Source organism: Anas platyrhynchos, chromosome 35 (assembly GCF_047663525.1).
Source record: "Anas platyrhynchos isolate ZD024472 breed Pekin duck chromosome 35, IASCAAS_PekinDuck_T2T, whole genome shotgun sequence".
NCBI classification, from domain to species: domain Eukaryota; kingdom Metazoa; phylum Chordata; class Aves; order Anseriformes; family Anatidae; genus Anas; species Anas platyrhynchos.
Window position 1 is genome coordinate 3930645 of NC_092623.1, and position 71608 is coordinate 4002252.

Here is a 71608-nt window from a genome sequence, read left to right on the forward strand (position 1 = left end):
CCCCAGGGGAGCCTTTACGCAGCCCCACATGCAACTGGACCCTCCGGGTTCGATTTTTCCGAGCAGCGCTAAATATATCACTAGCCGGCATGGGAGAAGACTGAACACCCGGGCCCCAGAAAACGCATTGCAAGCCCCTTTGGACCATCCAAAAGTGTCACCAAAGGAAGGCTTTGGGTACAAGTGAACTCCCCAAGGGAGCCTTTACGCAGCCCCACATGCAACTGGACCCTCCGGGTTCGCTGTTTCCGAGCATCCCTAAACATATCCCTAGCCGTCATCGAAGACGACTGAAAAATCAGGCCCCAGGAAATGCGTTGCAAGCCTTTTTCGCCCATCCAAATGTGCCCCCAAAGGAAGGCTTTGGGTACAAGTGAACTCCCCAGGGGAGCCTTTACGCAGCCCCACATGGAACTGGACCCTCCGGGTTCGCTGTTTCCGAGCATCCCTAAACATAGCCCTAGCCGGCATCGAAGACGTGTTAAAAATCAGGCCCCAGGAAATGCGTTGCGAGCCCTTTTCGCCCATCCAAACGTCCCCCCTAAGGAAGGCTTTCAATACAAGTGAACTCCCCAAGGGAGCCTTTACGCAGCCCCACATGCAACTGGACCCTCCGGGTTCGCTGTTTCTGAGCATCCCTAAACATAGCCCGAGCCGGCATCGAAGACGACTGAAATATCAGGCCACAGGAAACACATTGCAAGCCCCTTTGGACCATCCAAAAGTGCCCCCAAATGAAGGCTTTGGGTACAAGTGAACTCCCCAGGGGAGCCTTTACGCAGCCCCACATGCAACTGGACCCTCCGGGTTCGCTGTTTCCGAGCATCCCTATACATAGCCCTAGCCGGCATCGAAGACGACTGAAAAATCAGGCCCCAGGAAATGCGTTCCGAGCCCTTTTCGCCCATCCAAAAGTGCCCCCAAAGGAAGGCTTTGGGTACAAGTGAACTCCCCAGGGGAGCCTTTACGCAGCCCCACATGCAACTGGACCCTCCGGGTTCGCTGTTCCTGAGCAAACCTAAACGTAGCCCTAGCCGTCATCGGAGACGACTGAAAACTCAGGCCCCAGGAAATACGTTGCGAGCCCTGTTCGCCCATCCAAAAGTGTCACCAAAGGAAGGCTTTGGATACAAGTGAACTCCCCAGGGGAGCCTTTACGCAGCCCCACATGCAACTGGACCCTCCGGGTTCGATTTTTCCGAGCAACCCTAAATATATCACTAGCCGGCATGGGAGAAGAGTGAAAACCCGGGCCCCAGAAAACGCATTGCAAGCCCCTTTGGACCATCCAAAAGTGTCATCAAAGGAAGGCTTTGGGTACAAGTGAACTCCCCAGGGCAGCCTTTACGCAGCCCCACATGCAACTGGACCCTCCGGGTTCGCTGTTTCCGAGCATCCCTAAACATAGCCCTAGCCGGCATCGAAGACGAATGAAAAATCAGGCCCCAGGAAACGCGTTGCAAGCCCCTTTGGACCATCCAAAAGTGTCACCAAAGGAAGGCTTTGGGTACAAGTGAACTCCCCAGGGGAGCCTTTACGCAGCCCCACATGCAACTGGACCCTCCGTGTTCGCTGTTTCCGAGCATCCCTAAACATAGCCCTAGCCGTCATCGAAGACAATTGAAAAATCAGGCTCCAGGAAACGCGTTGCAAGCCCCTTTGGACCATCCAAAAGTGTCACCAAAGGAAGGCTTTGGGTACAAGAGAACTCCCCAGGGGAGCCTTTACGCAGCCCCACATGCAACTGGACCCTCCGGGTTCTCTGTTCGTGAGCAAAACTAAACATAGCCCTATCCGGCATCGAAGATGACTGAAAAATCAGGCCCCAGGAAACGCGTTGCAAGCCCCTTTGGACCATCCAAAAGTGTCACCAAAGGAAGGCTTTGGGTACAAGTGAACTCCCCAGGGGAGCCTTTACGCAGCCCCACATGCAACTGGACCATCCGGGTTCGCTGTTTCCGAGCATCCATAAACATAGCCCTAGCCACCATCGATGACGACTGAAAAATCAGGCCCCAGAAAACAAGTTGCGAGCCCTTTTCGCCCATCCAAACGTCCCCCCTAAGGAAGGCTTTCGATACAAGTGAACTCAGCAGGGGAGCCTTTACGCAGACCCACATACAACTGGACCCTCCGGGTTCGTTGTTTCCGAGCATCCCTAAACATAGCACTAGCCGTCATCGAAGACGACTGAAAAATCAGGCCCCAGGAAATGCGTTGCAAACCTTTTTCGCCCATCCAAAAGTGTCACCAAAGGAAGGCTTTTGGTACAAGTGAACTCCCCAGGGGAGCCTTTACGCAGCCCCACATGGAACTGGACCCTCCAAGTTTTCTGTTTCCGAGCATCCCTAAACGTAACCCTAGCCAGCATCGAAGACGACTGAAAAATCCGGCCCCAGGAAATGCGTTGCAAACCCCTTTGGACCATCCAAAGGTGTCACCAAAGGAAGGCTTTTGGTACAAGTGAACTCCCCAGGGGAGCCTTTACGCAGCCCCACATGCAACTGGACCCTCCGGGTTCGCTGTTTCCGAGCATCCCTATACATAGCACTAGCCGGCATCGAAGACGACTGAAAAATCAGGCCCCAGGAAATGCGTTGCGAGCCCTTTTCGCCCATCCAAAAGTGCCCCCAAGGGAAGACATTGGGTACAAAAGAACTTCCCAGGGGAGCCTTTACGCAGCCCCACATGCAACTGGACCCTCCGGGTTCGATTTTTCGAGCATCCCTATAGATAGTCCTAGCAGGCATGGGAGAAGACTGAAAAATCAGGCCCCAGGAAACGCGTTTCAAGCCCTTTTCGCCCATCCAAAAGTGTCACCAAAGGAAGGCTTTGGGTACAAGAGAACTCCCCAGGGGAGCCTTTACGCAGCCCCACATGCAACTGGACCCTCCGGGTTCTCTGTTCGTGAGCAAAACTAAACATAGCCCTAGCCGGCATCGAAGACGACTGAAAAATCAGGCCCCAGGAAACGCGTTGCGAGCCCTTTTCGCCCATCCAAAAGTGCCCCCAAAGGAAGACTTTGGGTAGAAGAGAACTCCCCAGGGGAGCCTTTACGCAGCCCCACATGCAACTGGACCCTCCGGGTTCGCTGTTTCCGAGCATCCCTAAACATAGCCCTAGCCGGCATCGATGACGACTGAAAAATCTGGCCCCAGGAAATGCGTTACGAGCCCTGTTCATTCATCAAAAAGTGCCCCCAAAGGAAGGCTTTGGGTACAAGAGAACTCCCCAGGGGAGCCTTTACGCAGCCCCACATGCAACTGGACCCTCCGGGTTCGATTTTTCCGAGCAGCGCTAAATATATCACTAGCCGGCATGGGAGAAGACTGAACACCCGGGCCCCAGAAAACGCATTGCAAGCCCCTTTGGACCATCCAAAAGTGTCACCAAAGGAAGGCTTTGGGTACAAGTGAACTCCCCAAGGGAGCCTTTACGCAGCCCCACATGCAACTGGACCCTCCGGGTTCGCTGTTTCCGAGCATCCCTAAACATATCCCTAGCCGTCATCGAAGACGACTGAAAAATCAGGCCCCAGGAAATGCGTTGCAAGCCTTTTTCGCCCATCCAAATGTGCCCCCAAAGGAAGGCTTTGGGTACAAGTGAACTCCCCAGGGGAGCCTTTACGCTGCCCCACATGGAACTGGACCCTCCGGGTTCGCTGTTTCCGAGCATCCCTAAACATAGCCCTAGCCGGCATCGAAGACGTGTTAAAAATCAGGCCCCAGGAAATGCGTTGCGAGCCCTTTTCGCCCATCCAAACGTCCCCCCTAAGGAAGGCTTTCGATACAAGTGAACTCCCCAGGGGAGCCTTTACGCAGCCCCACATGCAACTGGACCCTCCGGGTTCGCTGTTTCTGAGCATCCCTAAACATAGCCCGAGCCGGCATCGAAGACGACTGAAATATCAGGCCACAGGAAACACATTGCAAGCCCCTTTGGACCATCCAAAAGTGTCACCAAAGGAAGGCTTTGGGTACAAGTGAACTCCCCAGGGGAGCCTTTACGCAGCCCCACATGCAACTGGACCCTCCGGGTTCGATTTATCCGAACAACGCTAAATATATCACCAGCCGGCATGGGAGAAGACTGAAAAGCCGGGCCCCAGAAAACGGGTTTCAAGCCCCTTTGGACCATCCAAAAGTGTCACCAAAGGAAGGCTTTGGGTACAAGAGAACTCCCCAGGGGAGCCTTTATGCAACCCCACATGCAACTGGACCCTCCGGGTTCGCTGTTCATGAGCAAAACTAAACGTAGCCCTAGCCGTCATCAGAGACGAGTGAAAAATCAGGCCCCAGGAAATGCGTTGCGAGCCCCTTTGGACCATCCAGAAGTGTCACCAAAGGAAGGCGTTGGGTACAAGTGAACTCCCCAGGGGAGCCTTTACGCAGCCCCACATGCAACTGGACCCTCCGGGTTCGCTGTTTCTGAGCATCCCTAAACATAGCGTTGCCGGCATCGAAGATGACTGAAAAATCAGGCCCCAGGAAATGCGTTACGAGCCCTTTTCGCCCATCCAAAAGTGCCCCCAAAGGAAGACTTTGGGTACAAGAGAACTCCCCAGGGGAGCCTTTACGCAGCCCCACATGCAACTGGACCCTCCGGGTTCGCTGTTTCCGAGCATCCTTAAACATAGCCCTAGCAGGCATCGAAGACGACTGAAAAATCAGGCCCCAGGAAATGTGTTCCGAGCCCTTTTAGCCCATCCAAAAGTGCCCCAAAAGGAAGGCTTTGGGTACAAGTGAACTCCCCAGGGGAGCCTTTACACAGCTCCACATGCAACTGGACCCTCCGTGTTCGCTGTTTCCGAGCATCCCTAAACATAACCCTAGCCGGCATCGAAGACGACTGGAAAATCAGGCCCCAGGAAATGCGTTACAAGCCCTTTTCACCCATCCAAAAGTGCCCCCAGAGGAAGACTTTGGGTACAAGAGAACTCCCCATGGGAGCCTTTACGCAGCCCCACATGCAAATGGACCCTTCGGGTTTGCTGTTTCCCAGCAACCCTAAATATATCACTAGCCGGCATGGGAGAAGACTGAAAACCCGGGTCCCAGAAAACGCGTTGCAAGCCCCTTTGGACGATCCAAAACTGTCACCAAAGGAAGGCTTTGGGTACAAGTGAACTCCCCAGGGGAGCCGTTACGCAGCCCCACATGCAACTGGACCCTCCGGGTTCGCTGTTTCCGAGCATCCCTAAAAATAGCCCAAGCCGGCATCGAAGACGACTGAAAAACCGGGCCACAGAAAACGCGTTGTGAGTCCCTTTTCGCCCATCCAAAAGTGCCCCCAAAGGAAGGCTTTGGGTACAAGTGAACTCCCCAGGGGAGCCTTTACGCAGCCCCACATGCAACTGGACCCTCCGGGTTCGCTGTTCCTGAGCAAACCTAAACGTAACCCTAGCCGTCATCGGAGACGACTGAAAAATCAGGCCCAAGGAAACGCATTGCAAGAACATTTGGACCATCCAAAAGTGTCAACAAAGGAAGTCTTTGGGTACAAGTGAACCCCCAGGGGAGCCTTTACGCAGCCCCACATGCAACTGGACCCTCCGGGTTCGCTGTTTCCGAGCATCCCTAAACATAGCCCTTGCCGGCATCGAAGACGACTGAAAAATCAGGCCCCGGAAATGAGTTGCAAGCCCTTTTCGCCCATCCAAAAGTGCCCCCAAAGGAAGGCTTTGGGTACAAGAGAACTCCCCATGGGAGCCTTTACGCAGCCCCACATGCAACTGGACCCTTCGGGTTTGCTGTTTCCGAGCAACCCTAAATATATCACTAGCCGGCATGGGAGAAGACTGAAAACCCGGGTCCCAGAAAACGCGTTGCAAGCCCCTTTGGACGATCCAAAACTGTCACCAAAGGAAGGCTTTGGGTACAAGTGAACTCCCCAGGGGAGCCTTTACGCAGCCCCACATGCAACTGGACCCTCCGGGTTCGCTGTTTCCGAGCATCCATAAACATAGCCCAAGCCGGCATCGAAGACGACTGAAAAACCGGGCCACAGAAAACGCGTTGTGAGTCCCTTTTCGCCCATCCAAAAGTGCCCCCAAAGGAAGGCTTTGGGTACAAGTGAACTCCCCAGGGGAGCCTTTACGCAGCCCCACATGCAACTGGACCCTCCGGGTTCGCTGTTCCTGAGCAAACCTAAACGTAACCCTAGCCGTCATCGAAGACGACTGAAAAATCAGGCCCAAGGAACTGTGTTGCGAGCCCTTTTCGCCCATCCAAAAGTGCCCCCAAAGGAAGGCTTTGGGTACAAGAGAACTCACCATGGGTGCCTTTACGCAGCCCCACATGCAACTGGACCCTCCGGGTTCGCTGTTTCCGAGCATCCCTAAATATATCCATAGCCGGCATCGCTGACGACTGAAAAATCAGGCCCCAGGAAATGCGTTACGAGCCCCTTTGGACCATCCAAAAGTGCCCCCAAAGGAAGGCTTTGGGTACATCTGAAGTTCCCAGTGGAGCCTTTACGCAGCCCCATATGCAACTGGACCCTCCGGGTTCGCTGTTTCCGAGCAACCCTAAACATAGCCCTAGCCGTCATCGGAGACGACTGAAAAATCAGGCCCAAGGAAACGCGTTGCAAGAACATTTGGACCATCCAAAAGTGTCACCAAAGGAAGTCTTTGGGTACAAGTGAACCCCCAGGGGAGCCTTTACGCAGCCCCACATGCAACTGGACCCTCCGGGTTCGCTGTTTCCGAGCATCCCTAAACATAGCCCTTGCCGGCATCGAAGACGACTGAAAAATCAGGCCCCAGGAAATGCGTTGCAAGCCCTTTTCGCCCATCCAAAAGTGCCCCCAAAGGAAGGCTTTGGGTACAAGTGAACTCCCCAGGGGAGCCTTTACGCAGCCCCACATGCAACTGGACCCTCCGGGTTCGCTGTTTCCGAGCATCCCTAAACATAGCCCTAGCCGGCATCGATGATGACTGAATAATCAGGCCCCAGTTAATGCGTTACGAGCCCTTTTCGCCCATCCAAAAGTGCCCCCAAAGGAAGACTTTGGGTACAAGAGAACTCCCCAGGGGAGCCTTTACGCAGCCCCACATGCAACTGGACCCTCCGGGTTCGCTGTTTCCGAGCATCCCTAAACATAGCCCTAGCCAGCATCGAAGACGACTGAAAAATCAGGCCCCAGGAAATGTGTTGCAATCCCTTTTCGCCCATCCAAAAGTGCCCCCAAAGGAAGGCTTTGGGTACAAGTGAACTCCCCAGGGGAGCCTTTACGCAGCCCCACATGCAACTGGACCCTCCGGGTTCGCTGTTTCCGAGCAACCCTAAACATAGCCCTAGCCGGCATCGAAGACGACTGAAAAATCAGGCTCCAGGAAACGCGTTGCAAGCCCTATTGGACCATCCAAAACTGTCACCAAAGGAAGGCTTTGGGTACAAGTTAACTCCCCAGGGGAGCCTTTACGCAGCCCCATATGCAACTGGACCCTCCGGTTTCGCTGTTTCCGAGCATCCCTAAACATATCCCTAGCCGGCATCGATGACGATTGAAAAATCAGGCCCCAGGATATGCGTTCCGACCCCTTTTCGCCCATCCAAAAGTGCCCCCAAAGGAAGGCTATGGGTACATCTGAAGTTCCCAGGGGAGCCTTTACGCAGCCCCATATGCAACTGGAACCTCCGGGTTCGCTGTTTCCGAGCATCCCTAAACATAGCCCTAGCCGGCATCGTAGACGATTGAAAAATCAGGCCCCAGGAAATGCGTTGCGAGCCCTTTTCGCCCATCCAAAAGTGCCCCCAAAGGAAGGCTTTGGGTACAAGTGAACTCCCCAGGGGAGCCTTTACGCAGCCCCACATGCAACTGGACCCTCCGGGTTCGCTGTTTCCGAGCATCCCTAAACATAGCACTAGCCGGCATCGAAGACGAATGAAAAATCAGGCCCCAGGAAACGCGTTGCGAGCCCCTTTGGACCATCCCAAAGTGTCACCAAAGGAAGGCTTTGGGTACAAGAGAACTCCCCAAGGGAGCCTTTACGCAGCCCCACATGCAACTGGACCCTCCGGGTTCGCTGTTTCCGAGCATCCCTAAACATAGCCCAAGCCGGCATCGAAGACGACTGAAAAACCGGGCCACAGAAAACGCGTTGTGAGTCCCTTTTCGCCCATCCAAAAGTGCCCCCAAAGGAAGGCTTTCGGTACAAGTGAACTCCCCAGGGGAGCCTTTACGCAGCCCCACATGCAACTGGACCCTCCGGGTTCGCTGTTCCTGAGCAAACCTAAACGTAACCCTAGCCGTCATCGAAGACGACTGAAAAATCAGGCCCAAGGAACTGTGTTGCGAGCCCTTTTCGCCCATCCAAAAGTGCCCCCAAAGGAAGGCTTTGGGTACAAGAGAACTCACCATGGGTGCCTTTACGCAGCCCCACATGCAACTGGACCCTCCGGGTTCGCTATTTCCGAGCATCCCTAAACATATCCATAGCCGGCATCGCTGACGACTGAAAAATCAGGCCCCAGGAAATGCGTTACGAGCCCCTTTGGACCATCCAAAAGTGCCCCCAAAGGAAGGCTTTGGGTACATCTGAAGTTCCCAGTGGAGCCTTTACGCAGCCCCATATGCAACTGGACCCTCCGGGTTCGCTGTTTCCGAGCAACCCTAAACATAGCCCTAGCCGTCATCGGAGACGACTGAAAAATCAGGCCCAAGGAAACGCGTTGCAAGAACATTTGGACCATCCAAAAGTGTCACCAAAGGAAGTCTTTGGGTACAAGTGAACCCCCAGGGGAGCCTTTACGCAGCCCCACATGCAACTGGACCCTCCGGGTTCGCTGTTTCCGAGAATCCCTAAACATAGCCCTTGCCGGCATCGAAGACGACTGAAAAATCAGGCCCCAGGAAATGCGTTGCAAGCCCTTTTCGCCCATCCAAAAGTGCCCCCAAAGGAAGGCTTTGGGTACAAGTGAACTCCCCAGGGGAGCCTTTACGCAGCCCCACATGCAACTGGACCCTCCGGGTTCGCTGTTTCCGAGCATCCCTAAACATAGCCCTAGCCGGCATCGATGATGACTGAATAATCAGGCCCCAGTTAATGCGTTACGAGCCCTTTTCGCCCATCCAAAAGTGCCCCCAAAGGAAGACTTTGGGTACAAGAGAACTCCCCAGGGGAGCCTTTACGCAGCCCCACATGCAACTGGACCCTCCGGGTTCGCTGTTTCCGAGCATCCCTAAACATAGCCCTAGCCAGCATCGAAGACGACTGAAAAATCAGGCCCCAGGAAATGTGTTGCAATCCCTTTTCGCCCATCCAAAAGTGCCCCCAAAGGAAGGCTTTGGGTACAAGTGAACTCCCCAGGGGAGCCTTTACGCAGCCCCACATGCAACTGGACCCTCCGGGTTCGCTGTTTCCGAGCAACCCTAAACATAGCCCTAGCCGGCATCGAAGACGACTGAAAAATCAGGCTCCAGGAAACGCGTTGCAAGCCCTATTGGACCATCCAAAACTGTCACCAAAGGAAGGCTTTGGGTACAAGTGAACTCCCCAGGGGAGCCTTTACGCAGCCCCACATGCAACTGGACCCTCCGGGTTCGCTGTTTCCGAGCATCCCTAAACATAGCCCTAGCCGGCATCGAAGACGAATGAAAAATCAGGCCCCAGGAAACGCGTTGCGAGCCCCTTTGGACCATCCCAAAGTGTCACCAAAGGAAGGCTTTGGGTACAAGAGAACTCCCCAAGGGAGCCTTTACGCAGCCCCACATGCAACTGGACCCTCCGGGTTCGCTGTTTCCGAGCATCCCTAAACATAGCCCAAGCCGGCATCGAAGACGACTGAAAAACCGGGCCACAGAAAACGCGTTGTGAGTCCCTTTTCGCCCATCCAAAAGTGCCCCCAAAGGAAGGCTTTGGGTACAAGTGAACTCCCCAGGGGAGCCTTTACGCAGCCCCACATGCAACTGGACCCTCCGGGTTCGCTGTTCCTGAGCAAACCTAAATGTAACCCTAGCCGTCATCGAAGACGACTGAAAAATCAGGCCCAAGGAACTGTGTTGCGAGCCCTTTTCGCCCATCCAAAAGTGCCCCCAAAGGAAGGCTTTGGGTAGAAGAGAACTCACCATGGGTGCCTTTACGCAGCCCCACATGCAACTGGACCCTCCGGGTTCGCTGTTTCTGAGCATCCCTAAACATATCCATAGCCGGCATCGCTGACGACTGAAAAATCAGGCCCCAGGAAATGCGTTACGAGCCCCTTTGGACCATCCAAAAGTGCCCCCAAAGGAAGGCTTTGGGTACATCTGAAGTTCCCAGTGGAGCCTTTACGCAGCCCCATATGCAACTGGACCCTCCGGGTTCGCTGTTTCCGAGCAACCCTAAACATAGCCCTAGCCGTCATCGGAGACGACTGAAAAATCAGGCCCAAGGAAACGCGTTGCAAGAACATTTGGACCATCCAAAAGTGTCACCAAAGGAAGTCTTTGGGTACAAGTGAACCCCCAGGGGAGCCTTTACGCAGCCCCACATGCAACTGGACCCTCTGGGTTCGCTGTTTCCGAGCATCCCTAAACATAGCCCTAGCCGGCATCGATGATGACTGAATAATCAGGCCCCAGTTAATGCGTTACGAGCCCTTTTCGCCCATCCAAAAGTGCCCCCAAAGGAAGACTTTGGGTACAAGAGAACTCCCCAGGGGAGCCTTTACGCAGCCCCACATGCAACTGGACCCTCCGGGTTCGCTGTTTCCGAGCATCCCTAAACATAGCCCTAGCCAGCATCGAAGACGACTGAAAAATCAGGCCCCAGGAAATGTGTTGCAATCCCTTTTCGCCCATCCAAAAGTGCCCCCAAAGGAAGGCTTTGGGTACAAGTGAACTCCCCAGGGGAGCCTTTACGCAGCCCCACATGCAACTGGACCCTCCGGGTTCGCTGTTTCCGAGCATCCCTAAACATAGCCCTAGCCGGCATCGATGATGACTGAAAAATCAGGCCCCAGGAAATGCGTTGCAAGCCCTTTTCACCCATCCAAATGTGCCCCGAAAGGAAGGCTTTGGGTACAAGTGAACTCCCCAGGGCAGCCTTTACGCAGCCCCACATGCAATTGGAACCTCCGGGTTCGCTGATTCCGAGCATCCCTAAACATAGCCCTAGCCGGCATCGAAGACGACTGAAAAATCAGGCCCCATGAAATGCGTTACAAGCCCCATTCGCCCATCCAAAAGTGCCCCCAAAGGAAGACTTTGGGTACAAGAGAACTCCCCAGGGGAGCCTTTACGCAGCCCCACATGCAACTGGACCCTCCGGGTTCGCTGTTTCCGAGCATCCCTAGACATATCCCTAGCCGGCATCGAAGACGACTGAAAAATCAGGCCCCAGGAAATGCGTTACGAGCCCTTTTCGCCCATACAAAAGTGCCCCCAAAGGAAGGCTTTGGGTACAAGTGAACTCCCCAAGGGAGCCTTTACGCAGCCCCACATGCAACTGGACCCTCCGGGTTCACTGTTTCCGAGCATCCCTAAACATATCCCTAGCCGTCATCGAAGACGACTGAAAAATCAGGCCCCAGGAAATGCGTTGCAAGCCTTTTTCGCCCATCCAAAAGTGCCCCCAAAGGAAGGCTTTGGGTACAATTGAACTCCCCAGGGGAGCCTTTACGCAGCCCCACATGCAACTGGACCCTCCGGGTTCGCTGTTTCCGAGCATCCCTAAACATAGCCCTAGCCGGCATCGAAGACGTGTTAAAAATCAGGCCCCAGGAAATGCGTTGCGAGCCCTTTTCGCCCATCCAAACGTCCCCCCTAAGGAAGGCTTTCGATACAAGTGAACTCCCCAGGGGAGCCTTTATGCAGCCCCACATGCAACTGGACCCTCCGGGTTCGCTGTTTCTGAGCATCCCTAAACATAGCCCGAGCCGGCATCGAAGTCGACTGAAATATCAGGCCACAGGAAACACATTGCAAGCCCCTTTGGACCATCCAAAAGTGTCACCAAAGGAAGGCTTTGGGTACAAGTGAACTCCCCAGGGGAGCCTTTACGCAGCCCCACATGCAACTGGACCCTCCGGGTTCGATTTATCCGAACAACGCTAAATATATCACAAGCCAGCATGGGAGAAGACTGAAAAGCCGGGCCCCAGAAAACGGGTTTCAAGCCCCTTTGGACCATCCAAAAGTGTCATCAAAGGAAGGCTTTGGGTACAAGTGAACTCCCCAGGGCAGCCTTTACGCAGCCCCACATGCAACTGGACCCTCCGGGTTCGCTGTTTCCGAGCATCCCTAAACATAGCCCTAGCCGGCATCGAAGACGAATGAAAAATCAGGCCCCAGGAAACGCATTGCAAGCCCCTTTGGACCATCCAAAAGTGTCACCAAAGGAAGGCTTTGGGTACAAGTGAACTCCCCAGGGGAGCCTTTACGCAGCCCCACATGCAACTGGACCCTCCGGGTTCGCTGTTTTCGAGCATCCCTAAACATAGCCCTAGCAGGCATGGGAGAAGACTGAAAACACGGGCCCCAGAAAACGCGTTGCAAGCCCTTTTCGCCCATCCCAAAGTGTCACCAAAGGAAGGCTTTGGGTACAAGTGAACTCCCCATGGGAGCCTTTACGCAGCCCTACATGCAACTGCACCCTCCGGGTTCGCTGTTTCCGAGCATCCCTAAACATAGCCCTAGCCGGCATCGAAGACGACAGAAAAATCAGGCTCCAGGAAACGCGTTGCAAGCCCCTTTGGACCATCCAAAAGTGTCACCAAAGGAAGGCTTTTGGTACAAGTGAACTCCCCAGGGGAGCCTTTACGCAGCCCCACATGGAACTGGACCCTCCGGGTTCGCTGTTTCCGAGCATCCCTAAACACAGCCCTAGCCAGCATCGATGACGACTGAAAAATCAGGCCCCAGGAAATGCGTTGCGAGCCCTTTTCGCTCATCCAAACGTCCCCCCTAAGGAAGGCTTTCGATACAAGTGAACTCCCCAGGGGAGCCTTTACGCAGCCCCACATGCAACTGGACCCTCCGGGTTCGCTGTTCCTGAGCAAACCTAAACGTAGCCCTAGCCGTCATCGGAGACGACTGAAAACTCAGGCCCCAGGAAATGCGTTCCGAGCCACTTTGGACCATCCAAAAGTGCCCCCAAAGGAAGGCTTTGGATACAAGTGAACTCCCCAGGGGAGCCTTTACGCAGCCCCACATGCAACTGGACCCTCTGGGTTCGATTTTTCCGAGTAACCCTAAATATATCACTAGCCGGCATGGGAGAAGAGTGAAAACCTGGGCCCCAGAAAACGCATTGCAAGCCCCTTTGGACCATCCAAAAGTGTCATCAAAGGAAGGCTTTGGGTACAAGTGAACTCCCCAGGGCAGCCTTTACGCAGCCCCACATGCAACTGGACCCTCCGGGTTCGCTGTTTCCGAGCATCCCTAAACATAGCCCTAGCCGGCATCGAAGACGAATGAAAAATCAGGCCCCAGGAAACGCGTTGCAAGCCCCTTTGGACCATCCAAAAGTGTCACCAAAGGAAGGCTTTTGGTACAAGTGAACTCCCCAGGGGAGCCTTTACGCAGCCCCACATGCAACTGGACCCTCCGGGTTCGCTGTTTTCGAGCATCCCTAAACATAGCCCTAGCAGGCTTGGGAGAAGACTGAAAACACGGGCCCCAGAAAACGCGTTGCAAGCCCTTTTCGCCCATCCCAAAGTGTCACCAAAGGAAGGCTTTGGGTACAAGTGAACTCCCCAGGGGAGCCTTTACGCAGCCCCACATGCAACTGGACCCTCCGGGTTCGCTGTTTCCGAGCATCCCTAAACATAGCCCTAGCCGTCATCGAAGACAATTGAAAAATCAGGCTCCAGGAAACGCGTTGCAAGCCCCTTTGGACCATCCAAAAGTGTCACCAAAGGAAGGCTTTGGGTACAAGAGAACTCCCCAGGGGAGCCTTTACGCAGCCCCACATGCAACTGGACCCTCCGGGTTCTCTGTTCGTGAGCAAAACTAAACATAGCCCTATCCGGCATCGAAGATGACTGAAAAATCAGGCCCCAGGAAACGCGTTGCGAGCCCTTTTCGCCCATCCAAAAGTGCCCCCAAAGGAAGACTTTGGGTAGAAGAGAACTCCCCAGGGGAGCCTTTACGCAGCCCCACATGCAACTGGACCCTCCGGGTTCGCTGTTTCCGAGCATCCCTAAACATAGCCCTAGCCGGCATCGATGACGACTGAAAAATCAGGCCCCAGAAAACAAGTTGCGAGCCCTTTTCGCCCATCCAAACGTCCCCCCTAAGGAAGGCTTTCGATACAAGTGAACTCCGCAGGGGAGCCTTTACGCAGACCCACATACAACTGGACCCTCCGGGTTCGTTGTTTCCGAGCATCCCTAAACATAGCACTAGCCGTCATCGAAGACGACTGAAAAATCAGGCCCCAGGAAATGCGTTGCAAGCCTTTTTCGCCCATCCAAAAGTGTCACCAAAGGAAGGCTTTTGGTACAAGTGAACTTTCCAGGGGAGCCTTTACGCAGCCCCACATGGAACTGGACCCTCCGGGTTCGCTGTTTCCGAGCATCCCTAAACGTAACCCTAGCCAGCATCGAAGACGACTGAAAAATCCGGCCCCAGGAAATGCGTTGCAAAACCCTTTGGACCATCCAAAGGTGTCACCAAAGGAAGGCTTTTGGTACAAGTGAACTCCCCAGGGGAGCCTTTACGCAGCCCCACATGCAACTGGACCCTCCGGGTTCGCTGTTTCCGAGCATCCCTATACATAGCCCTAGCCGGCATCGAAGACGACTGAAAAATCAGGCCCCAGGAAATGCGTTGCGAGCCCTTTTCGCCCATCCAAAAGTGCCCCCAAAGGAAGACATTGGGTACAAAAGAACTTCCCAGGGGAGCCTTTACGCAGCCCCACATGCAACTGGACCCTCCGGGTTCGATTTTTCGAGCATCCCTATAGATAGTCCTAGCAGGCATGGGAGAAGACTGAAAAATCAGGCCCCAGGAAACGCGTTGCAAGCCCTTTTCGCCCATCCAAAAGTGTCACCAAAGGAAGGCTTTGGGTACAAGAGAACTCCCCAGGGGAGCCTTTACGCAGCCCCACATGCAACTGGACCCTCCGGGTTCTCTGTTCGTGAGCAAAACTAAACATAGCCCTAGCCGGCATCGAAGATGACTGAAAAATCAGGCCCCAGGAAACGCGTTGCGAGCCCTTTTCGCCCATCCAAAAGTGCCCCCAAAGGAAGACTTTGGGTAGAAGAGAACTCCCCAGGGGAGCCTTTACGCAGCCCCACATGCAACTGGACCCTCCGGGTTCGCTGTTTCCGAGCATCCCTAAACATAACCCTAGCCGGCATCGATGACGACTGAAAAATCAGGCCCCAGGAAATGCGTTACGAGCCCTGTTCATCCATCAAAAAGTGCCCCCAAAGGAAGGCTTTGGGTACAAGAGAACTCCCCAGGGGAGCCTTTACGCAGCCCCACATGCAACTGGACCCTCCGGGTTCGATTTTTCCGAGCAGCGCTAAATATATCACTAGCCGGCATGGGAGAAGACTGAACACCCGGGCCCCAGAAAACGCTTTCCAAGCCCCTTTGGACCATCCAAAAGTGTCACCAAAGGAAGGCTTTGGGTACAAGAGAACTCCCCAGGGGAGCCTTTATGCAGCCCCACATGCAACTGGACCCTCCGGGTTCGCTGTTCATGAGCAAAACTAAACGTAGCCCTAGCCGTCATCGGAGACGAGTGAAAAATCAGGCCCCAGGAAATGCGTTGCGAGCCCCTTTGGACCATCCAGAAGTGTCACCAAAGGAAGGCGTTGGGTACAAGTGAACTCCCCAGGGGAGCCTTTACGCAGCCCCACATGCAACTGGACCCTCCGGGTTCGCTGTTTCTGAGCATCCCTAAACATAGCGTTGCCGGCATCGAAGATGACTGAAAAATCAGGCCCCAGGAAATGCGTTACGAGCCCTTTTCGCCCATCCAAAAGTGCCCCCAAAGGAAGACTTTGGGTACAAGAGAACTCCCCAGGGGAGCCTTTACGCAGCCCCACATGCAACTGGACCCTCCGGGTTCGCTGTTTCCGAGCATCCTTAAACATAGCCCTAGCAGGCATCGAAGACGACTGAAAAATCAGGCCCCAGGAAATGTGTTCCGAACCCTTTTAACCCATCCAAAAGTGCCCCCAAAGGAAGGCTTTGGGTACAAGTGAACTCCCCAGGGGAGCCTTTACACAGCCACACATGCAACTGGACCCTCCGGGTTCGCTGTTTCCGAGCATCCCTAAACATAACCCTAGCCGGCATCGAAGACGACTGGAAAATCAGGCCCCAGGAAATGCGTTACAAGCCCTTTTCACCCATCCAAAAGTGCCCCCAGAGGAAGACTTTGGGTACAAGAGAACTCCCCAGGGGAGCCTTTACGCAGCCCCACATGCAACTGGACCCTTCGGGTTTGCTGTTTCCGAGCAACCCTAAATATATCACTAGCCGGCATGGGAGAAGACTGAAAACCCGGGTCCCAGAAAACGCGTTGCAAGCCCCTTTCGACGATCCAAAACTGTCACCAAAGGAAGGCTTTGGGTACAAGTGAACTCCCCAGGGGAGCCTTTACGCAGCCCCACATGCAACTGGACCCTCCGGGTTCGCTGTTTCCGAGCATCCCTAAACATAGCCCAAGCCGGCATCGAAGACGACTGAAAAACCGGGCCACAGAAAACGCGTTGTGAGTCCCTTTTCGCCCATCCAAAAGTGCCCCCAAAGGAAGGCTTTGGGTACAAGTGAACTCCCCAGGGGAGCCTTTACACAGCCCCACATGCAACTGGACCCTCCGGGTTCGCTGTTCCTGAGCAAACCTAAACGTAACCCTAGCCGTCATCGGAGACGAGTGAAAAATCAGGCCCAAGGAAACGCATTGCAAGAACATTTGGACCATCCAAAAGTGTCACCAAAGGAAGTCTTTGGGTACAAGTGAACCCCCAGGGGAGCCTTTACGCAGCCCCACATGCAACTGGACCCTCCGGGTTCGCTGTTTCCGAGCATCCCTAAACATAGCCCTAGCCGGCATCGATGACGACTGAATAATCAGGCCCCAGTTAATGCGTTACGAGCCCTTTTCGCCCATCCAAAAGTGCCCCCAAAGGAAGACTTTGGGTACAAGAGAACTCCCCAGGGGAGCCTTTACGCAGCCCCACATGCAACTGGACCCTCTGGGTTCGCTGTTTCCGAGCATCCCTAAACATAGCCCTAGCCAGCATCGAAGACGACTGAAAAATCAGGCCCCAGGAAATGTGTTGCAATCCCTTTTCGCCCATCCAAAAGTGCCCCCAAAGGAAGGCTTTGGGTTCAAGTGAACTCCCCAGGGGAGCCTTTACGCAGCCCCACATGCAACTGGACCCTCCGGGTTCGCTGTTTCCGAGCAACCCTAAACGTAGCCCTAGCCGGCATCGAAGACGACTGAAAAATCAGGCTCCAGGAAACGCGTTGCAAGCCCTTTTGGACCATCCAAAACTGTCACCAAAGGAAGGCTTTGGGTACAAGTGAACTCCCCAGGGGAGCCTTTACGCAGCCCCATATGCAACTGGACCCTCCGGGTTCGCTGTTTCCGAGCATCCCTTAACATAGCCCTAGCCGGCATCGATGACGATTGAAAAATCAGGCCCCAGGATATGCGTTCCGACCCCTTTTCGCCCATCCAAAAGTGCCCCCAAAGGAAGGCTATGGGTACATCTGAAGTTCCCAGGGGAGCCTTTACGCAGCCCCATATGCAACTGGAACCTCCGGGTTCGCTGTTTCCGAGCATCCCTAAACATAGCCCTAGCCGGCATCGTAGACGACTGAAAAACCAGGCCCCAGGAAATGCGTTGCGAGCCCTTTTCGCCCATCCAAAAGTGCCCCCAAAGGAAGGCTTTGGGTACAAGTGAACTCCCCAGGGGAGCCTTTACGCAGCCCCACATGCAACTGGACCCTCCGGGTTCGCTGTTTCCGAGCATCCCTAAACATAGCCCTAGCCGGCATCGATGATGACTGAAAAATCAGGCCCCAGGAAATGCGTTGCGAGCCCTTTTCACCCATCCAAATGTGCCCCGAAAGGAAGGCTTTGGGTACAAGTGAACTCCCCAGGGCAGCCTTTACGCAGCCCCACATGCAATTGGACCCTCCGGGTTCGCTGTTTCCGAGCATCCCTAAACATAGCCCTAGCCGGCATCGAAGACGACTGAAAAATCAGGCTCCAGGAAACGCGTTGCAAGCCCCTTTGGACCATCCAAAAGTGTCACCAAAGGAAGGCTTTGGGTACAAGTGAACTCCCCAGGGGAGCCTTTACGCAGCCCCATATTCTACTGGACCCTCCGGGTTCGCTGTTTCCGAGCATCCCTAAACATAGCCCTTGCCGGCATCGAAGACGAGTGAAAAATCAGGCCCCAGGAAATGCGTTACAAGCCCCATTCGCCCATCCAAAAGTGCCCCCAAAGGAAGACTTTGGGTACAAGAGAACTCCCCAGGGGAGCCTTTACGCAGCCCCACATGCAACTGGACCCTCCGGGTTCGCTGTTTCCGAGCATCCCTAAACATATCCCTAGCCGTCATCGAAGACGACTGAAAAATCAGGCCCGAGGAAATGCGTTACGAGCCCTTTTCGCCCATACAAAAGTGCCCCCAAAGGAAGGCTTTGGGTACAAGTGAACTCCCCAAGGGAGCCTTTACGCAGCCCCACATGCAACTGGACCCTCCGGGTTCACTGTTTCCGAGCATCCCTAAACATATCCCTAGCCGTCATCGAATACGACTGAAAAATCAGGCCCCAGGAAATGCGTTGCAAGCCTTTTTCGCCCATCCAAAAGTGCCCCCAAAGGAAGGCTTTGGGTACAATTGAACTCCCCAGGGGAGCCTTTACGCAGCCCCACATGCAACTGGACCCTCCGGGTTCGCTGTTTCCGAGCATCCCTAAACATAGCCCTAGCCGGCATCGAAGACGTGTTAAAAATCAGGCCCCAGGAAATGCGTTGCGAGCCCTTTTCGCCCATCCAAACGTCCCCCCTAAGGAAGGCTTTCGATACAAGTGAACTCCCCAGGGGAGCCTTTATGCAGCCCCACATGCAACTGGACCCTCCGGGTTCGCTGTTTCTGAGCATCCCTAAACATAGCCCGAGCCGGCATCGAAGACGACTGAAATATCAGGCCACAGGAAACACATTGCAAGCCCCTTTGGACCATCCAAAAGTGTCACCAAAGGAAGGCTTTGGGTACAAGTGAACTCCCCAGGGGAGCCTTTACGCAGCCCCACATGCAACTGGACCCTCCGGGTTCGATTTATCCGAACAACGCTAAATATATCACCAGCCGGCATGGGAGAAGACTGAAAAGCCGGGCCCCAGAAAACGGGTTTCAAGCCCCTTTGGACCATCCAAAAGTGTCATCAAAGGAAGGCTTTGGGTACAAGTGAACTCCCCAGGGCAGCCTTTACGCAGCCCCACATGCAACTGGACCCTCCGGGTTCGCTGTTTCCGAGCATCCCTAAACATAGCCCTAGCCGGCATCGAAGACGAATGAAAAATCAGGCCCCAGGAAACGCATTGCAAGCCCCTTTGGACCATCCAAAAGTGCCCCCAAAGGAAGGCTTTGGGTACAAGTGAACTCCCCAGGGGAGCCTTTACGCAGCCCCACATGCAACTGGACCCTCCGGGTTCGCTGTTTCCGAGCATCCCTAAACATATCCCTAGCCGTCATCGAAGACGACTGAAAAATCAGGCCCCAGGAAATGCGTTACGAGCCCTTTTCGCCCATACAAAAGTGCCCCCAAAGGAAGGCTTTGGGTACAAGTGAACTCCCCAAGGGAGCCTTTACGCAGCCCCACATGCAACTGGACCCTCCGGGTTCGCTGTTTCCGAGCATCCCTAAACATATCCCTAGCCGTCATCGAAGACGACTGAAAAATCAGGCCCCAGGAAATGCGTTGCAAGCCTTTTTCGCCCATCCAAAAGTGCCCCCAAAGGAAGGCTTTGGGTACAATTGAACTCCCCAGGGGAGCCTTTACGCAGCCCCACATGCAACTGGACCCTCCGGGTTCGCTGTTTCCGAGCATCCCTAAACATAGCCCTAACCGGCATCGAAGACGTGTTAAAAATCAGGCCCCAGGAAATGCGTTGCGAGCCCTTTTCGCCCATCCAAACGTCCCCCCTAAGGAAGGCTTTCGATACAAGTGAACTCCCCAGGGGAGCCTTTATGCAGCCCCACATGCAACTGGACCCTCCGGGTTCGCTGTTTCTGAGCATCCCTAAACATAGCCCGAGCCGGCATCGAAGACGACTGAAATATCAGGCCACAGGAAACACATTGCAAGCCCCTTTGGACCATCCAAAAGTGTCACCAAAGGAAGGCTTTGGGTACAAGTGAACTCCCCAGGGGAGCCTTTACGCAGCCCCACATGCAACTGGACCCTCCGGGTTCGATTTATCCGAACAACGCTAAATATATCACCAGCCGGCATGGGAGAAGACTGAAAAGGCGGGCCCCAGAAAACGGGTTTCAAGCCCCTTTGGACCATCCAAAAGTGTCATCAAAGGAAGGCTTTGGGTACAAGTGAACTCCCCAGGGCAGCCTTTACGCAGCCCCACATGCAACTGGACCCTCTGGGTTCGCTGTTTCCGAGCATCCCTAAACATAGCCCTAGCCGGCATCGAAGACGAATGAAAAATCAGGCCCCAGGAAACGCATTGCAAGCCCCTTTGGACCATCCAAAAGTGTCACCAAAGGAAGGCTTTGGGTACAAGTGAACTCCCCAGGGGAGACTTTACGCAGCCCCACATGCAACTGGACCCTCCGGGTTCGCTGTTTCCGAGCATCCCTAAACATAGCCCTTGCCGTCATCGAAGACGACTGAAAACTCAGGCCCCAGGAAATGCGTTGCGAGCCCTTTTCGCCCATCCAAAAGTGCCCCCAAAGGAAGGCTTTGGGTAGAAGAGAACTCCCCAGGGGAGCCTTTACGCAGCCCCACATGCAACTGGACCCTCCGGGTTCGCTGTTTCCGAGCATCCCTAAACATATCCCTTGCCGGCATCGAAGACGACTGAAAAATCAGGCCCCAGGAAATGCGTTGGGAGCCCTTTTCACCCATCCAAAAGTGCCCCCAAAGGAAGTCTTTGGGAAGAAGAGAACTCCCCAGGGCAGCCTTTACGCAGACCCACATGCAACTGGACCCTCCGGGTTCGCTGTTTCCGAGCATCCCTAAACATATCCCTAGCCGGCATCGAAGACGACTGAAAAATCAGGCCCCAGGAAATGCGTTGCAAGCCTTTTTCGCCCATCCAAAAGTGCCCCCAAAGGAAGGCTTTGGGTACAAGTGAACTCCCCAGGGGAGCCTTTACGCAGCCCCACATGGAACTGGACCCTCCGGGTTCGCTGTTTCCTAGCATCCCTAAACATAGCCCTAGCCGGCATCGAAGACGACTGAAAAATCAGGCCCCAGGAAATGCGTTGCGAGCCCTTTTCGCCCATCCAAACGTCCCCCCTAAGGAAGGCTTTCGATACAAGTGAACTCTCCAGGGGAGCCTTTACGCAGCCCCACATGCAACTGGACCCTCCGGGTTCGCTGTTTCTGAGCATCCCTAAACATAGCCCTAGCCGGCATCGAAGACGACTGAAATATCAGGCCACAGGAAACACATTGCAAGCCCCTTTGGACCATCCAAAAGTGTCACCAAAGGAAGGCTTTGGGTACAAGTGAACTCCCCAGGGGAGCCTTTACGCAGACCCACATGCAACTGGACCCTCCGGGTTCGATTTTTCGAGCATCTCTAAACATAGCCCTAGCAGGCATGGGAGAAGACTGAAAACACGGGCCCCAGAAAACGCGTTGCAAGCCCTTTTCGCCCATCCCAAAGTGTCACCAAAGGAAGGCTTTGGGTACAAGTGAACTCCCCAGGGGAGCCTTTACGCAGCCCCACATGCAACTGGACCCTCCGGGTTCGCTGTTTCCGAGCATCCCTAAACATAGCCCTAGCCGGCATCGAAGACGAATGAAAAATCAGGCCCCAGGAAACGCGTTGCAAGCCCCTTTGGACCATCCAAAAGTGTCACCAAAGGAAGGCTTTGGGTACAAGTGAACTCCCCAGGGGAGCCTTTACGCAGCCCCACATGCAACTGGACCCTCCGGGTTCGATTTTTCCGAGCATCCCTAAACATAGCCCTAGCAGGCATGGGAGAAGACTGAAAACCCGGGCCCCAGGAAATGCGTTGCAAGCCCTTTTCGCCCATCCCAAAGTGTCACCAATGGAAGGCTTTGGGTACAAGTGAACTCCCCAGGGGAGCCTTTACGCAGCCCCACATGCAACTGGACCCTCCGGGTTCGCTGTTTCTGAGCATCCCTAAACATAGCCCTAGCCGGCTTCGAAGACGACTGAAAAATCAGGCTCCAGGAAATGCGTTGCAAGCCTCTTTGGACCATCCAAAAGTGTCACCAAAGGAAGGCTTTGGGTACAAGTGAACTCCCCAGGTGAGCCTTTACCCAGCCCCATATGCAACTGGACCCTCTGGGTTCGCTGTTTCCGAGCATCCCTAAACATAGCCCTAGCCGGCATCGAAGAGGACTGAAAAATCAGGCCCCAGAAAACAAGTTGCGAGCCCGTTTCGCCCATCCAAACGTCCCCCCTAAGGAAGGCTTTCGATACAAGTGAACTCCGCAGGGGAGCCTTTACGCAGACCCACATGCAACTGGACCCTCCGGGTTCGTTGTTTCCGAGCATCCCTAAACATAGCACTAGCCGTCATCGAAGACGACTGAAAACTCAGGCCCCAGGAAATGAGTTGCAAGCCTTTTTCGCCCATCCAAAAGTGTCACCAAAGGAAGGCTTTTGGTACAAGTGAACTCCCCAGGGGAGCCTTTACGCAGCCCCACATGCAACTGGACCCTCCGGGTTCGCTGTTTCCGAGCATCCCTAAACATAACCCTAGCCGGCATCGATGACGACTGAAAAATTAGGCCCCAGGAAATGCGTTACGAGCCCTGTTCATCTATCAAAAAGTGCCCCCAAAGGAAGGCTTTGGGTACAAGTGAACTCCCCAGGGGAGCCTTTACGCAGCCCCACATGCAACTGGACCCTCCGGGTTCGCTGTTTCCGAGCATCCCTAAACATAGCCCAAGCCGGCATCGAAGACGACTGAAAAATCCGGCCCCAGGAAATGAGTTGCAAGCCCCTTTGGACCATCCAAAGGTGTCACCAAAGGAAGTCATTGGGTACAAGTGAACTCCCCAGGGGAGCCTTTACGCAGCCCCACATGCAACTGGACCCTCCAGGTTCGATTTTTCGAGCATCCCTAAACATAGTCCTAGCCGGCATGGGAGAAGACTGAAAACCCGGGCCCCAGGAAACGCGTTGCAAGCCCCTTTGGACCATCCAAAAGTGTCACCAAAGGAAGGCTTTGGGCACAAGAGAACTCCCCAGGGGAGCCATTACGCAGCCCCACATGCAACTGGACCCTCCGGATTCGCTGTTTCCGAGCATCCCTAAACATAGCCCTAGCCGGCATCGAAGACGACTGAAAAATCAGGCCCCAGGAAACGCGTTGCAAGCCCTTTTCGCCCATCCAAAAGTGCCCCCAAAGGAAGGCTTTGGGTACAAGTGAACTCCCCAGGGGAGCCTTTACGCAGCCCCACATGCAACTGGACCCTCCGGGTTCGCTCTTTCCGAGCATCCCTAAACATAGCCCTACCGGCATCGATGACGACTGAAAAATCAGGCCCCAGGAAATGCGTTACGAGCCCTTTTCACCCATCCAAAAGTGCCCCCAAAGGAAGACTTTGGGTACAAGAGAACTCCCCAGGGGAGCCTTTACGCAGCCCCACATGCAACTGGACCCTCCGGTTTCGATTTTTCCGAGCAGCGCTAAATATATCACTAGCCGGCATGGGAGAAGACTGAACACCCGGGCCCCAGAAAACACGTTGCAAGCCCCTTTGGACCATCCAAAAGTGCCCCCAAAGGAAGGCTTTGGGTACAAGTGAACTCCCCAGGGGAGCCTTTACACTGCCCCACATTCAACTGGACCCTCCGGGTTCGCTGTTCCTGAGCAAAACTAAACGTAGCCCTAGCCGTCATCGGAGACGAGTGAAAAATCAGGCCCCAGGAAATGCGTTGCGAGCCCCTTTGGACCATCCAGAAGTGTCACCAAAGGAAGGCGTTGGGTACAAGTGAACTCCCCAGGGGAGCCTTTACGCAGCCCCACATGCAACTGGACCCTCCGGGTTTGCTGTTTCCAAGCATCCTTAAACATAGCCCTAGCAGGCATCGAAGACGACTGAAAAATCAGGCCCCAGGAAATGTGTTCCGAGCCCTTTTCGCCCATCCAAAAGTGCCCCCAAAGGAAGGCTTTGGGTACAAGTGAACTCCCCAGGGGAGCCTTTACGCAGCCCCATATTCAACTGGACCCTCCGGGTTCGCTGTTTCCGAGCATCCCTAAACATAGCCCTAGCCGGCATCGAAGACGTGTTAAAAATCAGGCCCCAGGAAATGCGTTGCGAGCCCTTTTCGCCCATCCAAACGTCCCCCCTAAGGAAGGCTTTCGATACAAGTGAACTCCCCAGGGGAGCCTTTACGCAGCCCCACATGCAACTGGACCCTCCGGGTTCGCTGTTTCTGAGCATCCCTAAACATAGCCCGAGCCGGCATCGAAGACGACTGAAATATCAGGCCACAGGAAACACATTGCAAGCCCCTTTGGACCATCCAAAAGTGTCACCAAAGGAAGGCTTTGGGTACAAGTGAACTCCCCAGGGGAGCCTTTACGCAGCCCCACATGCAACTGGACCCTCCGGGTTCGATTTATCCGAACAACGCTAAATATATCACCAGCCGGCATGGGAGAAGACTGAAAAGCCGGGCCCCAGAAAACGGGTTTCAAGCCCCTTTGGACCATCCAAAAGTGTCATCAAAGGAAGGCTTTGGGTACAAGTGAACTCCCCAGGGCAGCCTTTACGCAGCCCCACATGCAATTGGACCCTCCGGGTTCGCTGTTTTCGAGCATCCCTAAACTTAGCCCTAGCAGGCATGGGAGAAGACTGAAAACACGGGCCCCAGAAAACGCGTTGCAAGCCCTTTTTGCCCATCCCAAAGTGTCACCAAAGGAAGGCTTTGGGTACAAGTGAACTCCCCAGGGGAGCATTTACGCAGCCCTACATGCAACTGGACCCTCCGGGTTCGCTGTTTCCGAGCATCCCTAAACATAGCCCTAGCCGGCATCGAAGACGACAGAAAAATCAGGCTCCAGGAAACGCGTTGCAAGCCCCTTTGGAACATCCAAAAGTGTCACCAAAGGAAGGCTTTGGGTACAAGTGAACTCCCCAGGGGAGCCTTTACGCAGCCCCACATGCAACTGGACCCTCCGGGTTCGCTGTTTCCGAGCATCCCTAAACATAGCCCTTGCCGGCATCGAAGACGACTGAAAAATCAGGCCCCAGGAAATGCGTTGCCAGCCCTTTTCGCCCATCCAAAAGTGCCCCCAAAGGAAGGCTTTGGGTAGAAGAGAACTCCCCAGGGGAGCCTTTACGCAGCCCCACATGCAACTGGACCCTCCGGGTTCGCTGTTTCCGAGCATCCCTAAACATAGCCCTAGCCGGCATCGATGACGACTGAAAAATCAGGCCCCAGGAAATGCGTTGCGAGCCCTTTTCGCCCATCCAAACGTCCCCCCTAAGGAAGGCTTTCGATACAAGAGAACTCCCCAGGGGAGCCTTTACGCAGCCCCACATGCAACTGGACCCTCCGGGTTCGCTGTTTCTGAGCATCCCTAAACATAGCCCCAGCCGGCATCGAAGACGACTGAAATATCAGGCCACAGGAAACACATTGCAAGCCCCTTTGGACCATCCAAAAGTGCCCCCAAAGGAAGGCTTTGGGTACAAGTGAACTCCCCAGGGGAGCCTTTACGCAGCCCCACATGCAACTGGACCCTCCGGGTTCGCTGTTTCCGAGCATCCCTATACATAGTCCTAGCCGGCATCGAAGACGACTGAAAAATCAGGCCCCAGGAAATGCGTTCCGAGCCCTTTTCGCCCATCCAAAAGTGCCCCCAAAGGAAGGCTTTGGGTACAAGTGAACTCCCCAGGGGAGCCTTTACGCAGCCCCACATGCAACTGGACCCTCCGGGTTCGCTGTTCCTGAGCAAACCTAAACGTAGCCCTAGCCGTCATCGGAGACGACTGAAAACTCAGGCCCCAGGAAATGCGTTCCGAGCCACTTTGGACCATCCAAAAGTGCCCCCAAAGGAAGGCTTTGGATACAAGTGAACTCCCCAGGGGAGCCTTTACGCAGCCCCACATGCAACTGGACCCTCCGGGTTCGATTTTTCCGAGCAACCCTAAATATATCACTAGCCGGCATGGGAGAAGAGTGAAAACCCGGGCCCCAGAAAACGCATTGCAAGCCCCTTTGGACCATCCAAAAGTGTCATCAAAGGAAGGCTTTGGGTACAATTGAACTCCCCAGGGCAGCCTTTACGCAGCCCCACATGCAACTGGACCCTCCGGGTTCGCTGTTTCCGAGCATCCCTAAACATAGCCCTAGCAGTCATCGAAGACGAATGAAAAATCAGGCCCCAGGAAATGCGTTACGAGCCCTTTTCGCCCATCCAAATGTGCCCCCTAAGGAGTGCTTTGGGTACAAGTGAACTCCCCATGGGAGCCTTTACACAGCCCCACATGCAACTGGACCTTCTGGGTTCGCTGTTCCTGAGCAAACCTAAACGTAGCCCTAGCCGTCATCGAAGACGACTAAAAAATCAGGTCCCAGGAAATGCGTTGCGAGCCCCTTTGGACCATCCAAAAGTGCCCCCAAAGGAAGGCTTTTGGTACAAGAGAACTCCCCAGGGGAGCCTATACGCAGCCCCACATGCAACTGGACCACCCGGGTTCGATTTTTCCGAGCAACCCTAAATATATCACTAGCCGGCATGGGAGAAGACTGAAAACCCGGGCCCCAGAAAACGCGTTGCAAGCCCCTTTGGACCATCCCAAAGTGTCCCCAAAGGAAGGCTTTGGGTACAAGTGAACTCCCCAGGGGAGCCTTTACGCAGCCCCACATGCAACTGGACCCTCCGGGTTCGCTGTTCATGAGCAAACATAAACGTAGAACTAGCTGTCATCAGAGACGACTGAAAAATCGGGCCCCAGGAAACGCGTTGCGAGCCCCTTTGGACCATGCAAAAGTGCCCCCAAAGGAAGGCTTTTGGTACAAGAGAACTCCCCAGGGGAGCCTATACGCAGCCCCACATGCAACTGGACCATCCGGGTTCGATTTTTCCGAGCAACCCTAAATATATCACTAGCCGGCATGGGAGAAGACTGAAAACCCGGGCCCCAGAAAACGCGTTGCAAGCCCCTTTGGACCATCCCAAAGTGTCATAAAGGAAGGCTTTAGGTACAAGTGAACTCCCCAGGGGAGCCTTTACGCAGCCCCACATGCAACTGGACCCTCCGGGTTCGCTGTTCATGAGAAACCTAAACGTAGACCTAGCTGTCATCAGAGACGACTGAGAAATCAGGCCCCAGGAAACGCGTTGCGAGCCCCTTTGGACCATGCAAAAGTGCCCCCAAAGGAAGGCTTTGGGTACAAGTGAACTCCCCAGGGGAGCCTTTACGCAGCCCCATATGCAACTGGACCCTCCGGGTTCGCTGTTTCCGAGCAACCCTAAACATAGCCCTAGCAGTAATCGGAGACGAGTGAAAAATCAGGCCCCAGGAAATACGTTCCAAGCCCTTTTCGCCCATCCAAAATTGCCCCCAAAGGAAGGCTTTGGGTACAAGAGAACTCCCCAGGGGAGCCTTTACGCAGCCCCACATGCAACTGGACCCTCCGGGTTCGCTGTTTCCGAGCATCCCTAAACCTAACCCTAGCCGGCATCGATGACGACTGAAAAATCAGGCCCCAGGAAATGCGTTCCGAACCCTTTTCACCCATCCAAAAGTGCCCCCAAAGGAAGGCTTTGGGTACAAGTGAATTCCCCAGGGGAGCCTTTACGCAGCCCCATATGCAACTGGACCCTCCGGGTTCGTTGTTTCCGAGCATCCCTAAACATATCCCTAGCCGGCATCGAAGACCACTGAAAAATCAGGCCCGAGGAAATGCGTTACGAGCCCTTTTCGCCCATCCAAAAGTGCCCCCAAAGGAAGGCTTTGGGTACAAGTGAACTCCCCAGGGGAGCCTTTACGCAGCCCCACATGCAACTGGACCCTCCGGGTTCGCTGTTCCTGAGCAAACCTAAACGTAGCCCTAGCCGTCATCGGAGACGAATGAAAAATCAGGCCCCAGGAAATAAGTTGCGAGCCCTTTTCGCCCATCCAAAAGTGTCACCAAAGGAAGGCTTTGGATACAAGTGAACTCCCCAGGGGAGCCTTTACGCAGCCCTACATGCAACTGGACCCTCCGGGTTTGATTTTTCCGAGTAACCCTAAATATATCACTACCCGGCATGGGAGAAGACTGAAAACACGGGCCCCAGAAAACGCGTTGCAAGCCCCTTTGGACCATTCAAAAGTGTCACCAAAGGAAGGCTTTGGGTACAAGTGAACTCCCCAGGGGAGCCTTTACGCAGCCCCACATGCAACTGGACCCTCCGGGTTCGCTGTATCCGAGCATCCCTAAACATAGCCCTAGCCGGCATCGATGATGACTGAAAACCCGGGCCCCAGAAAACGCGTTGCAAGCCCCTTTGGACCATCCCAAAGTGTCCCCAAAGGAAGGCTTTGGGTACAAGTGAACTCCCCAGGGGAGCCTTTACGCAGCCCCACATGCAACTGGACCCTCCGGGTTCGCTGTTCATGAGCAAACATAAACGTAGAACTAGCTGTCATCAGAGACGACTGAAAAATCGGGCCCCAGGAAACGCGTTGCGAGCCCCTTTGGACCATGCAAAAGTGCCCCCAAAGGAAGGCTTTTGGTACAAGAGAACTCCCCAGGGGAGCCTATACGCAGCCCCACATGCAACTGGACCATCCGGGTTCGATTTTTCCGAGCAACCCTAAATATATCACTAGCCGGCATGGGAGAAGACTGAAAACCCGGGCCCCAGAAAACGCGTTGCAAGCCCCTTTGGACCATCCAAAAGTGTCATCAAAGGAAGGCTTTGGGTACAATTGAACTCCCCAGGGCAGCCTTTACGCAGCCCCACATGCAACTGGACCCTCCGGGTTCGCTGTTTCCGAGCATCCCTAAACATAGCCCTAGCAGTCATCGAAGACGAATGAAAAATCAGGCCCCAGGAAATGCGTTACGAGCCCTTTTCGCCCATCCAAATGTGCCCCCTAAGGAGTGCTTTGGGTACAAGTGAACTCCCCATGGGAGCCTTTACACAGCCCCACATGCAACTGGACCTTCTGGGTTCGCTGTTCCTGAGCAAACCTAAACGTAGCCCTAGCCGTCATCGAAGACGACTAAAAAATCAGGTCCCAGGAAATGCGTTGCGAGCCCCTTTGGACCATCCAAAAGTGCCCCCAAAGGAAGGCTTTTGGTACAAGAGAACTCCCCAGGGGAGCCTATACGCAGCCCCACATGCAACTGGACCACCCGGGTTCGATTTTTCCGAGCAACCCTAAATATATCACTAGCCGGCATGGGAGAAGACTGAAAACCCGGGCCCCAGAAAACGCGTTGCAAGCCCCTTTGGACCATCCCAAAGTGTCCCCAAAGGAAGGCTTTGGGTACAAGTGAACTCCCCAGGGGAGCCTTTACGCAGCCCCACATGCAACTGGACCCTCCGGGTTCGCTGTTCATGAGCAAACATAAACGTAGAACTAGCTGTCATCAGAGACGACTGAAAAATCGGGCCCCAGGAAACGCGTTGCGAGCCCCTTTGGACCATGCAAAAGTGCCCCCAAAGGAAGGCTTTTGGTACAAGAGAACTCCCCAGGGGAGCCTATACGCAGCCCCACATGCAACTGGACCATCCGGGTTCGATTTTTCCGAGCAACCCTAAATATATCACTAGCCGGCATGGGAGAAGACTGAAAACCCGGGCCCCAGAAAACGCGTTGCAAGCCCCTTTGGACCATCCCAAAGTGTCATAAAGGAAGGCTTTAGGTACAAGTGAACTCCCCAGGGGAGCCTTTACGCAGCCCCACATGCAACTGGACCCTCCGGGTTCGCTGTTCATGAGAAACCTAAACGTAGACCTAGCTGTCATCAGAGACGACTGAGAAATCAGGCCCCAGGAAACGCGTTGCGAGCCCCTTTGGACCATGCAAAAGTGCCCCCAAAGGAAGGCTTTGGGTACAAGTGAACTCCCCAGGGGAGCCTTTACGCAGCCCCATATGCAACTGGACCCTCCGGGTTCGCTGTTTCCGAGCAACCCTAAACATAGCCCTAGCAGTAATCGGAGACGAGTGAAAAATCAGGCCCCAGGAAATACGTTCCAAGCCCTTTTCGCCCATCCAAAATTGCCCCCAAAGGAAGGCTTTGGGTACAAGAGAACTCCCCAGGGGAGCCTTTACGCAGCCCCACATGCAACTGGACCCTCCGGGTTCGCTGTTTCCGAGCATCCCTAAACCTAACCCTAGCCGGCATCGATGACGACTGAAAAATCAGGCCCCAGGAAATGCGTTCCGAACCCTTTTCACCCATCCAAAAGTGCCCCCAAAGGAAGGCTTTGGGTACAAGTGAATTCCCCAGGGGAGCCTTTACGCAGCCCCATATGCAACTGGACCCTCCGGGTTCGTTGTTTCCGAGCATCCCTAAACATATCCCTAGCCGGCATCGAAGACCACTGAAAAATCAGGCCCGAGGAAATGCGTTACGAGCCCTTTTCGCCCATCCAAAAGTGCCCCCAAAGGAAGGCTTTGGGTACAAGTGAACTCCCCAGGGGAGCCTTTACGCAGCCCCACATGCAACTGGACCCTCCGGGTTCGCTGTTCCTGAGCAAACCTAAACGTAGCCCTAGCCGTCATCGGAGACGAATGAAAAATCAGGCCCCAGGAAATAAGTTGCGAGCCCTTTTCGCCCATCCAAAAGTGTCACCAAAGGAAGGCTTTGGATACAAGTGAACTCCCCAGGGGAGCCTTTACGCAGCCCTACATGCAACTGGACCCTCCGGGTTTGATTTTTCCGAGTAACCCTAAATATATCACTACCCGGCATGGGAGAAGACTGAAAACACGGGCCCCAGAAAACGCGTTGCAAGCCCCTTTGGACCATTCAAAAGTGTCACCAAAGGAAGGCTTTGGGTACAAGTGAACTCCCCAGGGGAGCCTTTACGCAGCCCCACATGCAACTGGACCCTCCGGGTTCGCTGTATCCGAGCATCCCTAAACATAGCCCTAGCCGGCATCGATGATGACTGAAAACCCGGGCCCCAGAAAACGCGTTGCAAGCCCCTTTGGACCATCCCAAAGTGTCCCCAAAGGAAGGCTTTGGGTACAAGTGAACTCCCCAGGGGAGCCTTTACGCAGCCCCACATGCAACTGGACCCTCCGGGTTCGCTGTTCATGAGCAAACATAAACGTAGAACTAGCTGTCATCAGAGACGACTGAAAAATCGGGCCCCAGGAAACGCGTTGCGAGCCCCTTTGGACCATGCAAAAGTGCCCCCAAAGGAAGGCTTTTGGTACAAGAGAACTCCCCAGGGGAGCCTATACGCAGCCCCACATGCAACTGGACCATCCGGGTTCGATTTTTCCGAGCAACCCTAAATATATCACTAGCCGGCATGGGAGAAGACTGAAAACCCGGGCCCCAGAAAACGCGTTGCAAGCCCCTTTGGACCATCCCAAAGTGTCATAAAGGAAGGCTTTAGGTACAAGTGAACTCCCCAGGGGAGCCTTTACGCAGCCCCACATGCAACTGGACCCTCCGGGTTCGCTGTTCATGAGAAACCTAAACGTAGACCTAGCTGTCATCAGAGACGACTGAGAAATCAGGCCCCAGGAAACGCGTTGCAAGCCCCTTTGGACCATGCAAAAGTGCCCCCAAAGGAAGGCTTTGGGTACAAGTGAACTCCCCAGGGGAGCCTTTACGCAGCCCCATATGCAACTGGACCCTCCGGGTTCGCTGTTTCCGAGCAACCCTAAACATAGCCCTAGCAGTAATCGGAGACGAGTGAAAAATCAGGCCCCAGGAAATACGTTCCAAGCCCTTTTCGCCCATCCAAAATTGCCCCCAAAGGAAGGCTTTGGGTACAAGAGAACTCCCCAGGGGAGCCTTTACGCAGCCCCACATGCAACTGGACCCTCCGGGTTCGCTGTTTCCGAGCATCCCTAAACCTAACCCTAGCCGGCATCGATGACGACTGAAAAATCAGGCCCCAGGAAATGCGTTCCGAACCCTTTTCACCCATCCAAAAGTGCCCCCAAAGGAAGGCTTTGGGTACAAGTGAATTCCCCAGGGGAGCCTTTACGCAGCCCCACATGCAACTGGACCCTCCGGGTTCGTTGTTTCCGAGCATCCCTAAACATAGCCCTAGCCGGCATCGAAGACCACTGAAAAATCAGGCCCGAGGAAATGCGTTACGAGCCCTTTTCGCCCATCCAAAAGTGCCCCCAAAGGAAGGCTTTGGGTACAAGTGAACTCCCCAGGGGAGCCTTTACGCAGCCCCACATGCAACTGGACCCTCCGGGTTCGCTGTTCCTGAGCAAACCTAAACGTAACCCTAGCCGTCATCGGAGACGAATGAAAAATCAGGCCCCAGGAAATAAGTTGCGAGCCCTTTTCGCCCATCCAAAAGTGTCACCAAAGGAAGGCTTTGGATACAAGTGAACTCCCCAGGGGAGCCTTTACGCAGCCCTACATGCAACTGGACCCTCCGGGTTTGATTTTTCCGAGTAACCCTAAATATATCACTACCCGGCATGGGAGAAGACTGAAAACACGGGCCCCAGAAAACGCGTTGCAAGCCCCTTTGGACCATTCAAAAGTGTCACCAAAGGAAGGCTTTGGGTACAAGTGAACTCCCCAGGGCAGCCTTTACGCAGCCCCACATGCAACTGGACCCTCCGGGTTCGCTGTTTCCGAGCATCCCTAAACATAGCCCTAGCCGGCATCGAAGACGACTGAAAAATCAGGCTCCAGGAAACGCGTTGCAAGCCCCTTTGGACCATGCAAAACTGTCACCAAAGGAAGGCTTTGGGTACAAGTGAACTCCCCAGGGGAGCCTTTACGCAGCCCCACATGCAACTGGACCCTCCGGGTTCGCTGTTTCCGAGCATCCCTAAACATAGCCCTAGCCGGCATCGATGACGATTGAAAAATCAGGCCCCAGGAAACGCGTTCCGACCCCTTTTCGCCCATCCAAAAGTGCTCCCAAAGGAAGGCTATGGGTACATCTGAAGTTCCCAGGGGTGCCTTTACGCAGCCCCATATACAACTGGACCCTCCGGGTTCGCTGTTTCCGAGCATCCCTAAACATAGCCCTTGCCGGCATCGATGATGACTGAAAAATCAGGCCCCAGGAAATGCGTTACAAGCCCTTTTCACCCATCCAAAAGTGTCACCAAAGGAAGGCTTTGGGTAGAAGTGAACTCCCCAGGGGAGCCTTTACGCAGCCCCACATGCAATTGGACCCTCCGGGTTCGCTGTTTCCGAGCATCCCTAAACATAGACCTAGCCGGCATCGAAGACGACTGAAAAATCAGGCTCCAGGAAACGCGTTGCAAGCCCCTTTGGACCATCCAAAACTGTCACCAAAGGAAGGCTTTGGGTACAAGTGAACTCCCCAGGGTAGCCTTTACGCAGCCCCACATGCAACTGGACCCTCCGGGTTCGCTGTTTCCGAGCATCCCTAAACATAGCCCTAGCCGGCATCGAAGACGACTGAAAAATCAGGCCCCAGTTAATGCATTACGAGCCCTTTTCGCCCATCCAAAAGTGCCCCCAAAGGAAGACTTTGGGTACAAGAGAACCCCCAGGGGAGCCTTTACACAGCCCCACATGCAACTGGACCCTCCTGGTTCGCTGTATCCGAGCATCCCTAAACATAGCCCTAGCCGGCATCGATGATGACTGAAAAATCAGGCCCCAGTTAATGCGTTACGAGCCCTTTTCGCCCATCCAAAAGTGCCCCAAAAGGAAGACTTTGGGTACAAGAGAACTCCCCAGTGGAGCCTTTACGCAGCCCCACATGCAACTGGACCCTCCGGGTTCGCTGTTTCCGAGCATCCCTAAACATAGCCCTAGCCAGCATCGAAGACGACTGAAAAATCAGGCCCCAGAAAATGTGTTGCAATCCCTTTTCGCCCATCCAAAAGTGCCCCCAAAGGAAGACTTTGGGTACAAGAGAACCCCCAGGGGAGCCTTTATGCAGCCCCACATGCAACTGGACCCTCCGGGTTCGCTGTTTCCGAGCATCCCTAAACATAGCCCTAGCCGGCATCGAAGACGACTGAAACATCAGGCCCCAGGAAATGTGTTACGAGCCCTTTTCGCCCATCCAAATGTGCCCCCAAAGGAGTGCTTTGGGTACAAGTGAACTCCCCATGGGAGCCTTTACACAGCCCCACATGCAACTGGACCTTCTGGTATCGCTGTTCCTGAGCAAACCTAAACGTAGCCCTAGCCGTCATCGAAGACGACTAAAAAATCAGGCCCCAGGAAATGCGTTGCGAGCCCCTTTGGACCATCCAAAAGTGCCCCCAAAGGAAGGCTTTTGGTACAAGAGGACTCCCCAGGGGAGCCTATACGCAGCCCCACATGCAACTGGACCACCCGGGTTCGATTTTTCCGAGCAACCCTAAATATATCACTAGCCGGCATGGGAGAAGACTGAAAACCCGGGCCCCAGAAAACGCGTTGCAAGCCCCTTTGGACCATCCCAAAGTGTCCCCAAAGGAAGGCTTTGGGTACAAGTGAACTCCCCAGGGGAGCCTTTACGCAGCCCCACATGCAACTGGACCCTCCGGGTTCGCTGTTCATGAGCAAACATAAACGTAGAACTAGCTGTCATCAGAGACGACTGAAAAATCGGGCCCCAGGAAATGCGTTGCGAGCCACTTTGGACCATCCAAAAGTGCCCCCAAAGGAAGGCTTTTGGTACAAGAGAACTCCCCAGGGGAGCCTATACGCAGCCCCACATGCAACTGGACCATCCGGGTTCGATTTTTCCGAGCAACCCTAAATATATCACTAGCCGGCATGGGAGAAGACTGAAAACCCGGGCCCCAGAAAACGCGTTGCAAGCCCCTTTGGACCATCCCAAAGTGTCATAAAGGAAGGCTTTGGGTACAAGTGAACTCCCCAGGGGAGCCTTTATGCAGCCCCACATGCAAATGGACCCTCTGGGTTCGCTGTTTCCGAGCATCCCTAAACATATCCCTAGCAGTAATCGGAGACGAGTGAAAAATCAGGCCCCAGGAAATGCGTTCCAAGCCCTTTTCGCCCATCCAAAATTGCCCCCAAAGGAAGGCTTTGGGTACAAGAGAACTCCCCAGGGGAGCCTTTACGCAGCCCCACATGCAACTGGACCCTCCGGGTTCGTTGTTTCCGAGCATCCCTAAACATAGCCCTAGCAGTAATCGGAGACGAGTGAAAAATCAGGCCCCAGGAAATGCGTTCCAAGCCCTTTTCGCCCATCCAAAATTGCCCCCAAAGGAAGGCTTTGGGTACAAGAGAACTCCCCAGGGGAGCCTTTACGCAGCCCCACATGCAACTGGACCCTCCGGGTTCGTTGTTTCCGAGCATCCCTAAACATAGCCCTAGCCGGCATCGAAGACGACTGAAAAATCAGGCCCGAGGAAATGCGTTGCGAGCCCTTTTCGCCCATCCAAAAGTGCCCCCAAAGGAAGGCTTTGGGTACAAGTGAACTCCCCAGGGGAGCCTTTACGCAGCCCCACATGCAACTGGACCCTCCGGGTTCGCTGTTCCTGAGCAAACCTACACGTAGCCCTAGCCGTCATCGGAGACGAATGAAAAATCAGGCCCCAGGAAATACGTTGCGAGCCCTTTTCGCCCATCCAAAAGTGCCCCAAAAGGAAGGCTTTGGGTACAAGAGAACTCCCCAGGGGAGCCTTTACGCAGCCCCACATGCACCTGTACCCTCCGGGTTCGCTGTATCCGAGCATCCCTAAACATAGCCCTAGCCGGCATCGATGATGACTGAAAAATCAGGCCCCAGTTAATGCGTTACGAGCCCTTTTCGCCCATCCAAAAGTGCCCCAAAAGGAAGAATTTGGGTACAAGAGAACTCCCCAGGGGAGCCTTTACGCAGCCCCACATGCAACTGGACCCTCCGGGTTCGCTGTTTCCGAGCATCCCTAAACATATCCCTAGCCAGCATCGAAGACGACTGAAAAATCAGGCCCCAGGAAATGCGTTGCGAGCCACTTTGGACCATCCAAAAGTGCCCCCAAAGGAAGGCTTTGGGTACAAGTGAACTCCCCAGGGGAGCCTTTACGCAGCCCCACATGCAACTGGACCCTCCGGGTTCGCTGTTCATGAGAAACCTAAACGTAGACCTAGCTGTCATCAGAGACGACTGAAAAATCAGGCCCCAGGAAACGCGTTGAGAGCCCCTTTGGACCATGCAAAAGTGCCCCCAAAGGAAGGCTTTTGGTACAAGTGAACTCCCCAGGGGAGCCTTTACGCAGCCCCATGTGCAACTGGACCCTCCGGGTTCGCTGTTTTCGAGCATCCCTAAACGTAGCCCTAGCCGTCATCGGAGACGAATGAAAAATCATGCCCCAGGAAATACGTTGCGAGCCCTTTTCGCCCATCCAAAAGTGTCACCAAAGGAAGGCTTTGGATACAAGTGAACTCCCCAGGGGAGCCTTTACGCAGCCCTACATGCAACTGGACCCTCCGGGTTCGATTTTTCCGAGTAACCCTAAATATATCACTACCCGGCATGGGAGAAGACTGAAAACACGGGCCCCAGAAAACGCGTTGCAAGCCCCTTTGGACCATTCAAAAGTGTCACCAAAGGAAGGCTTTGGGTACAAGTGAACTCCCCAGGGGAGCCTTTACGCAGCCCCACATGCAACTGGACCCTCCGGGTTCGCTGTTTCCGAGCATCCCTAAACATATCCCTAGCCAGCATCGAAGACGACTGAAAAATCAGGCCCCAGGAAATGCGTTGCGAGCCACTTTGGACCATCCAAAAGTGCCCCCAAAGGAAGGCTTTGGGTACAAGTGAACTCCCCAGGGGAGCCTTTACGCAGCCCCACATGCAACTGGACCCTCCGGGTTCGCTGTTCATGAGAAACCTAAACGTAGACCTAGCTGTCATCAGAGACGACTGAAAAATCAGGCCCCAGGAAACGCGTTGAGAGCCCCTTTGGACCATGCAAAAGTGCCCCCAAAGGAAGGCTTTTGGTACAAGTGAACTCCCCAGGGGAGCCTTTACGCAGCCCCATGTGCAACTGGACCCTCCGGGTTCGCTGTTTTCGAGCATCCCTAAACGTAGCCCTAGCCGTCATCGGAGACGAATGAAAAATCATGCCCCAGGAAATACGTTGCGAGCCCTTTTCGCCCATCCAAAAGTGTCACCAAAGGAAGGCTTTGGATACAAGTGAACTCCCCAGGGGAGCCTTTACGCAGCCCTACATGCAACTGGACCCTCCGGGTTCGATTTTTCCGAGTAACCCTAAATATATCACTACCCGGCATGAGAGAAGACTGAAAACACGGGCCCCAGAAAACGCGTTGCAAGCCCCTTTGGACCATTCAAAAGTGTCACCAAAGGAAGGCTTTGGGTACAAGTGAACTCCCCAGGGGAGCCTTTACGCAGCCCCACATGCAACTGGACCCTCCAGGTTCGCTGTATCCGAGCATCCCTAAACATAGCCCTAGCCGGCATCGATGATGACTGAAAAATTAGGCCCCAGGAAATGCGTTGCGAGCCCTTTTCACCCATCCAAAAGTGCCCCCAAAGGAAGGCTTTGGGTACAAGTGAACTCCCCAGGGCAGCCTTTACGCAGCCCCACATGCAATTGGACCCTCCGGGTTCGCTGTTTCCGAGCATCCCTAAACATAGCCCTAGCCGGCATCAAAGACGACTGAAAAATCAGGCTCCAGGAAACGCGTTGCAAGCCCCTTTGAACCATCCAAAAATGTCACCAAAGGAAGGCTTTTGGTACAAGTGAACTCCCCAGGGGAGCCTTTACGCAGCCCCATAGGCAACTGGACCCTCCGGGTTCGCTGTTTCCGAGCATCCCTAAACATAGCCCTAGCCGGCATCGATGACGATTGAAAAATCAGGCCCCAGGAAATGCGTTCCGACCCCTTTTCGCCCATCCAAAAGTGCCCCCAAAAGAAGGCTATGGGTACAAGTGAACTCCCCAGGGGAGCCTTTACGCAGCCCCATATGCAACTGGACCCTCCGGGTTCGCTGTTTCCGAGCATCCCTAAACATAGCCCTTGCCGGCATCGATGATGACTGAAAAATCAGGCCCCAGGAAATGCGTTGCGAGCCCTTTTCACCCATCCAAATGTGCCCCCAAAGGAAGGCTTTGGGTACAAGTGAACTCCCCAGGGCAGCCTTTACGCAGCCCCACATGCAATTGGACCCTCCGGGTTCGCTGTTTCCGAGCATCCCTAAACATAGCCCTAGCCGGCATCGAAGACGACTGAAAAATCAGGCTCCAGGAAACGCGTTGCAAGCCCCTTTGGACCATCCAAAACTGTCACCAAAGGAAGGCTTTGGGTACAAGTGAACTCCCCAGGGGAGCCTTTACGCAGCCCCACATGCAACTGGACCCTCCGGGTTCGCTGTTTCCGAGCATCCCTAAACATAGCCCTTGCCGGCATCGAAGACGAGTGAAAAATCAGGCCCCAGGAAATGCGTTACAAGCCCTTTTCGCCCATCCAAAAGTGCCCCCAAAGGAAGACTTTGGGTACAAGAGAACCCCCAGGGGAGCCTTTACGCAGCCCCATATGCAACTGGACCCTCCGGGTTCGCTGTTTCCGAGCATCCCTAAACATAGCCCTAGCCGGCATCGAAGACGACTGAAAAATCAGGCCCCAGGAAATGCGTTACGAGCCCTTTTCGCCCATACAAAAGTGCCCCCAAAGGAAGGCTTTGGGTACAAGTGAAATCCCCAAGGGAGCCTTTACGCAGCCCCACATGCAACTGGACCCTCCGGGTTCGCTGTTTCCGAGCATCCCTAAACATAGCCCTAGCCGTCATCGAAGACGACTGAAAAATCAGGCCCCAGGAAATGCGTTGCAAGCCTTTTTCGCCCATCCAAAAGTGCCCCCAAAGGAAGGCTTTGGGTACAAGTGAACTCCCCAGGGGAGCCTTTACGCAGCCCCACATGGAACTGGACCCTCCGGGTTCGCTGTTTCCGAGCATCCCTAAACATAACCCTAGCCGGCATAGAAGACGTGTTAAAAATCAGGCCCCAGGAAATGCGTTGCGAGCCCTTTTTGCCCATCCAAACGTCCCCCCTAAGGAAGGCTTTGGGTACAAGTGAACTCCCCAGGGGAGCCTTTACGCAGCCCCACATGCAACTGGACCCTCCGGGATCGCTGTTTCCGAGCATCCCTAAACATAGCCCGAGCCGGCATCGAAGACGACTGAAATATCAGGCCACAGGAAACACATTGCAAGCCCCTTTGGACCATCCAAAAGTGTCACCAAAGGAAGGCTTTGGGTACAAGTGAACTCCCCAGGGGAGCCTTTACGCAGCCCCACATGCAACTGGACCCTCCGGGTTCGATTTTTCCGAACAACTCTAAATATATCACTAGCCGGCATGGGAGAAGACTGAAAACCCCGGCCCCAGAGAACGGGTTTAAGCCCCTTTGTACCATCCAAAAGTGTCACCAAAGGAAGGCTTTGAATACAAGTGAACTCCCAGGGCAGCCTTTACGCAGCCCCACATGCAACTAGACCCTCCGGGTTCGCTGTTTCCGAGCATCCCTAAACATAGCCCTAGCCGGCATCGAAGACGAATGAAAAATCAGGCCCCAGGAAATGCGTTACGAGCCCCTTTGGACCATCCAAAAGTGTCACCAAAGGAAGGCTTTGGGTACAAGTGAACTCCCCAGGGGAGCCTTTACGCAGCCCCACATGCAACTGGACCCTCCGGGTTCGCTGTTTTCGAGCATCCCTAAACAAAGCCCTAGCAGGCATGGGAGAAGACTGAAAACACGGGCCCCAGAAAACGCGTTGCAAGACCTTTTCGCCCCTCCCAAAGTGTCACCAAAGGAAGGCTTTGGGTACAAGTGAACTCCCCAGGGGAGCCTTTACGCAGCCCCACATGCAACTGGACCCTCCGGGTTCGCTGTTTCCGAGAATCCCTAAACATATCCCTAGCCGGCATCGAAGACGACTGAAAAATCAGGCTCCAGGAAACGCGTTGCAAGCCCCTTTGGACCATCCAAAAGTGTCACCAAAGGAAGGCTTTGGGTACAAGTGAACTCCCCAGGGGAGCCTTTACGCAGCCCCACATGCAACTGGACCCTCCGGGTTCGCTGTTTCCGAGCATCCCTAAACATAGCCCTTGCCGGCATCGAAGACGACTGAAAACTCAGGCCCCAGGAAATGCGTTGCGAGCCCTTTTCGCCCATCCAAAAGTGCCCCCAAAGGAAGGCTTTGGGTAGAAGAGAACTCCCCAGGGGAGCCTTTACGCAGCCCCACATGCAACTGGACCCTCCGGGTTCGCTGTGCCTGAGCAAACCTAAACGTAGCCCTAGCCGTCATCGGAGACGAATGAAAAATCATGCCCCAGGAAATACGTTGCGAGCCCTTTTCGCCCATCCAAAAGTGTCACCAAAGGAAGGCTTTGGATACAAGTGAACTCCCCAGGTGAGCCTTTACGCAGCCCTACATGCAACTGGACCCTCCGGGTTCGATTTTTCCGAGTAACCCTAAATATATCACTACCCGGCATGGGAGAAGACTGAAAACACGGGCCCCAGAAAACGCGTTGCAAGCCCCTTTGGACCATTCAAAAGTGTCACCAAAGGAAGGCTTTGGGTACAAGTGAACTCCCCAGGGGAGCCTTTACGCAGCCCCATATGCAACTGGACCTTCCGGGTTCGCTGTATCCGAGCATCCCTAAACATAGCCCTTGCCGGCATCGATGATGACTGAAAAATCAGGCCCCAGGAAATGCGTTGCGAGCCCTTTTCACCCATCCAAATGTGCCCCCAAAGGAAGGCTTTGGGTACAAGTGAACTCCCCAGGGCAGCCTTTACGCAGCCCCACATGCAATTGGACCCTCCGGGTTCGCTGTTTCCGAGCATCCCTAAACATAGCCCTAGCCGGCATCGAAGACGACTGAAAAATCAGGCCCCAGGAAATGCGTTGCAAGCCTTTTTCGCCCATCCAAAAGTGCCCCCAAAGGAAGGCTTTGGGTACAAGTGAACTCCCCAGGGGAGCCTTTACGCAGCCCCACATGGAACTGGACCCTCCGGGTTCGCTGTTTCCGAGCATCCCTAAACATAGCCCTAGCCGGCATAGAAGACGTGTTAAAAATCAGGCCCCAGGAAATGCGTTGCGAGCCCTTTTCGCCCATCCAAACGTCCCCCCTAAGGAAGGCTTTCGATACAAGTGAACTCCCCAGGGGAGCCTTTACGCAGCCACACATGCAACTGGACCCTTCGGGATCGCTGTTTCCGAGCATCCCTAAACATAGCCCTAGCCGGCATCGAAGACGACTGAAAAATCAGGCTCCAGGAAACGCGTTGCAAGCCCCTTTGGACCATCCAAAAGTGTCACCAAAGGAAGGCTTTGGGTACAAGTGAACTCCCCAGGGGAGCCTTTACGCAGCCCCACATGCAACTGGACCCTCCGGGTTCGCTGTTTCCGAGCATCCCTAAACATAGCCCTTGCCGGCATCGAAGACGACTGAAAACTCAGGCCCCAGGAAATGCGTTGCGAGCCCTTTTCGCCCATCCAAAAGTGCCCCCAAAGGAAGGCTTTGGGTAGAAGAGAACTCCCCAGGGGAGCCTTTACGCAGCCCCACATGCAACTGGACCCTCCGGGTTCGCTGTTCCTGAGCAAACCTAAACGTAGCCCTAGCCGTCATCGGAGACGAATGAAAAATCATGCCCCAGGAAATACGTTGCGAGCCCTTTTCGCCCATCCAAAAGTGTCACCAAAGGAAGGCTTTGGATACAAGTGAACTCCCCAGGTGAGCCTTTACGCAGCCCTACATGCAACTGGACCCTCCGGGTTCGATTTTTCCGAGTAACCCTAAATATATCACTACCCGGCATGGGAGAAGACTGAAAACACGGGCCCCAGAAAACGCGTTGCAAGCCCCTTTGGACCATTCAAAAGTGTCACCAAAGGAAGGCTTTGGGTACAAGTGAACTCCCCAGGGGAGCCTTTACGCAGCCCCATATGCAACTGGACCTTCCGGGTTCGCTGTTTCCGAGCATCCCTAAACATAGCCCTTGCCGGCATCGATGATGACTGAAAAATCAGGCCCCAGGAAATGCGTTGCGAGCCCTTTTCACCCATCCAAATGTGCCCCCAAAGGAAGGCTTTGGGTACAAGTGAACTCCCCAGGGCAGCCTTTACGCAGCCCCACATGCAATTGGACCCTCCGGGTTCGCTGTTTCCGAGCATCCCTAAACATAGCCCTAGCCGGCATCGAAGACGACTGAAAAATCAGGCTCCAGGAAACGCGTTGCAAGCCCCTTTGGACCATCCAAAACTGTCACCAAAGGAAGGCTTTGGGTACAAGTGAACTCCCCAGGGGAGCCTTTACGCAGCCCCACATGCAACTGGACCCTCCGGGTTCGCTGTTTCCGAGCATCCCTAAACATAGCCCTTGCCGGCATCGAAGACGACTGAAAACTCAGGCCCCAGGAAATGCATTACAAGCCCCATTCGCCCATCCAAAAGTGCCCCCAAAGGAAGACTTTGGGTACAAGAGAACCCCCAGGGGAGCCTTTACGCAGCCCCATATGCAACTGGACCCTCCGGGTTCGCTGTTTCCGAGCATCCCTAAACATAGCCCTAGCCGGCATCGAAGACGACTGAAAAATCAGGCCCCAGGAAATGCGTTACGAGCCCTTTTCGCCCATACAAAAGTGCCCCCAAAGGAAGACTTTGGGTACAAGTGAACTCCCCAAGGGAGCCTTTACGCAGCCCCACATGCAACTGGACCCTCCGGGTTCGCTGTTTCCGAGCATCCCTAAACATAGCCCTAGCCGGCATCGAAGACGAATGAAAAATCAGGCCCCAGGAAATGCGTTGCAAGCCTTTTTCGCCCATCCAAAAGTGCCCCCAAAGGAAGGCTTTGGGTACAAGTGAACTCCCCAGGGGAGCCTTTACGCAGCCCCACATGGAACTGGACCCTCCGGGTTCGCTGTTTCCGAGCATCCCTAAACATAGCCCTAGCCGGCATAGAAGACGTGTTAAAAATCAGGCCCCAGGAAATGCGTTGCGAGCCCTTTTCGCCCATCCAAACGTCCCCCCGAAGGAAGGCTTTCGATACAAGTGAACTCCCCAGGGGAGCCTTTACGCAGCCCCACATGCAACTGGACCCTTCGGGATCGCTGTTTCCGAGCATCCCTAAACATAGCCCGAGCCGGCATCGAAGACGACTGAAATATCAGGCCACAGGAAACACATTGCAAGCCCCTTTGGACCATCCCAAAGTGTCACCAAAGGAAGGCTTTGGGTACAAGTGAACTCCCCAGGGGAGCCTTTACGCAGCCCCACATGCAACTGGACCCTCCGGGTTCGATTTTTCCGAACAACGCTAAATATATCACTAGCCGTCATGGGAGAAGACTGAAAACCCGGGCCCCAGAAAACGGGTTTCAAGCCCCTTTGGACCATCCAAAAGTGTCATCAAAGGAAGGCTTTGAATACAAGTGAACTCCCCAGGGCAGCATTTACGCAGCCCCACATGCAACTGGACCCTCCGGGTTCGCGGTTTCCGAGCATCCCTAAACATAGCCCTAGCCGGCATCGAAGACGAATGAAAAATCAGGCCCCAGGAAACGCGTTGCAAGCCCCTTTGGACCATCCAAAAGTGTCACCAAAGGAAGGCTTTGGGTACAAGTGAACTCCCCAGGGGAGCCTTTACGCAGCCCCACATGCAACTGGACCCTCCGGGTTCGCTGTTTTCGAGCATCCCTAAACAAAGCCCTAGCAGGCATGGGAGAAGACTGAAAACACGGGCCCCAGAAAACGCGTTGCAAGACCTTTTCGCCCCTCCCAAAGTGTCACCAAAGGAAGGCTTTGGGTACAAGTGAACTCCCCAGGGGAGCCTTTACGCAGCCCCACATGCAACTGGACCCTCCGGGTTCGCTGTTTCCGAGCATCCCTAAACATAGCCCTAGCCGGCATCGAAGACGACTGAAAAATCAGGCCCCAGGAAACGCGTTGCAAGCCCCTTTGGACCATCCAAAAGTGTCACCAAAGGAAGGATTTGGGTACAAGTGAACTCCCCAGGGAAGCCTTTACGCAGCCCCACATGCAACTGGACCCTCCGGGTTCGCTGTTTCCGAGCATCCCTAAACATAGCCCTAGCCAGCATCGATGACGACTGAAAAATCAGGCCCCAGGAAATGCGTTGCGAGCCCTTTTCGCCCATCCAAACGTCCCCCCTAAGGAAGGCTTTGGATACAAGTGAACTCCCCAGGGGAGCCTTTACGCAGCCCCACATGCAACTGGACCCTCCGGGTTCGCTGTTTCCGAGCATCCCTAAACATAGCCCGAGCCGGCATCGAAGACGACTGAAATATCAGGCCACAGGAAACACATTGCAAGCCCCTTTGGACCATCCAAAAGTGTCACCAAAGGAAGGCTTTGGGTACAAGTGAACTCCCCAGGGGAGCCTTTACGCAGCACCACATGCAACTGGACCCTCCGGGTTCGCTGTTTCCGAGCATCCCTATACATATCCCTAGCCGGCATCAAAGATGACTGAAAAATCAGGCCCCAGGAAATGCGTTACGAGCCCTTTTCGCCCATCCAAAAGTGCCCCCAAAGGAAGGCTTTGGGTACAAGTGAACTCCCCAGGGGAGCCTTTACGCAGCCCCACATGCAACTGGACCCTCCGGGTTCGCTGTTCCTGAGCAAACCTAAACGTAGCCCTAGCCGTCATCGGAGACGACTGAAAACTCAGGCCCCAGGAAATGCGTTCCGAGCCACTTTGGACCATCCAAAAGTGCCCCCAAAGGAAGGCTTTGGATACAAGTGAACTCCCCAGGGGAGCCTTTACGCAGCCCCACATGCAACTGGACCCTCCGGGTTCGATTTTTCCGAGCAACCCTAAATATATCACTAGCCGGCATGGGAGAAGACTGAAAACCCGGGCCCCAGAAAACGCGTTGCAAGCCCCTTTGGACCATCCAAAAGTGTCACCAAAGGAAGGCTTTGGGTACAAGTGAACTCCCCAGGGGAGCCTTTACGCAGCCCCACATGCAACTGGACTCTCCGTGTTCGCTGTTTCCGAGCATCCCTAAACATAGCCCTAGCCGGCATCGAAGAAGACTGAAAAATCAGGCTCCAGGAAACGCGTTGCAAACCCCTGTGGACCATCCAAAAGTGTCACCAAAGGAAGGCTTTTGGTAAAAGTGAACTCCCCAGGGGAGCCTTTACGCAGCCCCACATGGAACTGGACCCTCCGGGTTCGCTGTTTCCGAGCATCCCTAAACATAGCCCTTGCCGGCATCGAAGACGACTGAAAAATCAGGCCCCAGGAAATGCGTTGCGAGCCCTTTTCGCCCATCCAAAAGTGCCCCCAAAGGAAGGCTTTGGGTAGAAGAGAACTCCCCAGGGGAGCCTTTACGCAGCCCCACATGCAACTGGACCCTCCGGGTTCGCTGTTTCCGAGCATCCCTAAACATATCCCTTGCCGGCATCGAAGACGACTGAAAAATCAGGCCTCAGGAAATGCGTTGCGAGCCCTTTTCACCCATCCAAAAGTGCCCCCAAAGGAAGTCTTTGGGTAGAAGAGAACTCCACAGGGGAGCCTTTACGCAGCCCCACATGCAACTGGACCCTCCGGGTTCGCTGTTTCTGAGCATCCCTAAACATAGCCCGAGCCGGCATCGAAGACGACTGAAATATCAGGCCACAGGAAACACATTGCAAGCCCCTTTGTACCATCCAAAAGTGTCACCAAAGGAAGGCTTTGGGTACAAGTGAACTCCCCAGGGGAGCCTTTACGCAGCCCCACATGCAACTGGACCCTCCGGGTTCGCTGTTTCCGAGCATCCCTAAACATAGCCCTAGCCGGCATCGAAGACGACTGAAAAATCAGGCCACAGGAAACACATTGCAAGCCCCTTTGTACCATCCAAAAGTGTCACCAAAGGAAGGCTTTGGGTACAAGTGAACTCCCCAGGGGAGCCTTTACGCAGCCCCACATGCAACTGGACCCTCCGGGTTCGCTGTTTCCGAGCATCCCTGAACATAGCCCTAGCCGTCATCGAAGATGATTGAAAAATCAGGCCCCAGGAAATGCGTTACGAGCCCTTTTCGCCCATCCAAAAGTGCCCCCAAAGGAAGGCTTTGGGTACAAGTAAACTCCCCAGGGGAGCCTTTACGCAGCCCCACATGCAACTGGACCCTCCGGGTTCGCTGTTCCTGAGCAAACCTAAACATATCCATAGCCGTCATCGGAGACGACTGAAAACTCAGGCCCCAGGAAATGCGTTCCGAGCCACTTTGGACCATCCAAAAGTGCCCCCAAAGGAAGGCTTTGGGTACAAGTGAACTCCCCAGGGGAGCCTTTACGCAGCCCTACATGCAACTGGACCCTCCGGGTTCGATTTTTCCGAACAACGCTAAATATATCACTAGCCGGCATGGGAGTGGACTGAAAATCCGGGCCCCAGAAAACGGGTTTCAAGCCCCTTTGGACCATCCAAAAGTGTCATCAAAGGAAGGCTTTGGGTACAAGTGAACTCCCCAGGGGAGCCTTTACGCAGCCCCACATGCAACTGGACCCTCCGGGTTCGCTGTTTCCGAGCATCCCTAAACATAGCCATAGCCGGCATCGAAGACGACTGAAAAATCAGGCCCCAGGAAACGCATTGCAAGCCCCTTTGGACCATCCAAAAGTGTCACCAAAGGAAGGCTTTGGGTACAAGTAAACTCCCCAGGGGAGCCTTTACGCAGCCCCACATGCAACTGGACCCTCCGGGTTCGCTGTTCCTGAGCAAACCTAAACATATCCATAGCCGTCATCGGAGACGACTGAAAACTCAGGCCCCAGGAAATGCGTTCCGAGCCACTTTGGACCATCCAAAAGTGCCCCCAAAGGAAGGCTTTGGGTACAAGTGAACTCCCCAGGGGAGCCTTTACGCAGCCCTACATGCAACTGGACCCTCCGGGTTCGATTTTTCCGAACAACGCTAAATATATCACTAGCCGGCATGGGAGTGGACTGAAAATCCGGGCCCCAGAAAACGGGTTTCAAGCCCCTTTGGACCATCCAAAAGTGTCATCAAAGGAAGGCTTTGGGTACAAGTGAACTCCCCAGGGGAGCCTTTACGCAGCCCCACATGCAACTGGACCCTCCGGGTTCGCTGTTTCCGAGCATCCCTAAACATAGCCCTAGCCGTCATCGAAGACGAATGAAAAATCAGGCCCCAGGAAACGCATTGCAAGCCCCTTTGGACCATCCAAACGTCCCCCCTAAGGAAGGCTTTGGGTACAAGTGAACTCCCCAGGGGAGCCTTTACGCAGCCCCACATGCAACTGGACCCTCCGGGTTCGATTTTTCGAGCATCCCTAAACATAGCCCTAGCAGGCATGGGAGACGAGTGAAAAATCATGCCCCAGGAAATGCGTTGCAAGCCCTTTTCGCCCATCCAAAAGTGTCACCAAAGGAAGGCTTTGGGTACAAGTGAACTCCCCAGGGGAGCCTTTACGCAGCCCCACATGCAACTGGACCCTCCGGGTTCGCTGTTTCCGAGCATCCCTAAACATAGCCCTAGCCGGCATCGAAGACGAATGAAAAATCAGGCCCCAGGAAATGCGTTACGAGCCCTTTTCGCCCATCCAAAAGTGTCACCAAAGGAAGGCTTTTGTTACAAGTGAACTCCCCAGGGGAGCCTTTACGCAGCCCCATATGCAACTGGACCCTCCGGGTTCGCTGTTTCCGAGCATCCCTAAACATAATCCTTGCCGGCATCGAAGACGACTGAAAAATCAGGCCCGAGGAAATGCGTTCCGACCCCTTTTCGCCCATCCAAAAGTGCCCCCAAAGGAAGGCTTTGGGTACAAGAGAACTCCCCAGGGGAGCCTTTAGGCAGCCCCACATGCAACTGGACCCTCCGGGTTCACTGTTTCCGAGCATCCCTAAACATAGCCCTAGCCGGCATCGAAGACGACTGAAAATCAGGCCCCAGGAAATGCGTTACGAGACCTTTTCGCCCATCCAAAAGTGCCCCCAAAGGAAGGCTTTGGGTACAAGTGAACTCCCCAAGGGAGCCTTTACGCAGCCCCACATGCAACTGGACCCTCCGGGTTCGCTGTTTCCGAGCATCCCTAAACATATCCCTAGCCGGCATCGAAGACGACTGAAAAATCAGGCCCCAGGAAATGCGTTGCAAGCCTTTTTCGCCCATCCAAAAGTGCCCCCAAAGGAAAACATTGGGTACAAAAGAACTTCCCAGGGGAGCCTTTACGCAGCCCCACATGCAACTGGACCCTCCGGGTTCGATTTTTCGAGCATCCCTAAAGATAGTCCTAGCCGGAATGGGAGAAGACTGAAAACCCGGGCCCCAGGAAACGCGTTACAAGCCCCTTTGGACCATCCAAAAGTGTCACCAAAGGAAGGCTTTGGGTACAAGAGAACTCCCCAGGGGAGCCTTTACGCAGCCCCACATGCAACTGGACCCTCCGGGTTCTCTGTTCGTGAGCAAAACTAAACATAGCCCTAGCCGGCATCGAAGATGACTGAAAAATCAGGCCCCAGGAAACACGTTGCGAGCCCTTTTCGCCCATCCAAAAGTGCCCCCAAAGGAAGGCTTTGGGTACAAGTGAACTCCCCAGGGGAGCCTTTACGCAGCCCCACATGGAACTGGACCCTCCAGGTTCGCTGTTTCCGAGCATCCCTAAACATATCCCTAGCCGGCATCGATGACGACTGAAAAATCAGGCCCCAGGAAATGCGTTACTGAGCCCTTTTCATCCATCAAAAAGTGCCCCCAAAGGAAGGCTTTGGGTACAAGTGAACTCCCCAGGGGAGCCTTTACGCAGCCCCACATGCAACTGGACCCTCCGGGTTCGCTGTTTCCGAGCATCCCTAAACATAACCCTAGCCGGCATCGAAGACGACTGAAAAATCAGGCTCCAGGAAACGCGTTGCAAGCCCCTTTGGACCATCCAAAACTGTCACCAAAGGAAGGCTTTGGGTACAAGTGAACTCCCCAGGGGAGCCTTTACGCAGCCCCACATGCAACTGGACCCTCCAGGTTCGATTTTTCGAGCATCCCTAAAGATAGTCCTAGCCGGCATGGGAGAAGACTGAAAACCCGGGCCCCAGGAAACGCGTTGCAAGCCCCTTTGGACCATCCAAAATTGTCACCAAAGGAAGGCTTTGGGTACAAGAGAACTCCCCAGGGGAGCCTTTACGCAGCCCCACATTCAACTGGACCCTCCGGGTTCGCTGTTTCCGAGCATCCCTAAACCTAGCCCTAGCCGGCATCGAAGACGACTGAAAAATCAGGCCCCAGGAAACGCGTTGAAAGCCCTTTTCGCCCATCCAAAAGTGCCCCCAAAGGAAGGCTTTGGGTACAAGTGAACTCCCCAGGGGAGCCTTTACGCAGCCCCACATGCAACTGGACCCTCCGGGTTCGCTGTTTCCGAGCATCCCTAAACATAGCCCTACCGGCATTGATGACGACTGAAAAATCAGGCCCCAGGAAACGCGTTACGAGCCCTTTTCACCCATCCAAAAGTGCCCCCAGAGGAAGACTTTGGGTACAAGAGAACTCCCCAGGGGAGCCTTTACGCAGCCCCACATGCAACTGGATCCTCCGGGTTCAATTTTTCCGAGCAGCGCTAAATATATCACTAGCCGGCATGGGAGAAGACTGAAGACCCGGGCCCCAGAAAACGCTTTGCAAGCCCCTTTGGATCATCCAAAAGTGTCACCAAAGGAAGGCTTTGGGTACAAGTGAACTCCCCAGGGGAGCCTTTACACTGCCCCTCATGCATCTCGACCCTCCGGGTTCGCTGTTCATGAGCAAAACTAAACGTAGCCCTAGCCGTCATCGGAGACGAGTGAAAAATCAGGCCCCAGGAAATGCGTTGCGAGCCCCTTTGGACCATCCAGAAGTGTCACCAAAGGAAGGATTTGGGTACATCTGAAGTTCCCAGGGGAGGCTTTACGCAGCCCCATATGCAACTGGACCCTCCTGGTTCGCATTTTCCGAGCAACCCTAAACATAGCCCTAGCAGTCATCGGAGACGAGTGAAACATCATGCCCCAGGAAATGCGTTCCGAGCCCATTTGGACCATCCAAAAGTGTCACCAAAGGAAGGCTTTGGGTACAAGTGAACTCCCCAGGGGAGCCTTTACGCAGCCCCACATGCAACTGGACCCTCCGGGTTTGTTGTTTCCGAGCATCCCTAAACATATCCCTTGCCGGCATCGGAGACGAGTGAAAAATCAGGCCCCAGGAAATGCGTTCCGAGGCCTTTTCGCCCATCCAAACGTCCCCCCTAAGGAAGACTATGGGAACAAGTGAACTCCCCAGGGGAGCCTTTACGCAGCCCCACATGCAACTGGACCCACCGAGTTCGCTGTTTCCAAGCATCCCTAAACATAAACCTAGCCGGCATCGAAGACGACTGAAAAATCAGGCCCCAGGAAATGCGTTGCAAGCCCTTTTCGCCCATCCAAAAGTGCCCCCAAAGGAAGGCTTTGGGTACAAGAGAACTCCCCAGGGGAGCCTTTACGCAGCCCCACATGCAACTGGACCCTCTGGGTTCTCTGTTTCTGAGCATCCCTAAACATAGCCCGAGCCGGCATCGAAGACGACTGAAATATCAGGCCACAGCAAACACATTGCAAGCGCCTTTGTACCATCCAAAAGTGTCACCAAAGGAAGGCTTTGGGTACAAGTGAACTCCCCAGGGGAGCCTTTACGCAGCCCCACATGCAACTGGACCCTCCGGGTTCGCTGTTTGTGAGCAAAACTAAACATAACCCTAGCCGGCATTGAAGATGACTGAAAAATCAGGCCCCAGGAAATGCGTTACGAGCCCTTTTCGCCCATCCAAAAGTGCCCCCAAAGGAAGACATTGGCTACAAGAGAACTCCCCAGGGGAGCCTTTACGCAGCCCCACATGCAACTGGACCCTCTGGGTTCGATTTTCCCAGCAACGCTAAATATATCACTAGCCGGCATGGGAGAAGACTGAAAACCCGGGCCCCAGAAAACGCGTTGCAATCCCCTTTGGAACATCCAAAAGTGCCCCCAAAGGAAGGCTTTGGGTACAAGTGAACTCCCCAGGGGAGACTTTACGCAGCACCACATGCAACTGGACCCTCCGGGTTCGCGGTTTCCAAGCATCCCTAAACATAGCCGTAGCCGGCATCGAAGACGACTGAAAAATCAGGCCCCGGGAAATGCGTTACGAGCCCTTTTCACCCATCCAAAAGTGCCCCCAAAGGAAGGCTTTGGGTACAAGTGAACTCCCCAGGGGAGCCTTTACACTGCCCCACATGCAACTGGACCCTCCGTGTTCGCTGTTCATGAGCAAAACTAAACGTAGCCCTAGCCGTCATCGGAGACGAGTGAAAAATCAGGCCGCAGGAAATGCGTTGCGAGCCCCTTTGGACCATCCAGAAGTGCCCCCTAAGGAAGGATTTGGGGACATCTGAAGTTCCTAGAGGAGCCTTTACGCAGCCCCATATGCAACTGGACCCTCCGGGTTCGCTGTTTCCGAGCAACCCTAAACATAGCCCTAGCAGTCATCGGAGACGAGTGAAAACTCAGGCCCCAGGAAATGAGTTCCGAGCCCCTTTGGACCATCCAAAAGTGTCACCAAAGGAAGGCTTTGGGTAAAAGTGAACTCCCCAGGGGAGCCTTTACGCAGCACCACATGCAACTGGACCCTCCGGGTTCGCTGTTTCCGAGCATCCCTAAACATAGCCCTAGCCGGCATCGATGACGACTGAAAAATCAGGCCCCAGGAAATGCGTTCCGAGCCCTTTTCGCCCATCCAAAAGTGCCCCCAAAGGAAGACTATGGGAACAAGTGAACTCCCCAGGGGAGCCTTTACGCAGCCCCACATGCAACTGGACCCTCCGGGTTCGCTGTTTCCGAGCATCCCTAAACATAACGCTAGCCGGCATCGATGACGACTGAAATATCAGGCCCCAGGAAATGCATTACAAGCCCTTTTCGCCCATCCAAAAGTGCCCCAAAGGAAGGCTTTGGGTACAAGTGAACTCCCCAGGGGAGCCTTTACGCAGCCCCACATGCAACTGGACCCTCCGGGTTCGATTTTCCGAGCAACGATATATATATCACTAGCCGGCATGGGAGAAGACTGAAAACCCGGGCCCCAGAAAACGCGTTGCAAGCCCCTTTGGACCATCCAAAAGTGCTCCCAAAGGAAGGCTTTGGATACAAGTGAACTCCCCAGGGGAGACTTTTCGCAGCCCCACATGCAACTGGACCCTCCGGGTTCTCTGTTTCTGAGCATCCCTAAATATAGCCCTAGCCGGCATCGAAGACGAATGAAAAATCAGGCCCCAGGAAATGCGTTCCAAGCCCTTTTCGCCCATCCAAAAGTGCCCCCAAAGGAAGGCTTTGGGTACAAGTGAACTCCCCGGGGGAGCCTTTACGCAGCCCCACATGCAACTGGACCCTCCGGGTTCGCTGTTTCCGAGCATCCCTAAACCTAGCCCTAGCCGGCATCGATGACGACTGAAAAATCAGGCCCCAGGAAATGCGTTTCAAGCCCCATTCACCCATCCAAAAGTGCCCCCAAAGGAAGGCTTTGGGTACAAGTGAACTCCCCAGGGGAGCCTTTACGCAGCCCCACATGCAACTGGACCCTCCGGGTTCGCTTTTTCCGAGCATCACTATACATATCCTTAGCCGGCATCGAAGACGACTTAAAAATCAGGCCCCAGGAAATGCGTTGCGAGCCATTTTCGCCCATCCAAATGTGCCCCCAAAGGAAGGCTTTGGATACAAGTGAACTCCCCAGGGGAGCCTTTACGCAGCCCCACATGCAACTGGACCCTCCGGGTTCGCTGTTCCTGAGCAAAACTAAACGTAGCTCTAGCCGTCATCGGAGACGACTGAAAAATCAGGCCCCAGGAAATGCGTTGCGAGCCCTTTTCGCCCATCCAAAAGTGCCCCCAAAGGAAGGCTTTGGATACAAGTGAACTCCCCAGGGGAACCTTTACGCAGCCCCACATGCAACTGGACCCTCCCGGTTCGCTGTTTCCGAGCATCCCTAAACATATCCTTAGCCGGCATCGAAGACGACTGAAAAATCAGGCTCCAGGAAACGCGTTGCAATCCCCTTTGGACCATCCAAAACTGTCACCAAAGGAAGGCTTTGAGTACAAGTGAACTCCCCAGGGGAGCCTTTACGCAGCCCCACATGCAACTGGACCCTCCGGGTTCGCTGTTTCCGAGCATCCCTAAACATAGCCCTTGCCGGCATCGAAGACGACTGAAAAATCAGGCCCCAGGAAATGCGTTGCGAGCCCCTTTGGACCATCCAAAAGTGTCACCAAAGGAAGGCTTTGGGTACAAGTGAACTCCCCAGGGGAGCCTTTACGCAGCCCCACATGCAACTGGACCCTCCGGGTTCGATTTTTCCGTGCAACGCTAAATATATCACTAGCCGGAATGGGAGAAGACTGAAAACCCGGGCCCCAGAAAACGCTTTGCAAGCCCCTTTGGACCATCCAAAAGTGTCACCAAAGGAAGGCTTTGGGTACAAGTGAACTCCCCAGTGGAGCCTTTACACTGCCCCACATGCAACTGGATCCTCCGGGTTCGCTGTTCATGAGCAAAACTAAACGTAGCCCTAGCCGTCATCGGAGACGAGTGAAAAATCAGGCCGCAGGAAATGCATTGCGAGCCCCTTTGTACCATCCAAAAGTGCCCCCTAAGGAAGGATTTGGGTACATCTGAAGTTCCTAGGGGAGCCTTTACGCAGCCCCATATGCAACTGGACCCTCCGGGTTTGCATTTTCCGAGCAACCCTAAACATAGCCCTAGCAGTCATCGGAGACGAGTGAAAAATCAGGCCCCAGGAAATGCGTTGCAAGCCACTTTGGACCATCCAAAAGTGCCCCCAAAGGAAGGCTTTGGATACAAGTGAACTCCCCAGGGGAACCTTTACGCAGCCCCACATGCAACTGGACCCTCCAGGTTCGCTGTTTCCGAGCATCCCTAAACATATCCCTAGCCGGCATCGAAGACGACTGAAAAATCAGGCTGCAGGAAACGCGTTGCAAACCCCTTTGGACCATCCAAAACTGTCACCAAAGGAAGGCTTTGGGTACAAGTGAACTCCCCAGGGGAGCCTTTACGCAGCCCCACATGCAACTGGACCCTCCGGGTTCGCTGTTTCCGAGCATCCCTAAACATAGCCCTTGCCGGCATCGAAGACGACTGAAAAATCAGGCCCCAGGAAATGCGTTACGAGCCCTTTTCGCCCATACAAAAGTGCCCCCAAAGGAAGGCTTTGGGTACAAGTGAACTCCCCAGGGGAGCCTTTACGCAGCCCCACATGCAACTGGACCCTCCGGGTTCGCTGTTTCCGAGCATCCCTAAACATAGCCCTAGCCGGCATCGAAGACGACTGAAAAATCAGGCCCCAGGAAATGCGTTGCAAGCCCCTTTGGACCATCCAAAAGTGTCACCAACGGAAGGCTTTGGGTACAATTGAACTCCCAAGGGGAGCCTTTACGCAGCCCCACATGCAACTGGACCCTCCGGGTTCGCTGTTTCCGAGCATCCCTAAACATAGCCCTTGCCGGCATCGAAGACGACTGAAAAATCAGGCCCAGGAAATGCGTTGCGAGCCCCTTTGGACCATCCAAAAGTGTCACCAAAGGAAGGCTTTGGGTACAAGTGAACTCCCCAGGGGAGCCTTTACGCAGCCCCACATGCAACTGGACCCTCCGGGTTCGCTGTTTCCGAGCATCCCTAAACATATCCCTAGCCGGCATCGAAGACGACTGAAAAATCAGGCTCCAGGAAACGCGTTGCAAGCCCCTTTGGACCATCCAAAACTGTCACCAAAGGAAGGCTTTGGGTACAAGTGAACTCCCCAGGGGAGCCTTTACGCAGCCCCACATGCAACTGGACCCTCCGGGTTCGCTGTTTCCGAGCATCCCTAAACACAGCCCTAGCCGGCATCGAAGACGACTGAAAAATCAGGCCCCAGGAAATGCGTTGCAAGCCCCATTCGCCCATCCAAAAGTGCCCCCAAAGGAAGGTTTTGGGTACAAGTGAACTCCCCAGGGGAGCATTTACGCAGCCCCACATGCAACTGGACCCTCCGGGTTCGATTTTTCCGTGCAACGCTAAATATATCACTAGCCGGAATGGGAGAAGACTGAAAACCCGGGCCCCAGAAAACGCTTTGCAAGCCCCTTTGGACCATCCAAAAGTGTCACCAAAGGAAGGCTTTGGGTACAAGTGAACTCCCCAGTGGAGCCTTTACACTGCCCCACATGCAACTGGATCCTCCGGGTTCGCTGTTCATGAGCAAAACTAAACGTAGCCCTAGCCGTCATCGGAGACGAGTGAAAAATCAGGCCGCAGGAAATGCATTGCGAGCCCCTTTGTACCATCCAAAAGTGCCCCCTAAGGAAGGATTTGGGTACATCTGAAGTTCCTAGGGGAGCCTTTACGCAGCCCCATATGCAACTGGACCCTCCGGGTTTGCATTTTCCGAGCAACCCTAAACATAGCCCTAGCAGTCATCGGAGACGAGTGAAAAATCAGGCCCCAGGAAATGCGTTGCAAGCCACTTTGGACCATCCAAAAGTGCCCCCAAAGGAAGGCTTTGGATACAAGTGAACTCCCCAGGGGAACCTTTACGCAGCCCCACATGCAACTGGACCCTCCGGGTTCGCTGTTTCCGAGCATCCCTAAACATATCCCTAGCCGGCATCGAAGACGACTGAAAAATCAGGCTCCAGGAAACGCGTTGCAAACCCCTTTGGACCATCCAAAACTGTCACCAAAGGAAGGCTTTGGGTACAAGTGAACTCCCCAGGGGAGCCTTTACGCAGCCCCACATGCAACTGGACCCTCCGGGTTCGCTGTTTCCGAGCATCCCTAAACATAGCCCTTGCCGGCATCGAAGACGACTGAAAAATCAGGCCCCAGGAAATGCGTTACGAGCACTTTTCGCCCATACAAAAGTGCCCCTAAAGGAAGGCTTTGGGTACAAGTGAACTCCCCAGGGGAGCCTTTACGCAGCCCCACATGCAACTGGACCCTCCGGGTTCGCTGTTTCCGAGCATCCCTAAACATAGCCCTAGCCGGCATCGAAGACGACTGAAAAATCAGGCCCCAGGAAATGCGTTGCAAGCCCCATTCGCCCATCCAAAAGTGCCCCCAAAGGAAGGCTTTGGGTACAAGTGAACTCCCCAGGGGAGCCTTTACGCAGCCCCACATGCAACTGGACCCTCCTGGTTCGCTGTTTCCGAGCATCCCTAAACATAACGCTAGCCGGCATCGATGACGACTGAAATATCTGGCCCCAGGAAATGCGTTACAAGCCCTTTTCACCCATCCAAAAGTGCCCCAAAGGAAGGCTTTGGGTACAAGTGAACTCCCCAGGGGAGCCTTTACGCAGCCCCACATGCAACTGCACCCTCCGGGTTCGATTTTTCCGTGCAACGCTAAATATATCACTAGCCGGCATGGGAGAAGACTGAAAACCCGGGCCCCAGAAAACGCTTTGCAAGCCCCTTTGGACCATCCCAAAGTGTCACCAAAGGAAGTCTTTGGGTACAAGTGAACTCCCCAGGGGAGCCTTTACACTGCCCAACATGCAACTGGATCCTCCGGGTTCGCTGTTCATGAGCAAAACTAAACGTAGCCCTAGCCGTCATAGGAGACGAGTGAAAAATCAGGCCCCAGGAAAAGCGTTGCGAGCCCCTTTGGAACATCCAAAAGTGCCCCCTAAGGAAGGATTTGGGTACATCTGAAGTTCCTAGGGGAGCCTTTACGCAGCCCCATATGCAACTGGACCCTCCGGGTTCGCTGTTTCCGAGCATCCCTAAACATAGCCCTAGCCGGCATCGAAGACGACTGAAAAATCAGGCCCCAGGAAATGCGTTGCAAGCCCCATTCGCCCATCCAAAAGTGCCCCCAAAGGAAGGCTTTGGATACAAGTGAACTCCCCAGGGGAGCCTTTACGCAGCCCCACATGCAACTGGACCCTCCGGGTTCGCTTTTTCCGAGCATCACTAAACATATCCTTAGCCGGCATCGAAGACGACTTAAAAATCAGGCCCCAGGAAAAGCGTTGCGAGCCCCTTTGGAACATCCAAAAGTGCCCCCTAAGGAAGGATTTGGGTACATCTGAAGTTCCTAGGGGAGCCTTTACGCAGCCCCACATGCAACTGGACCCTCCGGGTTCGCTGTTTCCGAGCATCCCTAAACATAGCCCTAGCCGGCATCGAAGACGACTGAAAAATCAGGCCCCAGGAAATGCGTTGCAAGCCCCATTCGCCCATCCAAAAGTGCCCCCAAAGGAAGGCTTTGGATACAAGTGAACTCCCCAGGGGAGCCTTTACGCAGCCCCACATGCAACTGGACCCTCCGGGTTCGCTTTTTCCGAGCATCACTAAACATATCCTTAGCCGGCATCGAAGACGACTTAAAAATCAGGCTCCAGGAAATGCGTTGCGAGCCACTTTCGCCAATCCAAAAGTGCCCCCAAAGGAAGGCTTTGGATACAAGTGAACTCCCCAGGGGAACCTTTACGCAGCCCCACATGCAACTGGACCCTCCGGGTTCGATTTTTCCATGCAACGCTAAATATATCACTAGCAGGCTTGGGAGAAGACTGAAAACCCGGGCCCCAGAAAACGTTTTGCAAGCCCCTTTGGACCATCCAAAAGTGTCACCAAAGGAAGGCTTTGGGTACAAGTGAACTCCCCAGGGGAGCCTTTACGCAGCCCCACATGCAACTGGACCCTCCGGGTTCGCTGTTCATGAGCAAAACTAAACGTAGCCCTAGCCGTCATCGGAGACGACTGAAAAATCAGGCCCCAGGAAATGCGTTGCGAGCCCCTTTGGACCATCCGAAAGTGCCCCCTAAGGAAGGATTTGGGTACATCTGAAGTTCCTAGGGGAGCCTTTACGCAGCCCCATATGCAACTGGACCCTCCGGGTTCGCTGTTTCCGAGCACCGCTAAATATATCACTAGCCGGCATGGGAGAAGACGGAAAACCCGGGCCCCAGAAAACGCGTTGCAAGCCCCTTTGGACCATCCAAAAGTTCCCCAAAAGGAAGGCTTTGGATACAAGTGAACTCCCCAGGGGAGCCTTTACGCAGCCCCACATGCAACTGGACCCTCCGGGTTCGCTGTTTCTGAGCATCCCTAAACATAGCCCTAGCCGGCATCGATGACGACTGAAAAATCAGGCCCCAGGAAATGCGATTCAAGCCCCATTCGCCCATCCAAAAGTGCCCCCAAAGGAAGGCTTTGGGTACAAGTGAACTCCCCAGGGGAGCCTTTACGCAGCCCCACATGCAACTGGACCCTCCGGGTTCGCTGTTTCCGAGCATCCCTAAACATAGCCCTTGCCGGCATCGAAGACGACTGAAAAATCAGGCCCCAGGAAATGCGTTGCGAGCCCTTTTCGCCCATCCAAAAGTGCCCCCAAAGGAAGGCTTTGGGTAGAAGAGAACTCCCCAGGGGAGCCTTTACGCAGCCCCACATGCAACTGGACCCTCCGGGTTCGCTGTTTCCGAGCATCCCTAAACATATCCCTTGCCGGCATCGAAGACGACTGAAAAATCAGGCCTCAGGAAATGCGTTGCGAGCCCTTTTCACCCATCCAAAAGTGCCCCCAAAGGAAGTCTTTGGGTAGAAGAGAACTCCACAGGGGAGCCTTTACGCAGCCCCACATGCAACTGGACCCTCCGGGTTCGCTGTTTCTGAGCATCCCTAAACATAGCCCGAGCCGGCATCGAAGACGACTGAAATATCAGGCCACAGGAAACACATTGCAAGCCCCTTTGTACCATCCAAAAGTGTCACCAAAGGAAGGCTTTGGGTACAAGTGAACTCCCCAGGGGAGCCTTTACGCAGCCCCACATGCAACTGGACCCTCCGGGTTCGCTGTTTCCGAGCATCCCTAAACATAGCCCTAGCCGTCATCGAAGACGACTGAAAAATCAGGCCCCAGGAAATGCGTTGCGAGCCCTTTTCGCCCATCCAAAAGTGCCCCCAAAGGAAGACATTGGGTACAAGAGAACTCCCCAGGGGAGCCTTTACGCAACCCCACATGCAACTGGACCCTCCGGGTTCGCTGTTTCCGAGCATCCCTGAACATAGCCCTAGCCGGCATCGAAGATGATTGAAAAATCAGGCCCCAGGAAATGCGTTACGAGCCCTTTTCGCCCATCCAAAAGTGCCCCCAAAGGAAGGCTTTGGGTACAAGTGAACTCCCCAGGGGAGCCTTTACGCAGCCCCACATGCAACTGGACCCTCCGGGTTCGCTGTTCCTGAGCAAACCTAAACATATCCATAGCCGTCATCGGAGACGACTGAAAACTCAGGCCCCAGGAAATGCGTTCCGAGCCACTTTGGACCATCCAAAAGTGCCCCCAAAGGAAGGCTTTGGGTACAAGTGAACTCCCCAGGGGAGCCTTTACGCAGCCCTACATGCAACTGGACCCTCCGGGTTCGATTTTTCCGAACAACGCTAAATATATCACTAGCCGGCATGAGAGTGGACTGAAAATCCGGGCCCCAGAAAACGGGTTTCAAGCCCCTTTGGACCATCCAAAAGTGTCATCAAAGGAAGGCTTTGGGTACAAGTGAACTCCCCAGGGGAGCCTTTACGCAGCCCCACATGCAACTGGACCCTCCGGGTTCGCTGTTTCCGAGCATCCCTAAACATAGCCCTAGCCGGCATCGAAGACGACTGAAAAATCAGGCCCCAGGAAATGCATTACGAGCCCTTTTCGCCCATCCAAAAGTGCCCCCAAAGGAAGGCTTTGGGTACAAGTGAACTCCCCAGGGGAGCCTTTACGCAGCCCCACATGCAACTGGACCCTCCGGGTTCGATTTTTCCATGCAACGCTAAATATATCACTAGCAGGCATGGGAGAAGACTGAAAACCCGGGCCCCAGAAAACGTTTTGCAAGCCCCTTTGGACCATCCAAAAGTGTCACCAAAGGAAGGCTTTGGGTACAAGTGAACTCCCCAGTGGAGCCTTTACACTGCCCCACATGCAACTGGATCCTCCGGGTTCGCTGTTCATGAGCAAAACTAAACGTAGCCCTAGCCGTCACCGGAGACGACTGAAAAATCAGGCCGCAGGAAATGCGTTGCGAGCCCCTTTGGACAATCCAAAAGTGCTCCCAAAGGAAGGCTTTGGATACAAGTGAACTCCCCAGGGGAGCCTTTACGCAGCCCCACATGCAACTGGACCCTCCGGGTTCGCTGTTTCTGAGCATCCCTAAACATAGCCCTAGCCGGCATCGAAGACGACTGAAAAATCAGGCCCCAGGAAATGCGTTATGAGCCCTTCTCGCCCATCCAAAAGTGCCCCCAAAGGAAGGCTTTGAGTACAAGTGAACTCCCCAGGGGAGCCTTTAGGCAGCCCCACATGCAACTGGACCCTCCGGGTTCGCTGTTTCCGAGCATCCCTAAACCTAGCCCTAGCCGGCATCGATGACGACTGAAAAATCAGGCCCCAGGAAATGCGTTTCAAGCCCCATTCGCCCATCCAAAAGTGCCCCCAAAGGAAGGCTTTGGGTACAAGTGAACTCCCCAGGGGAGCCTTTACGCAGCCCCACATGCAACTGGACCCTCCGGGTTCGCTGTTTCCGAGCATCCCTAAACATAACCCTAGCCGGCATCGAAGACGACTGAAAAATCAGGCTCCAGGAAACGCGTTGCAAGCCCCTTTGGACCATCCAAAACTGTCACCAAAGGAAGGCTTTGGGTACAAGTGAACTCCCCAGGGGAGCCTTTACGCAGCCCCACATGCAACTGGACCCTCCGGGTTCGCTGTTTCCGAGCATCCCTAAACATAGCCCTTGCCGGCATCGAAGACGACTGAAAAATCAGGCCCCAGGAAATGCGTTACGAGCACTTTTCGCCCATACAAAAGTGCCCCTAAAGGAAGGCTTTGGGTACAAGTGAACTCCCCAGGGGAGCCTTTACGCAGCCCCACATGCAACTGGACCCTCCGGGTTCGCTGTTTCCGAGCATCCCTAAACATAGCCCTAGCCGGCATCGAAGACGACTGAAAAATCAGGCCCCAGGAAATGCGTTGCAAGCCCCATTCGCCCATCCAAAAGTGCCCCCAAAGGAAGGCTTTGGGTACAAGTGAACTCCCCAGGGGAGCCTTTACGCAGCCCCACATGCAACTGGACCCTCCTGGTTCGCTGTTTCCGAGCATCCCTAAACATAACGCTAGCCGGCATCGATGACGACTGAAATATCTGGCCCCAGGAAATGCGTTACAAGCCCTTTTCACCCATCCAAAAGTGCCCCAAAGGAAGGCTTTGGGTACAAGTGAACTCCCCAGGGGAGCCTTTACGCAGCCCCACATGCAACTGCACCCTCCGGGTTCGATTTTTCCGTGCAACGCTAAATATATCACTAGCCGGCATGGGAGAAGACTGAAAACCCGGGCCCCAGAAAACGCTTTGCAAGCCCCTTTGGACCATCCCAAAGTGTCACCAAAGGAAGTCTTTGGGTACAAGTGAACTCCCCAGGGGAGCCTTTACACTGCCCAACATGCAACTGGATCCTCCGGGTTCGCTGTTCATGAGCAAAACTAAACGTAGCCCTAGCCGTCATAGGAGACGAGTGAAAAATCAGGCCCCAGGAAAAGCGTTGCGAGCCCCTTTGGAACATCCAAAAGTGCCCCCTAAGGAAGGATTTGGGTACATCTGAAGTTCCTAGGGGAGCCTTTACGCAGCCCCATATGCAACTGGACCCTCCGGGTTCGCTGTTTCCGAGCATCCCTAAACATAGCCCTAGCCGGCATCGAAGACGACTGAAAAATCAGGCCCCAGGAAATGCGTTGCAAGCCCCATTCGCCCATCCAAAAGTGCCCCCAAAGGAAGGCTTTGGATACAAGTGAACTCCCCAGGGGAGCCTTTACGCAGCCCCACATGCAACTGGACCCTCCGGGTTCGCTTTTTCCGAGCATCACTAAACATATCCTTAGCCGGCATCGAAGACGACTTAAAAATCAGGCCCCAGGAAAAGCGTTGCGAGCCCCTTTGGAACATCCAAAAGTGCCCCCTAAGGAAGGATTTGGGTACATCTGAAGTTCCTAGGGGAGCCTTTACGCAGCCCCACATGCAACTGGACCCTCCGGGTTCGCTGTTTCCGAGCATCCCTAAACATAGCCCTAGCCGGCATCGAAGACGACTGAAAAATCAGGCCCCAGGAAATGCGTTGCAAGCCCCATTCGCCCATCCAAAAGTGCCCCCAAAGGAAGGCTTTGGATACAAGTGAACTCCCCATGGGAGCCTTTACGCAGCCCCACATGCAACTGGACCCTCCGGGTTCGCTTTTTCCGAGCATCACTAAACATATCCTTAGCCGGCATCGAAGACGACTTAAAAATCAGGCTCCAGGAAATGCGTTGCGAGCCACTTTCGCCAATCCAAAAGTGCCCCCAAAGGAAGGCTTTGGATACAAGTGAACTCCCCAGGGGAACCTTTACGCAGCCCCACATGCAACTGGACCCTCCGGGTTCGATTTTTCCATGCAACGCTAAATATATCACTAGCAGGCTTGGGAGAAGACTGAAAACCCGGGCCCCAGAAAACGTTTTGCAAGCCCCTTTGGACCATCCAAAAGTGTCACCAAAGGAAGGCTTTGGGTACAAGTGAACTCCCCAGGGGAGCCTTTACGCAGCCCCACATGCAACTGGACCCTCCGGGTTCGCTGTTCATGAGCAAAACTAAACGTAGCCCTAGCCGTCATCGGAGACGACTGAAAAATCAGGCCCCAGGAAATGCGTTGCGAGCCCCTTTGGACCATCCGAAAGTGCCCCCTAAGGAAGGATTTGGGTACATCTGAAGTTCCTAGGGGAGCCTTTACGCAGCCCCATATGCAACTGGACCCTCCGGGTTCGCTGTTTCCGAGCACCGCTAAATATATCACTAGCCGGCATGGGAGAAGACGGAAAACCCGGGCCCCAGAAAACGCGTTGCAAGCCCCTTTGGACCATCCAAAAGTTCCCCAAAAGGAAGGCTTTGGATACAAGTGAACTCCCCAGGGGAGCCTTTACGCAGCCCCACATGCAACTGGACCCTCCGGGTTCGCTGTTTCTGAGCATCCCTAAACATAGCCCTAGCCGGCATCGAAGACGACTGAAAAATCAGGCCCCAGGAAATGCGTTATGAGCCCTTCTCGCCCATCCAAAAGTTCCCCCAAAGGAAGGCTTTGGGTACAAGTGAACTCCCCAGGGGAGCCTTTACGCAGCCCCACATGCAACTGGACCCTCCGGGTTCGCTGTTTCCGAGCATCCCTAAACCTAGCCCTAGCCGGCATCGATGACGACTGAAAAATCAGGCCCCAGGAAATGCGATTCAAGCCCCATTCGCCCATCCAAAAGTGCCCCCAAAGGAAGGCTTTGGGTACAAGTGAACTCCCCAGGGGAGCCTTTACGCAGCCCCACATGCAACTGGACCCTCCGGGTTCGCTGTTTCCGAGCATCCCTAAACATAGCCCTTGCCGGCATCGAAGACGACTGAAAAATCAGGCCCCAGGAAATGCGTTGCGAGCCCTTTTCGCCCATCCAAAAGTGCCCCCAAAGGAAGGCTTTGGGTAGAAGAGAACTCCCCAGGGGAGCCTTTACGCAGCCCCACATGCAACTGGACCCTCCGGGTTCGCTGTTTCCGAGCATCCCTAAACATATCCCTTGCCGGCATCGAAGACGACTGAAAAATCAGGCCTCAGGAAATGCGTTGCGAGCCCTTTTCACCCATCCAAAAGTGCCCCCAAAGGAAGTCTTTGGGTAGAAGAGAACTCCACAGGGGAGCCTTTACGCAGCCCCACATGCAACTGGACCCTCCGGGTTCGCTGTTTCTGAGCATCCCTAAACATAGCCCGAGCCGGCATCGAAGACGACTGAAATATCAGGCCACAGGAAACACATTGCAAGCCCCTTTGTACCATCCAAAAGTGTCACCAAAGGAAGGCTTTGGGTACAAGTGAACTCCCCAGGGGAGCCTTTACGCAGCCCCACATGCAACTGGACCCTCCGGGTTCGCTGTTTCCGAGCATCCCTAAACATAGCCCTAGCCGTCATCGAAGACGACTGAAAAATCAGGCCCCAGGAAATGCGTTGCGAGCCCTTTTCGCCCATCCAAAAGTGCCCCCAAAGGAAGACATTGGGTACAAGAGAACTCCCCAGGGGAGCCTTTACGCAACCCCACATGCAACTGGACCCTCCGGGTTCGCTGTTTCCGAGCATCCCTGAACATAGCCCTAGCCGGCATCGAAGATGATTGAAAAATCAGGCCCCAGGAAATGCGTTACGAGCCCTTTTCGCCCATCCAAAAGTGCCCCCAAAGGAAGGCTTTGGGTACAAGTGAACTCCCCAGGGGAGCCTTTACGCAGCCCCACATGCAACTGGACCCTCCGGGTTCGCTGTTCCTGAGCAAACCTAAACATATCCATAGCCGTCATCGGAGACGACTGAAAACTCAGGCCCCAGGAAATGCGTTCCGAGCCACTTTGGACCATCCAAAAGTGCCCCCAAAGGAAGGCTTTGGGTACAAGTGAACTCCCCAGGGGAGCCTTTACGCAGCCCTACATGCAACTGGACCCTCCGGGTTCGATTTTTCCGAACAACGCTAAATATATCACTAGCCGGCATGAGAGTGGACTGAAAATCCGGGCCCCAGAAAACGGGTTTCAAGCCCCTTTGGACCATCCAAAAGTGTCATCAAAGGAAGGCTTTGGGTACAAGTGAACTCCCCAGGGGAGCCTTTACGCAGCCCCACATGCAACTGGACCCTCCGGGTTCGCTGTTTCCGAGCATCCCTAAACATAGCCCTAGCCGGCATCGAAGACGAATGAAAAATCAGGCCCCAGGAAACGCATTGCAAGCCCCTTTGGACCATCCAAACGTCCCCCCTAAGGAAGGCTTTGGGTACAAGTGAACTCCCCAGGGGAGCCTTTACGCAGCCCCACATGCAACTGGACCCTCCGGGTTCGATTTTTCGAGCATCCCTAAACATAGCCCTAGCAGGCATGGGAGACGAGTGAAAAATCATGCCCCAGGAAATGCGTTGCAAGCCCTTTTCGCCCATCCCAAAGTGTCACCAAAGGAAGGCTTTGGGTACAAGTGAACTCCCCAGGGGAGCCTTTACGCAGCCCCACATGCAACTGGACCCTCCGGGTTCGCTGTTTCCGAGCATCCCTAAACATAGCCCTAGCCGGCATCGAAGACGAATGAAAAATCAGGCCCCAGGAAATGCGTTACGAGCCCTTTTCGCCCATCCAAAAGTGTCACCAAAGGAAGGCTTTTGTTACAAGTGAACTCCCCAGGGGAGCCTTTACGCAGCCCCATATGCAACTGGACCCTCCGGGTTCGCTGTTTCCGAGCATCCCTAAGCATAATCCTTGCCGGCATCGAAGACGACTGAAAAATCAGGCCCGAGGAAATGCGTTCCGACCCCTTTTCGCCCATCCAAAAGTGCCCCCAAAGGAAGGCTTTGGGTACAAGAGAACTCCCCAGGGGAGCCTTTACGCAGCCCCACATGCAACTGGACCCTCCGGGTTCGCTGTTTCCGAGCATCCCTAAACATATCCCTAGCCGGCATCGAAGACGACTGAAAAATCAGGCCCCAGGAAATGCGTTACGAGACCTTTTCGCCCATCCAAAAGTGCCCCCAAAGGAAGGCTTTGGGTACAAGTGAACTCCCCAAGGGAGCCTTTACGCAGCCCCACATGCAACTGGACCCTCCGGGTTCGCTGTTTCCGAGCATCCCTAAACATATCCCTAGCCGGCATCGAAGACGACTGAAAAATCAGGCCCCAGGAAATGCGTTGCAAGCCCCATTCGCCCATCCAAAAGTGCCCCCAAAGGAAGACATTGGGTACAAAAGAACTTCCCAGGGGAGCCTTTACGCAGCCCCACATGCAACTGGACCCTCCGGGTTCGCTGTTTCCGAGCATCCCTAAACATAACCCTAGCCGGCATCGAAGACGACTGAAAAATCAGGCTCCAGGAAACGCGTTGCAAGCCCCTTTGGACCATCCAAAACTGTCACCAAAGGAAGGCTTTGGGTACAAGTGAACTCCCCAGGGGAGCCTTTACGCAGCCCCACATGCAACTGGACCCTCCGGGTTCGCTGTTTCCGAGCATCCCTAAACATAGCCCTTGCCGGCATCGAAGACGACTGAAAAATCAGGCCCCAGGAAATGCGTTACGAGCACTTTTCGCCCATACAAAAGTGCCCCCAAAGGAAGGCTTTGGGTACAAGTGAACTCCCCAGGGGAGCCTTTACGCAGCCCCACATGCAACTGGACCCTCCGGGTTCGCTGTTTCCGAGCATCCCTAAACATAGCCCTAGCCGGCATCGAAGACGACTGAAAAATCAGGCCCCAGGAAATGCGTTGCAAGCCCCATTCGCCCATCCAAAAGTGCCCCCAAAGGAAGGCTTTGGGTACAAGTGAACTCCCCAGGGGAGCCTTTACGCAGCCCCACATGCAACTGGACCCTCCTGGTTCGCTGTTTCCGAGCATCCCTAAACATAACGCTAGCCGGCATCGATGACGACTGAAATATCTGGCCCCAGGAAATGCGTTACAAGCCCTTTTCGCCCATCCAAAAGTGCCCCAAAGGAAGGCTTTGGGTACAAGTGAACTCCCCAGGGGAGCCTTTACGCAGCCCCACATGCAACTGCACCCTCCGGGTTCGATTTTTCCGTGCAACGCTAAATATATCACTAGCCGGCATGGGAGAAGACTGAAAACCCGGGCCCCAGAAAACGCTTTGCAAGCCCCTTTGGACCATCCCAAAGTGTCACCAAAGGAAGTCTTTGGGTACAAGTGAACTCCCCAGGGGAGCCTTTACACTGCCCAACATGCAACTGGATCCTCCGGGTTCGCTGTTCATGAGCAAAACTAAACGTAGCCCTAGCCGTCATAGGAGACGAGTGAAAAATCAGGCCCCAGGAAATGCGTTGCAAGCCCCTTTGGACCATCCAAAACTGTCACCAACGGAAGGCTTTGGGTACAAGTGAACTCCCAAGGGGAGCCTTTACGCAGCCCCACATGCAACTGGACCCTCCGGGTTCGCTGTTTCCGAGCATCCCTAAACATAGCCCTAGCCGGCATCGAAGACGACTGAAAAATCAGGCCCCAGGAAATGCGTTGCAAGCCCCATTCGCCCATCCAAAAGTGCCCCCAAAGGAAGGCTTTGGATACAAGTGAACTCCCCATGGGAGCCTTTACGCAGCCCCACATGCAACTGGACCCTCCGGGTTCGCTTTTTCCGAGCATCACTAAACATATCCTTAGCCGGCATCGAAGACGACTTAAAAATCAGGCCCCAGGAAAAGCGTTGCGAGCCCCTTTGGAACATCCAAAAGTGCCCCCTAAGGAAGGATTTGGGTACATCTGAAGTTCCTAGGGGAGCCTTTACGCAGCCCCACATGCAACTGGACCCTCCGGGTTCGCTGTTTCCGAGCATCCCTAAACATAGCCCTAGCCGGCATCGAAGACGACTGAAAAATCAGGCCCCAGGAAATGCGTTGCAAGCCCCATTCGCCCATCCAAAAGTGCCCCCAAAGGAAGGCTTTGGATACAAGTGAACTCCCCAGGGGAGCCTTTACGCAGCCCCACATGCAACTGGACCCTCCGGGTTCGCTTTTTCCGAGCATCACTAAACATATCCTTAGCCGGCATCGAAGACGAGTTAAAAATCAGGCTCCAGGAAATGCGTTGCAAGCCCCATTCGCCCATCCAAAAGTGCCCCCAAAGGAAGGCTTTGGATACAAGTGAACTCCCCAGGGGAGCCTTTACGCAGCCCCACATGCAACTGGACCCTCCGGGTTCACTGTTCCTGAGCAAAACTAAACGTAGCTCTAGCCGTCATCGGAGACGACTGAAAAATCAGGCCCCAGGAAATGCGTTGCAAGCCACTTTGGACCATCCAAAAGTGCCCCCAAAGGAAGGCTTTGGATACAAGTGAACTCCCCAGGGGAACCTTTACGCAGCCCCACATGCAACTGGACCCTCCGGGTTCGATTTTTCCATGCAACGCTAAATATATCACTAGCAGGCTTGGGAGAAGACTGAAAACCCGGGCCCCAGAAAACGCTTTGCAAGCCCCTTTGGACCATCCAAAAGTGTCACCAAAGGAAGGCTTTGGGTACAAGTGAACTCCCCAGTGGAGCCTTTACACTGCCCCACATGCAACTGGATCCTCCGGGTTCGCTGTTCATGAGCAAAACTAAACGTAGCCCTAGCCGTCATCGGAGACGAGTGAAAAATCAGGCCGCAGGAAATGCATTGCGAGCCCCTTTGTACCATCCAAAAGTGCCCCCTAAGGAAGGATTTGGGTACATCTGAAGTTCCTAGGGGAGCCTTTACGCAGCCCCATATGCAACTGGACCCTCCGGGTTTGCATTTTCCGAGCAACCCTAAACATAGCCCTAGCAGTCATCGGAGACGAGTGAAAAATCAGGCCCCAGGAAATGCGTTGCAAGCCACTTTGGACCATCCAAAAGTGCCCCCAAAGGAAGGCTTTGGATACAAGTGAACTCCCCAGGGGAACCTTTACGCAGCCCCACATGCAACTGGACCCTCCGGGTTCGCTGTTTCCGAGCATCCCTAAACATATCCCTAGCCGGCATCGAAGACGACTGAAAAATCAGGCTGCAGGAAACGCGTTGCAAACCCCTTTGGACCATCCAAAACTGTCACCAAAGGAAGGCTTTGGGTACAAGTGAACTCCCCAGGGGAGCCTTTACGCAGCCCCACATGCAACTGGACCCTCCGGGTTCGCTGTTTCCGAGCATCCCTAAACATAGCCCTTGCCGGCATCGAAGACGACTGAAAAATCAGGCCCCAGGAAATGCGTTACGAGCCCTTTTCGCCCATACAAAAGTGCCCCCAAAGGAAGGCTTTGGGTACAAGTGAACTCCCCAGGGGAGCCTTTACGCAGCCCCACATGCAACTGGACCCTCCGGGTTCGCTGTTTCCGAGCATCCCTAAACATAGCCCTAGCCGGCATCGAAGACGACTGAAAAATCAGGCCCCAGGAAATGCGTTGCAAGCCCCATTCGCCCATCCAAAAGTGCCCCCAAAGGAAGGCTTTGGGTACAAGTGAACTCCCCAGGGGAGCCTTTACGCAGCCCCACATGCAACTGGACCCTCCTGGTTCACTGTTTCCGAGCATCCCTAAACATAACGCTAGCCGGCATCGATGACGACTGAAATATCTGGCCCCAGGAAATGCGTTACAAGCCCTTTTCGCCCATCCAAAAGTGCCCCAAAGGAAGGCTTTGGGTACAAGTGAACTCCCCAGGGGAGCCTTTACGCAGCCCCACATGCAACTGCACCCTCCGGGTTCGATTTTTCCGTGCAACGCTAAATATATCACTAGCCGGCATGGGAGAAGACTGAAAACCCGGGCCCCAGAAAACGCTTTGCAAGCCCCTTTGGACCATCCCAAAGTGTCACCAAAGGAAGTCTTTGGGTACAAGTGAACTCCCCAGGGGAGCCTTTACACTGCCCAACATGCAACTGGATCCTCCGGGTTCGCTGTTCATGAGCAAAACTAAACGTAGCCCTAGCCGTCATCGGAGACGAGTGAAAAATCAGGCCCCAGGAAAAGCGTTGCGAGCCCCTTTGGAACATCCAAAAGTGCCCCCTAAGGAAGGATTTGGGTACATCTGAAGTTCCTAGGGGAGCCTTTACGCAGCCCCATATGCAACTGGACCCTCCGGGTTCGCTGTTTCCGAGCATCCCTAAACATAGCCCTAGCCGGCATCGAAGACGACTGAAAAATCAGGCCCCAGGAAATGCGTTGCAAGCCCCATTCGCCCATCCAAAAGTGCCCCCAAAGGAAGGCTTTGGATACAAGTGAACTCCCCAGGGGAGCCTTTACGCAGCCCCACATGCAACTGGACCCTCCGGGTTCGCTTTTTCCGAGCATCACTAAACATATCCTTAGCCGGCATCGAAGACGACTTAAAAATCAGGCCCCAGGAAAAGCGTTGCGAGCCCCTTTGGAACATCCAAAAGTGCCCCCTAAGGAAGGATTTGGGTACATCTGAAGTTCCTAGGGGAGCCTTTACGCAGCCCCACATGCAACTGGACCCTCCGGGTTCGCTGTTTCCGAGCATCCCTAAACATAGCCCTAGCCGGCATCGAAGACGACTGAAAAATCCGGCCCCAGGAAATGAGTTGCAAGCCCCTTTGGACCATCCAAAGGTGTCACCAAAGGAAGTCATTGGGTACAAGTGAACTCCCCAGGGGAGCCTTTACGCAGCCCCACATGCAACTGGACCCTCCAGGTTCGATTTTTCGAGCATCCCTAAACATAGTCCTAGCCGGCATGGGAGAAGACTGAAAACCCGGGCCCCAGGAAACGCGTTGCAAGCCCCTTTGGACCATCCAAAAGTGTCACCAAAGGAAGGCTTTGGGTACAAGAGAACTCCCCAGGGGAGCCATTACGCAGCCCCACATGCAACTGGACCCTCCGGATTCGCTGTTTCCGAGCATCCCTAAACATAGCCCTAGCCGGCATCGAAGACGACTGAAAAATCAGGCCCCAGGAAACGCGTTGCAAGCCCTTTTCGCCCATCCAAAAGTGCCCCCAAAGGAAGGCTTTGGGTACAAGTGAACTCCCCAGGGGAGCCTTTACGCAGCCCCACATGCAACTGGACCCTCCGGGTTCGCTCTTTCCGAGCATCCCTAAACATAGCCCTACCGGCATCGATGACGACTGAAAAATCAGGCCCCAGGAAATGCGTTACGAGCCCTTTTCACCCATCCAAAAGTGCCCCCAAAGGAAGACTTTGGGTACAAGAGAACTCCCCAGGGGAGCCTTTACGCAGCCCCACATGCAACTGGACCCTCCGGTTTCGATTTTTCCGAGCAGCGCTAAATATATCACTAGCCGGCATGGGAGAAGACTGAACACCCGGGCCCCAGAAAACACGTTGCAAGCCCCTTTGGACCATCCAAAAGTGCCCCCAAAGGAAGGCTTTGGGTACAAGTGAACTCCCCAGGGGAGCCTTTACACTGCCCCACATTCAACTGGACCCTCCGGGTTCGCTGTTCCTGAGCAAAACTAAACGTAGCCCTAGCCGTCATCGGAGACGAGTGAAAAATCAGGCCCCAGGAAATGCGTTGCGAGCCCCTTTGGACCATCCAGAAGTGTCACCAAAGGAAGGCGTTGGGTACAAGTGAACTCCCCAGGGGAGCCTTTACGCAGCCCCACATGCAACTGGACCCTCCGGGTTTGCTGTTTCCAAGCATCCTTAAACATAGCCCTAGCAGGCATCGAAGACGACTGAAAAATCAGGCCCCAGGAAATGTGTTCCGAGCCCTTTTCGCCCATCCAAAAGTGCCCCCAAAGGAAGGCTTTGGGTACAAGTGAACTCCCCAGGGGAGCCTTT